Source organism: Caloenas nicobarica, chromosome 5 (assembly GCF_036013445.1).
Source record: "Caloenas nicobarica isolate bCalNic1 chromosome 5, bCalNic1.hap1, whole genome shotgun sequence".
Taxonomy (NCBI): Eukaryota; Metazoa; Chordata; class Aves; order Columbiformes; family Columbidae; genus Caloenas; species Caloenas nicobarica.
In genome coordinates, this window is record NC_088249.1 from 2,384,406 (window position 1) to 2,456,095 (window position 71,690).

At 41.3% G+C, this 71,690-nt stretch overlaps 2 protein-coding genes across 3 annotated transcripts; one reads left to right on the forward strand and one right to left on the reverse strand.

Annotated features, from left to right (window-relative positions):
• Positions 1-10,230: 10,230 nt before the first annotated feature.
• Positions 10,231-15,812, reverse strand: AP5M1 (adaptor related protein complex 5 subunit mu 1). Its single transcript, XM_065635601.1, is given in 13 exon segments — positions 10,231-10,396; positions 11,470-11,566; positions 11,818-11,933; positions 12,035-12,120; positions 12,869-12,906; positions 12,908-13,009; positions 13,455-13,587; positions 13,589-13,675; positions 14,284-14,413; positions 15,154-15,250; positions 15,253-15,634; positions 15,636-15,719; positions 15,721-15,812. Coding segments are annotated over 13 exon segments (1,515 nt in total). The 3' UTR covers positions 10,231-10,325.
• A 4,696-nt stretch (positions 15,813-20,508) lies between these two features.
• On the forward strand, positions 20,509-48,149 carry EXOC5 (exocyst complex component 5). Of its 2 annotated transcripts, XM_065636566.1 has the most exons (19): positions 20,509-20,665; positions 25,462-25,553; positions 29,120-29,267; positions 29,658-29,852; positions 34,199-34,263; positions 34,701-34,729; positions 34,877-34,986; positions 35,469-35,513; positions 35,610-35,750; positions 36,819-36,901; positions 37,358-37,567; positions 37,828-37,863; positions 38,750-38,897; positions 40,957-41,065; positions 41,784-41,904; positions 42,018-42,104; positions 44,549-44,657; positions 45,118-45,333; positions 45,787-48,149. In XM_065636566.1, exons 1-19 carry the CDS (start codon positions 20,639-20,641, stop codon positions 45,973-45,975), a joined length of 2,160 nt encoding a protein of 719 aa, XP_065492638.1. In that variant the 5' UTR covers positions 20,509-20,638; the 3' UTR covers positions 45,976-48,149. The 2 variants fall into 2 exon arrangements, with proteins under 2 accessions (XP_065492638.1, XP_065492640.1); XM_065636568.1 differs by lacking the exon at positions 37,828-37,863.
• The last annotated feature ends 23,541 nt before the right edge of the window (positions 48,150-71,690 follow it).

Sequence of the window (71,690 nt, forward strand, 5' to 3'; positions counted from 1 at the left end):
TTGCTGAAGTAAATCAAGCTCTTCTTTTATGAATATATCCCTGCCCTTTATTGAAATTAGGAGGTTGACCTATTGTACCTTGCCTTTAAAACAGAGCTCTGCGCAGTGGTTTAAGGTATTTATTCTCTAGAAATGCCACTGAGGGCTGAAAACCGAAATTATCTGCATATTAGGGATGTTGGAGATGCTGTCTGTTTTTGAACAAACCCCTATTTCCTAAGAAATTAAACAACAGATTACTATGATTAATTAGGAAATAGCTTTTAATGTAATCAGAATAGAATATCAACCTACATTATGTATTTGATGAAAGATTGTTATTTCTTGATTTGGGAAAAACAGCCAACAAAACTGATGAATTGCCATTCAGATACTTTGCCTTAAGATATTTCCCATCTTGTTTATACTATATACTTATATCCACATATAGTGTTTATACATGAACACGGACTCACACAACCACTGCAAATAAAAAACACCCCTCCACATTTTTCTTTTTGCTCAAAATCCAAATGATGCAGTTGAGGCATTTTCTATATCTCATACAAATACAACGCAATCTTCCTAAATAATTTAATGTAGTCATTATCTAAATGGAGCCATCAATTATCTATCACCAATGAGGCAGTACAGAGATCAGCATGGGTCTTGCAGGTCTTTGCTTTGATTGCTCGTGGTCACCGTGTTGTATTTGTTATGCTAGAACATTAGGCAGACAACAGTTTGGGCTTATTTTCAAAGCTTAGTTTCTTTCTTTTCCTGGCTTGTTGTGGAGTTCATATAGTCAGTATAGTAAATATAGAAAATATTTTTAAATTCTCCCTTTTTATTTTTACCGAATCGTAAGTACACGTAACATTATATTTGCAAGCAAGACCCTAAAGCCTTACAGACTTACAGATGTTATTCCAGATTTTGGCATTTCTTAAAAGGGATTTCTTACTTAAACCCACTACACTGTAATGGCTCTTAAGAAGCTGTTACTGTCTTGAGTGCAAATCCTTCTTAGTTTGTGTATTATTGACCTGATCAAGTGTGATGGGGGCCTTCAATGAGCCTTCGGGGGGAATTTTGCGGCTGTTGCAGGCAAGGAGTGTCATAAGGAAACATTTGAGAAATGATCATTGGAAATGGGAGTAAATGAGGAGGGGATGCAACTGGGGTGGGGGGACCCCAGCTCAGACTACAGCACCTTCACATGCGAGTACTCATCGCGTGGAGCAGCTTTTGCAAGACTCAGAAGTATTTAACATAAAGGAATAATAATAATAATAACAACAACAACAGCAGCACATCTGAAGGACGGTTTAAAGGATGCTTGTGGAAAGTAGAAATTCCCAAATACAGCCCCGATTCTGCAAGGACACAGATACACAGTTTCGCTTTAGGAGGTTGATTTTAACAGATCCTACAGACAAGGAACTTGTTCAAGTAAATGTCTAATATCTCAGGATGGGTAAAGTCCTAAAAGTGGAATAAAATAATTTTTCTCCCCTTTCTCAGGCATAATTACATACAAACAACCCCCCTAAAATCAGAGTTTAGAGTGAAAATCCTGGTGGCCACTTTAAGCAAAAAAAAAAGAATCCTGCAAATGATATTGTTCCGCCTTTCCACTTGCAATAAGGAAATACAGCTTTGCGCCCAATCCTGTAATCAGCTTCTCATGGCCTGACCCAAGTAAGCCCTGGATCAGGACCGTGCTCCCGTGGTGCCGTCTGGGTTGCTGCAGCATTTTTGCAGGTTACGCTTCTACAAAACGATGTCATAATTTAGCTAAAAGACAACGTATTGGTGAGTGAGTGAGCAAAGAAAAAATATCTTACTTCAGGCACAGATGAGTTGCCTGAATTTTTTTATTTTGGTGAATGACTTCTCTAATCTGTCGTGATGTATTTTCCTTCCTAAACAGGTTTTGGCGCAAAATATTGCACCATGCCTGTACTTGCTGGAGAAGCAGAAAAGGGATTTTTAGCGAAAAGCGAGATGAATCCCAGGGAACAGTATTGAACAGATTAAAATGTTGTGCCTTATCTGCTTTTTCAAAAGCAGAGATCTTCTACGCGTGCCACGCACTGATCTGAATTAAAGCAGCGGCTTTGTAAGCGTGAGGAAAAACCTGCCCGCAAAACAAGGTCTGGGGGTAGGACATCGGCAAAAATCACAGTTAGCAGGAATATCTTGGTTTTGAAGGCGGTACCTCAGCCGTCTGTCCCGTTCCATCAGGACCAAACACTGTTTGGTATTCAATTGACTTTCTAAATTAGGAGACAGGACTTTCCATCTTCAAATACTGAAAATAGATTGCATTCTTGGCCCTTCGCTTTGAACGGTTGGGGAGAATAAACGCGCACCCTGGTCGTGTTCTAGTGATCTCCCTAATCTCGGTTGCACTTTGTCAGGACGAGGTAACTGGTAGTTAAGTGAAATACCTTAGATCAAAGGGGGATTAATCGCCAACTGAATCCTTGCTGAATAAACCTGTCATTCAAGAAAATTATTTCCACTGAACTTAGCAGAGGATTGAAGGTATTTGCATAACAGGGACCAACGTACTTCAGCCAGGTTAAAAGGTTCAGAATTCAGGCAGTGTTTAGCTTTTTGGCTCCTTTTCCTTTCAGCGGCCCTGTACAATGGTTTTTAATCTGATAATACAGCTAACTATCTAAATGATGTCAGAACAGGAAAGTATTGCAAAGTTTGGCTGAGGGATGGATCAATTTCACTTTCAGTAACTCCTAAATCTGATTTGTTGGAATTTAAGATGTAATCCTTAAAAAAAGTCCCTTTTAAACCGAAGGGCTGTTTATTAACATCCTTTTTTTATTTGACCTTTGTCTTAGAAAGACCGGCTCTTGCCTGCTGCCTTACCCGGGGCTTTTTGGGATCGTTTTGTACAGTTTTATACCTGCAGATGTGAGCGATGCCCGTGGCTTGGAGTGCCCACCAAACACACGCACACAAACTGATCTTCAGTCTTTTTTTTTTTTTAAAGATCGTCTTTCGGAGGTCACTCTGAATTCGAATGTGAGATGGAGATAATTAAATAATGGGACCCAAGAGGCTGCCATCATTTCTGAGGATCAGCCCTCAGAAGAGATTTAGGTCTTGTTCAGCATTTGTTGTGCGGTTTTGGCAATGATTTTAAGCTGAACAAATTATCTCTGTTTTATTGCAGTTGGTTTTTTTTGCCGTGACTTCTCCTGGAGAATTCATTTCTTGAAGAGAGAAGAAGCGCTCTTCCAGGGCTGGAAGGCAATGGCTTTTTAATCTGCGCTATAAAAATTGGGAAAAACAGTTAAAAAAATGTAGATTTCTAGAGAATGCTCCCTCCCCAGCCTTCCTGGGGTTCATTTGCAAACGCTTACACCTCTCCTACCTTTTGGGCATATGGAAGGGTGTAAAGCTACATGGCACACATCAGGTTTCATAATCAGATTTTGACAATAAATGGAATTTAGCCACTTCTGCATCTAGCCTGTGCCTGACACCATTCATTCTTTCAGTGGGCGCTGTTCATATTCATCACAAACTCAAAGCATCTTTCAAGTTAAAAAAATCGCAAAGAATGGTTATCAAAGAAAATGAATAAAATCCATATTGAGATAATTTTTTAGAAAATGATTGAAGTTTTAACCCAAGAAAGGACTCTTAGAGTTTCTTATAGCTTAGAATAAGAACATGTCAATCACGATTAAGCTTCTGGAATTGGAATCCCTTTGAAATGCAGCTGTTTCTTCTTTAATTGTGGCAGCGGACTCAAAAGAAAAGAAAGGTCCAGCCTTAAAGATGAGTAAGGAATACAAAATAGCTCAGGATTAGTTGCGGAGTTCAAAGGTCGCTAATTACACTAAGGAGTTCCCAGACACAGGGAAAACATTAAACAGGTCACCTACCAAAAGGGAAACAGACTTTGACTTCAAAAATAAAAAAAAGAAAAAGAGAAAAAAAGAAAAAAAAAGATCCTGAAGAGATAGGTTTCTAGAGAAAATCAAAAGCGACCAGCTGATCTTATTGGGAAGAAAATGGGTTGGGTTTAGTTGTCTGCTGTTACGTGTCGCTACACATGGCATCAGGCTTTCAAAAATTATCTAGAGCTCAACCAGGTTTCTAGGAGTCTCTGTGAAAGCAAGAAGAGGAAAAGGGGGCAGGCCTTTGCCTTAAAATATCTGATTTTTATAGAATCACAGAATAGTTTGGGTTGGAAGGGACCTTCAAAGCCCATCCAGCGCCCCCCCTGCCATGAGCAGGGACATCTGCACCAGCTCAGGTTGCTCAGAGCCCCGTCCAGCCTGGCCTGGGATGTCTCCAGGGATGGTTCAGCCACCACCTCTCTGGCCAACCTGGGACAGGCTCTCACCACCCTCAGGGCCAACAATTTCTTCCTCATGTCCAGCCTGAATCTCCCTCCTTTAGTTTAAAACCATCACCCCTTGGCCTATTGCAACAGGCCCTGCTCAAAAGTCTGTCCCCGTCTTTCTTATCGGCCCCTTTTAAACACAGAAAGGCCACAATAAGGTCTCCCCGGAGCCTTCTCTTCTCCAGGCTGAACACCCCAACTCTCTCAGCCTTTTAGTTGCACTGTGGGTCATGAGTCCCTGAAACAAAATGAAAAACAAACCATAACATGAGGGCTGAGACCTCCCCATCAGCATTTGGGCATGAGGCATCTGTGCAAATGGGCACATCTCAGATGGGAAGCCTTTTGGGAGAGGCCTGCAGCCCCTTTGCGGGTGGAGAGGTGAGGTTTGGGGCACAGTGGCCCATCCCTTCCCCCAGGAGAAGCACAGCTCCTTGATTTTCCAGCTCCTTGATTTTCCAGCTCCTTGATTTTCCAGCTCCTTGATTTTCCAGCTCCATCCTGGCCCCATTGACTTGGGATGGACTGATGGGACTGCTGTCCCTCCGGACATCCTGCACGTGAAACAGCCCCTTGTGAACCAGCACTCATGTTTCCAAGGATGCTGGTTTCTCCTGAAATTCTCTTGGGAACACACTGCCAGTTGTCCTGTCTCCTGGAAGGGCTGGAGAAAGCGATGAATCTCTGGTCCTTTAGACCTGGATGTGGTTGGAGAGAGCCCGTGGCTTTATTGCCAGTTTGCTCACAAGAGAGAGAATTCTTGTTTTTAGGAAAAAGAACCTTTTCCTCTCAGATCCTGCTCCCCTGCTTGAATCATCATCTTATTCCTGCAAAAAACTGGCAAATTGGTACATGGAAGGGCAAAATGAGATTTGTGGACATAATGAAGGAAAATTTTAGATAATTGGGGAGATGCACGTATCCAAAGTGGCCTGTGCTGGGCTTGTACAGGCTCATACTCGTGCCTGAGGAATTTTTAGCATTGATATCAACAGGAGTCAGACTTGAGAGGTAAGACTCCATTCTGTGTTTTCTTCACCTGAATAACTTGGGGTGGCTCGAAGGGAAGGGAGTTTGGGAACAACCCCAAGGTGCCCCTGTGGGATTCCCACTGACAGCCATACGGTGCTATAGCAGCTCTTCTAAGAAGCTTGAACTTCCCAAACTAGGATGCACAAAACCCTCATCTAACGGCTCCTTTGGGATTGAGGGCTGTGGGGATCTCCTGCCGTGGTGCTCTCAGGATGGACACGGCTATGGGTGGGCTTGGTTTTCTCCATCCTAAAAGGTGCTGTTGGTAGTACCTTGTATTTTGTTCATGATGACTATTCCGTCATTTCTTGCTGCAATACAATGTGGTCCAGGTTCAGAACCCAGTCTGAGGTGCCAGCATACGATGGGACAGCAGGAGGCCACGTGGGAGATGGTGACAGTAAAATAAGGCTTGGAGAACTCCAGCCATGGGAAAGAGGAGGAATAGGACCAAATTTCAGTATGTTCAGAAAGCTCGTAAGTAGGAGCCTATGGGCGATAAGTCAGATACAAGGCTGCCTGGGAGAGCAGGTTTTTCTAACATGTTGTCATCTTCTAAATGATGGGAGAACAAGGTGGTGGTGAAGGAGAGAGCAAAAGTACTGAAGGACAACCTTGGACTTACAAGCTCTGTTATGACTTAAAACTCAGCAGGGCTTGTACAAATAGGACAAAGTGTGACAAATTTCTCCGAAAGCATGAATAAATACAGGAAAACTGCTGTTATATGTTTAATGCGTTGTTGTTTCAACATTCAACTCATTAACAAATGGCCAAAGGAGTTAACACTGGTAAAAACAGGATAAAAATGCAGAGAAGGGAAGTGCTAACTTATGCACAAGAAGTAGCTGCTTACAAATTATCCGAACTAACAGGATTTACCCCAAAGTACTCGAGGAACTGGCAGATACATCTTGGTGCTGTCACCAACTAACTTGGGAACCTGGTAGGAGGGAAGGGCTTCCAGAAAACAAGAAAAGCACCAAATTACCGAGCAGTGATACGTAACAGCCAGCACAGATTTGACAACATCGAACCGTGTTAGGTGAACTAATTCCCTTCTGCGGTGAGAGAAACAGACCCCGTGAATCTGGCAGTGGCACTTGCTGTCTCACACATGGACACTGTGTCTCCCAATACGACCGGCAAGCTCAGGAGATATGGTGGAGGTGACTGTGGTGGGATGTTCTCCAGGGGGCCTGGGAAGCTGTTCTCCAGCAGTGGTTACCCGATGAGGGATGGTGGGCTTCCTGGTCCTGTCTTGCTTCTGGTATGATTCAGGATTTGGAGGGGGAGAAGTTCACATGACACCTGAGGAGAGCCCTTTCCCAAGTTCCTGTGACATCTGAGGAGACCCCTCTGAGTTCATGTGACACCTGAGGAGATGCCTCTCCTCACCGTGGCACCTCCATACAACCCTTTAGATGGACCATGTTGAGGGAGAAGCAGGATACACCAGGGTAGCAAGGGAGCGGGGCTGAAGAACAAGGGAGATTTTTGATGAGAAGCTCAGGAGCTCTCAGAAACTTCAGAGTCTGGATGTTTTTCTAGAAATGGGGCCACGTGGGTCATGAGCATCGCACCAGTGCCAGGCATTCATCCTGCATTTTTCCTTGTTGTGCATTCAGCAATTACGCTGGTTCTTCTGCCCATTCTAGGGCTCTTTGACACTCCCTGACCCCCATTTTCTCTCACCCTATATCAATGGCACCTGTTCTCAGATCTGCACCTTTGCACCTGCTTGTGCTGGAATTTTTTAAGTTTTCTTTCTGAGACAGCCAAACCATCAGGGTTTGATGAGGCCTTCAGCACCTTCGGTAATTGCTGCTTCTCAGCCACTGCACCACCTGTGACCTTCATCAACGCAAATTCTCCGTTTCCTTCCGCACCTTCCAGAAAGAGTTAAATAACACAGTTGCACTCCAAAACATGTTTGATAGTGGGTTCCCCATTGCCACTGCATTTAGAGATGCCAGGAGTGTTCCCTGTTTAGTGGGTTATACATGGGCTTTGGATTATTTTAATTTTAGAGGTCTGTTACATCAGTTCTCTTTGCCTATTTAATGTACAGTCTCATCTAAAAAAGTTTGACAGTACATATTTGCTTTAAATTCATGTCAATTGGCATTAGTTACATCACCCCAAAACGTTAATGAAATAAAGCAAGTTCATTTTATAAATGAAGTGAGTTCTATCCTAACTTCTTATTTATACCCATTATTTTATTTGGGAAAAAAGTTGGGTTGACAAGTCAGTATTTATTTAAGTCCTGTTTGTTCTTTTCAAGGGTTTGCAAGTTGGTTTTCTTCTAGCCCTCTGAAATGCAATACTAAGTCTGGAGAACTCTTTGGCCACCTCTTTTGAAAGCCTTTGTGCAAATCTATCAGCGTAGATCTCATAAAGTTGATACTTGTGACACAATTATAAATATAAGCACTTCAAGCAGCAAGTGCTCTCGGACCAAAAGAGTATTGTTATTTTTTTTCCATTTAACACAGAATATGTTTAAGCAACTGTTGTATCATCTTCAGAAAACTTGATTATTTAAAGAGCTAAAGGAATACCAGTGACACAGGGCTTAATCACCTTCAGAGCCCAGCAGAACTACTGTTAGATACCACCTCTGCCACAGAGTCCTCAGGCTCACGTGAGCTCTGTCTTCTCTTCCTGATTTAATTTTTGAAGTGGTTTTTTTGCTCCCTTTTAAAACAGGGAAAATGCTCAGAGCATGTAGAGAAACAGCGAAATTGTCTGGGGAACTACCAAGGGACACACAGAGATGCACAGAAGGGCTTAATCATTTTTAACTCCTTGAACTCCGGCTTCCAGTGCCCCTCTTCACTGCCCAGCCCTGCAGACACCAGAAATCTCCACACCCATCATTCATTTCTCTCCCTGCCTTGTGTTCTGCAGGTCTCACCTAAAGGTACCTCAGTTGTGATAGACCTGAGCTGCTAGCCATCTACTTTACTAAGCTTACTAAGTTCACTACTAAGATTACTAGTTTACCAGCTTACTAAGACCTACGAAACATCCATGAGAATGGGCTCTTCCCAAAAGCCAAGCGTAGCCATCAGGTCAGGAGAAAGGCTTCATCCGACTGTTTCACCACCAACTGATCCAACCACCTTGTCCGATAACCAGAGTTGTTGCACAAGCCTGTTGGATTAGGACACGTGCCAATTTAACCTCATCTGTTTTGCTGTCTGACTCGTTTGTGGGTGCTTTCCATGCTGCATACGACCTCAGCCACGCTTTAAAAAAGGCAGACACGGCCTCCTTTCCCCACTTCTCTCACTATAGAGCTGTCCCTGAGCAGGAGACAGCACTGCAGCAAGAGCATGCTACAGTTACCCTGTTTCCCTGAATATAAGACAGGGCCTTATATTAATTTTTTGCTCCAAAAGATCCTTACTTTTTTACATGTATAGCTGCCTGGACACTATCTAAATTGACTTTTTATATGAACTGTAACTAGGGCTTATTTTTGGAGTATGGCTTATATTTTGAGCATCCTCAAAAATCCTGAAAACCATGCTAGGGCTTACTTTCGGAGTAGGTCTTATTTTCAGGGAAACTGTATCCAGAGGTTTATGGAACAAACCCTTATAATAAATCAAAACAGGTGATGAAGTTGTAGAAAACTGCTCAGGGCTAGAAGAGAAACATCGCCCACCCCAAAATACTGCAGTGGGTACCTGACATACAGAACGTGATCTATACCCTTTCAACAGAGAGATCCCCTCTCCCCACTCACATCGTGGCGTCCAGACACAGAGACTGTAACAGGTAGGGGCTGGATTCTGGGCAAAAATCATTAATTCACCTTTTGCCTGCTAATTAAAATGGACACATCGCCTGCATGAAATAGGTCAGAGCATAGCTCTGGTTTATAGGTTCAGCTGAACGGCATGTTTCACGTGATTTAATCCACCCTTTAGAATATGTAGCCAACCAGTTAGATTACTATCTCAATCCAAGCATTTTTTAAATTATAGCTTAAAACTTTTCTCCTTATATAATCACTTATCACACAGTTAAACAAGAGGTACTGGAGCAGCGGGTGCGCTTTGTTATTAGACGGCATTCTTCTCTTCTTTTTTGCTGCTCTTCAGGTTCTTTCATGTTTTTCACCGACCTTTCAGAATTTGCTCATTTCCTGATAACTTTTTAAATGTGAATTTCCTGTGCTCCTGCAGATACCAAATCTCTTCTCAAAATTAGAGGTCTGCCTCTGTAAACTGAGCCCTTTTCTTTTATGCCTGTTTTTTTTTAGGGAAAATGGCTCAGCAATTTTTTTTGGAACCTCCAGCAAACTTCGCTGGTTTGACCTGCTCAGAGCCAGTCTTGTGATTTGATAAAACCAGGTTCACACCTCTGGATCGTCACTAATTCTGGGTTTCAGAGCAATGCAGTTCGCTGGCATGTATGAAATGGAACTCATCACTGACAGAGGCAATAAAAACCCCTCTATTATCTCCACTTTTAGAAGCACTGCTCATGCCATACTCCCCCCACCCCAAATCCTGTAAATTATTGACTCATATGTATTCTGTAAGCATCTTGTGAAAACAGCAGAACTCTTGCTCTTAACTGTCCTATTAATCTGGGGTCTAATCAGATTCTTGTGACCTCATGACATATCTGTACCACTGGGTACTTATTTTGTACCAGTTAATATCAGAAGGGAAAGTAAAAATAGCCACGGCAAGTACATTTCAAATTGTCTTCTCTAAGCTCTTATCCACAACTAAGCAATTTAAAGCCAACTTACGTTTTTAAGAGAAGTGACTTCTTTTGTTTTTCCTCAACAGAAATTGTTAAGCAAACATATAAACTACAAGTGCTGGAGGATATTTATTGTCACCGTATCATGAAGTTACTCTCATTAGCTGTCCATTTTGTTTAAATACAAAAATAATTCGCAAGCAAATTAGTCAAATAAGGCTTTGTACACCATAGGTGCTGGTGCTTTGGAATTTCCAGAAGAAATTAGTTCCAGGGCTGAAAAAAAAACAGGCAAGAACAATAAGCATTACAAGGTGCTTATAATCAGACATTCCCTCATCCAAGTTAAGAGACTACTAATCCATCCTTACCAGTTTACAGAAAAGGTATAATGGCCTCTTTAAACTCTAAGACTCTTATTATTATTTGAAAATCGTTTCTGATAATGAGAAATTTAAAGTCTCAGCTTCAATTACCTTTACCAATGTATCAGTCATGAGCTTAAAATTCAAACAGAGGTTAAGGCAAAAGCAGGTGAGTGGCTTGGGTTTTGTTCAATGAATATAAATTGCATACTCAATGTTAAACATACAGTATGAAAATGTTGATTTTTGTGTTACAATTTAGGACTGAGTGTGACCCGTCACAAAATTAAGTGTAGATGACAGTTTTTGAAAGGCATTTACAGACTTCTGTTAACATGACTGACAGAAGTTGCAATAGACAGACAGCAACAAATGAAAAAAATGGTTCCATTAGGCAGCGCTGCTCAGATTTAATGAGTGCCTATTGTGTTCCCAGTTTGTGTATTTTTGGCGCAGACTTGGAAGCAGGCTCGTGTTAAGTCAAGAATAAGCCGATTTGGTTTCTGCTCCACGGATTCTACGTAGTGCCACATCCACCAAGGGATGCTGGTGTCACGACACTGACCTCGCATGCAGGAGCTGGTTCCGTACCCGGGTATTTCCGATCCACATAGCACGTCTCTGACAAAAGCGTCCTAGCCAAGAGGCCAGACCATGAAGAGACATTCTCTGTCCCCCCCAGTAAAAATTCTGCCATTATGCAGAGCTCAGTAAAACACCACAGGGCAAAGGGGAGAGAGCCCAAGAGAGAGCCTGACTTTGTAACTGAGTACAAGAGCTTTCATCTGAAAGGGAGATGCCAGCCCCTACTCCAGGGATGCATTAAGCATCACGAGAAAAAAATACAAAGCAGAAAACCAAATTTCTGGGATGTCCCAAGCAAATCTTTGTCCAACTTTAACTACTTAATATTAGGCATTGACATCCAGTTCATAACTTCAATATGTAGTCTCAGCTAAATAAACGACATTTTGAGCAACTCACATACAGTAATTTTGGGGTTTCCTGGTCTAAAGATCTGAATAGAATGTTGGTCTACGTAACATCCAGTAAGTGTGAAATCCAGGATCCTAAAATACAGCTACAGAAAGAAGGAAAACATGACCAGATGCATGTTGTCATGCTGGCAATCCGTGTTACATGCTCTTGGTGCACAAGAGTACTCCAAAATGACAGGATGTCAAATCCTGTAAGCAAGAAAACAGAAGATTCCATGCTCAGAACAAAGAGGTTACCAATTATGTCTGATTTAAAATCAACATATTTTCATATGCAATTTATGATAATGAAAAAAATTACTACTAAGGCCTCTTTTCACAGCCTGTGACTTACTTTTACGTAAGCAGTGTTCCCAGCGCGAACATAACCAGTTGGGTGCTGTTTGCCCACAGTGCCAAAAGACACAGTTATAGTCAGAGAAACTTCCAAAGATTTAGGGAACTTCTGTCCTAAAGCCAGAAACAGCATCTGTAAGAAATTCTACAGCTGTGCCTAAACTATAAAAAACCGACTGGGGAGGAGTTAAGAGTCCATGGGGTATTCTGCTTACCGACGACCCAAACTAGTAGGCTCTTCTCTCATGACAAATCCAGTTGGCCATAACTAACTTGAGACTCTAATTAAGCGATTGGGCCCCTGTGGTATAACAGAGGAGAAATAAAACCACTGGAATTAGTATCATGCAGTATTTGTTAACACCCATTTTGTTAAAGCAACAAAATGCTGAAAGACGTTATTTATGCGCATACAGACAAATCACACTTAGCTGAGCACACCACTAATTTATGGAAAGAAATTACAGAGCAGGAGGAAATCACCACGGTCTCAACCTAGTAATCATAAAAGAGCTGTTGATATTTTACTGTCTTCAGTTCACTGATCGTGTTTTACTAATGCTATGATCAGCATCATCAACTTTGTATCATTTCATCTTTAAATTTCGACGATAATTATGTGACAGCATAGCCATTGCAGTTGTCAGAGAGGCTTAAATGAAAACTATCGCTTTAATTTTAAATAATTATATTTTGGATAAGCTGATCTGTAGCTAGGATTAGCAGTCTTAAGGAACAGGTAACCCTGGGTTGGAACTGATCTCAAGACTTAATCCACCTGAAGGACTGTGGCAGGGTTTCAATGAAAAAATACCACATGGGAACAGGATGCGCAACACAAGTATTCAGAACATTACTAAATATTTTGGTATGATTCTGTATTCTGGAGACTACAAGAATTCCATGGGGGCTGCCTCACATATGCAAGGTCGGTGTCCACTGATAGTACTTCGATGGAGCATCATCTGTTGTATTCACTCCTGACAGGCTAATTTCAGGAAGATCACAGAGAAATGGAAGAAATTTGTTTAGGATTTCTTTATTCTTACCTGTTGAAAAAAGGTATACGAGCTTCACAGTACTCAAAAAGAATTCTTCGTGCTTTCATGAAGCTTTAAATTAACTGCTATTTTTAACTGTGAATCCTCTTTGATGAGTTGATAACATCCCAAAACTGGTGGAACAGGAACCTGGAAAAAACGATATTAGTTCTCAAGATAAATTAACACCATCATCATAAGATCAGTTATACACTGTTTTAATTGCTAAAGTACTTTAAAAAATAACAAACACGTATTAATTGTTGACTGTGCCAAACTCTTCAGGCTGCTTGTGATAAGTAGATTTGTGGTATATGCACTTTATATCTCAGCCTGGATATATTTTGTCTAATTATGGTATCTAAGTAGTTCATTTAAAGCAAGAACAGCTGTGCCAAGCAGTCAAAGGTACCGACCTGTCCTGAAGGTGACTCAGATGACTCAAGTCCTGAAGTGCCTTCCAAGCAGTTTATTATATAAAAAACATTTTACCCACCTGTATCAGATTGAAACTCATTCAGACACATTCAACAACACAGGTATTTTTATTCTTGTTGGGAGACTGGAAAATAACAAGGGTCAGGGATGTTATTACCTGGGAAGTGTAGTAACGCAAGTTGAACGAATCTGGAGGAGGAATGAAAGGAAATTTGTACGGTCCACTATACACAGAATCGTCCAGGGGCTCGGCAGTGCTGGACATCAGCATGGCAGGGTCAACAGAAGCGATGGATCACGATATCTTGGAGTGGAGGACCATTAGTTGGGAGATTCAAGCTGTGGGCTGCATTTGGTGCAGATCCCTCTACGTCACACCTGAAAAGATGAAGTCAAGAAGTTACTCTTGAATATTCCCCTCAAGTCAGAATTAGATGTTAAAAAACGGAATACAAGAGTTAAAAAAAAGGAAAAAAAAAGAAAAAAAAAAAATCACACTAACATTTTTCAAACATTAGTACTGACAAACACTTCCAAACCAAAGTCCCTTCCCCATTTCTGCAGCCTTTCGCACAGCAGGGCTAGTGATGCCATCTTAGCTAAACGCCTCTTAATTGCCAAGGACTCTTTAGCAAGAAATGAGCAGATAAGCAAGCCATGGACTTACTGTACAGCTACGCTGTAATAAATGTTACATAAATACACTTGGTGATAGTCTAATTAATTCAGTGACTTTCACAACATCCGCTTAATGGCTTGAAGTGTGCTATTAATGGCCACTGTGGTCCCACATCAGCTTTCTCCTGGGCTTCTTTTGTTTTTTAAATATAAGGTCATCCACTCAACAAGTCAACCTAGAAACGTGTTCCTCTGCGAGCAGGAACCTGTTCGCCCCCATGATCTCGACCATCATGGCTAGTGGGAAATCACCCTGTCTTCGGAAGGGCAGGACTTGGGCTGGTTTCCTTCAGAGATGAGTATCCCACCTCCTGCAAATAATTAAATTACCGCGATCCACTTTATTAGGTCTTTTTCCTCTTAAAACACTGGCAGTTACAAATGCAGTGCACTGTGATGATATAGTGTGCTTCCTACGCGTAAACCAGGACAAAGAATCTTAAATACATCAATTATAGAAAACACAAATATGAACGTATTCCATAATTATCTATTAAGTCAGTATGCCCCAAATTTCGGTATTAACCAATGAAAACCACTGTCACATACAAAACAATTAAAAATAATTATACAACCAGATTCTTTCACCAGATTCCGTATCAACAGTTTTTATATCAGTCCAACAAACCGCATTTGCGGATTCAAGAGGTTGCCGTAATAGAATAAAGTAGGGTAGAAGATCAAACTTTCATTTGGTAGGAAAATTAATTAAAAACGGTCATGTGAAGACGCTTATAGAAGACTCACTCAGAAATTCCATTTCTAATAATTATTTAACACATTGCTTATTAGTTAGCTAGAGATAAACTTGGTGTTAGCACTACTGTTTCTTGGTCTCTATATGCCAAGACTGTACAAAATGATTTCTCTCTATTTCATTTAAAATAAGAAAAATTTGGGAAAATACATGCAATGTTGCTACTGTTGGAAATTTAAGTTCTATAGTTACTGAAAAAACACTTGAAAGATCCAGGAAAAAACAGTGAAGATCAAAATAAAAAAAAAAGCACTGCTGACACATCATTTGAATTTGTAACAGTTTTTTGCACTTTCAAATACTATAGTCTTAGAAATTCACTGATCACATACCAAAGAAAAATGGCGTAAGTATTTCCTTTCCTGGTGGGCTTGCATGAAAAATACTTTGGTCAGACTTGCACAAAAAAAACCACTCTCACCCTGCAATTCACAGCTCCATAAACTCCGTGTGTGCACAACATCTCTTCTGCCATCCTGCATCCACTTGACTTTTTCAGTGATAAAGACATTCCCCTCTAGGTTTTGCCTTTACACGTGTTGGATCTCCAGGCCAGCTGATTCTTACCTGTAGGAATTTCCTGAATGTCATCAATCCTTAAGTTGCGTGTGTTTGTGTTTAAGGGGGTGCCAAGTGGACAGGGTGAATAAGCAAATTTCGAAGCTGGATTATTTTCATGCTCAGCTTCATTTTTCCAACTTGGAGAGTTGTCATCCACAGTGCCTAACAGAAGAACCAGTCCTTGCAAGAGCCCACTGATGGTAAGGAGGAGTGGCTGTGGCTCCAAGGTCTCCTCAATTAGTGGAAGACACTCATTTATCAGACCACTCTTCTGAAAAGCAAGCATGGGCCACAGGTCCCCTCCTTCAGCGTGAACTGAATATACCGACGAACGATGGATGCTCCACAAAAATATGGTCATCTCTGAGTCTCAGTTCCAAAAGCAAGGCTTTAAGAAAAGCGCTGCCAGATGGTGCAGGCACGTGTTGACCTGTTGAAGGTCTCGGCGTGCATTTCAGTGGTGGGGTAATGCCTGTGACATGTGTCATTTAGAGCCACAATGATGACGGAGTGGAGCATCTCCCGTGTGAGGAAAGGCTGAGGAGCTGGGGCTCTGGAGCTGGAGAAGAGGAGACTGAGGGGTGACCTCAGTCATGGGGATCAATATGGAAAGGGTGAGTGTCAGGAGGATGCAGCCAGGCTCTTCTGGGTGACAACCAGTGATAGGACAAGGGGCAATGGGTGCAAACTGGAACACAGGAGGTTCCACTTAAATGTGAGAAGAAACTTCTTCCCGGTGAGGGTGGCAGAGCCTGGCCCAGGCTGCCCAGGGAGGTTGTGGAGTCTCCTTCTCTGCAGACATTCCAACCCGCCTGGACACCTTCCTGTGTAACCTCACCTGGGTGTTCCTGCTCCGGCGGGGGGATTGCACTGGATGAGCTTCCGAGGTCCCTTCCGATCCCTGACACTCTGGGATTCTGTGAAATAAGAGCATCTTAGCGCTACTCATCTTTTCACAGAATCACAGGGTGGTTGGGGTTGAAGGAACCCCTGGAGATCCCCCCGTCCAACCCCCCTGCTCACACAGGGTCACCAGAGCAGATCACACAGGTCGGTCCAGGCGGGTTTGAATGTCTCCAGAGGAGACTCTTTTCCCACCCAAAATACCATACCAGCAGAGTTTCTATATGAAATCGCTTTGCTGGCTATCAGAGAATGCAAAAACATTATAAAAATCTTTGGAATATCGATACAATCAAGGATGGGTTTCTCTTAGGTATCCAAATAACTCCCAAAGGCCCCCCTGGACCTCAAAGTAACCTTGTTCAAGTGGAATCCAGCAGCATCCCGATGGAAAGAGTGACAGGGTCAGCATCTAAATCATTGTCAATAAAACTATTTCACAGGTAATTAGGATTCATTCTAGCAGGTGGTTTTCTCCTGGAAACTTTGAGCAAATCCGTTCACTCATTTTTTTAACCAAATGTGAATCTGTCCGTCTACCCTTCCTGTTGCGCAAAGGTAAAGGATGTTTAAACGGCACTAACGAACCCAAGGATGATTCACACCAGCGCAGCAAAACTTCAACAGCGAGATGTTTCTGAGAGGCCAGATCACACTGCAGACAAGTTTTCAGACATTTAAGAAAACTGATGTCCCACATAATCAAATTCAACTACAACAGCTTTTTGTCTAGATATAGTGTGCTACTGCTACAGCTTTGCTACTCTACTAAATACGAAATTTATGAGACAGTATAATGGAAGTTACTTATATACAGGTTCTTCATTGCTGTTCTGAGCTTACACAATTGATCTTCAGCAGTTGCTTTAATTGATTAACCAGATTAACTAAAATCTTTACAATATTACATTTTACTGTGCATAAGTCAATTTTTTCCAGCAAGAGCAGCACGGTTTTTATGGGGGAGAGAAATGGATTCCACACTGCAAGTGCAATACATGTGACTTAAAGCTTTTATGACTGTTTAATCATTTCAATATTTTTTTGAGTATTTAAGATGTAGTCATGTCACAGAGACACAAATTTTGTACATTTAAAAACTGCTATGTCGCACCAATGTGTATATTTAATTTCAAATTCCCTAGAGATAACGTTTGAGAAAAATCATACTAGCTGTTAATGCTACATCTGGGATTTTTTTCTTCTGAAGCGGTATTATTTTTTTAAAGAGAGAGGGATGAATTCCTTCTCAAGCTAACCTCAATCTATCAAGAGGAACTGGAAAGTTGTTTTTTAATAAATGAGAAAAGAAAAATTATTACTTCCACAAATGCACTGTTTTTCATCCTTTCTTGGAAGTACAGACTCCCTGAGCGTCTCTTTAAAGATACATTGACAGTCTGTTTCTTAAATTGCCATGGAACTTGTAATGCCAGCAACGTGGCACTTTGTTTTATCTCTAACCTCCATATGGAGCACTCCCTGTCTGCTCCTGAACACTTGCACGGTTCTTACCCCGTTACCTCTAAGTCCCACCTACACCAGCTTTTCTCAACTGAGTAGCAGAGTCTCTTGCTGGAGGCAGCTTCATTTCCTCAGGCTTATTTGCAGGGACTGTGCTTTTTTTCTTTGATTCTTAATCAGGCATCTAGGGCTTTTTAATTTTTTTTTTTTTCCAGTAAGGAAAAAGCAAGCATAGGCAGAGAGAAGCCAGAGCCACGAGATCCGTAAACAGGATAGAGATGACAGTAAAACGCCTCTTTACAGCCTCGTGTCTATTTTGAAGAGCAAAGAGGGTGGTTTTGCAGCTTGAAAATTCACGAGGACTTCCAGAGCAAGGTTGTGGGTAAGAGGCTACATGTAACCTTGGCGAGCATCTCTTATTTTCGGTCAATGTTCCCAAAACAAAGGAAGGGGTGATATTTCGGTCTAGTTTTGTCTTAGGTCCCAGCCTGTCTGCTCCATTTGCTGAAGCTGTCCCCACACCACCGCAATCTTCTCCTCCTCCCACTGGATCTCCCCAGCTTCAGCTGAGTCATTAGATGATGACTTTGCCCTTCAGGTCTCGGTTTTTCAGTATTCCCTTCGAGAAAGCGATGAAAACTTAAAAAAGATGACAGTTTCCAGGGATGAATGAGCTTTGGCGATTCAAGAGAGAGACCGCACTTGTTGCCTGAATTAAGTTATGATCAGCTCAAAAAAAAAAAAAAAAGCGGAATGCTTTGATGTCCCAGATGTCTTCTCCGAGGTTAAAGATCAGGGCTCACGTATCTCCAGCTGAGTGCGTAAGTCCCGAAACCAACAGTTTCCATGTGATCCCGCATTCTTTATATTGTCTGCGCGCTTTGTTGAATTTAAGGTCAGTTAGGAGGATAAACTTGGGGTTTCCACAGCCCTATTATTTCCTCTGGGAACGTGAAAGATCTAAGTCTGGAAATCACTTCAAGTATCGAGTTTGCCCTTTTCAAAGGGGCTACTCCTTGTCTCTGCCACTTACTGTGTGACAAGTTACTTCACATATCCCTGTCACTACCCCCCCTTTTCCTCCATGGCGATTACACTCAGATTTTTGGGACAAGGCTTTCTCTTTCTCTGTGTTTGTAGAGGGGAGGCCTCATCTCTAGTCTCGTACGTAATACAAGGACTATAATACTAATCCTAAAACAATCAGAGGAATGTCCAACGTGGAGATCTGTCTGCACCTGAAAATGGAAGATAGCCTACTTGCTTTTTTTTTTTTTTTTTTTTTTGTTAATCCTTCTCGGTTCCCTTTTCGGTTTTACCGAACTCAGGCTAGGACTGTAGGTCATGTCTCTTTAGCCAGGTCTCACTATTTTTCCTTTTCCTACCTCCCAAGTTATTTTTCCTCTCGCTCTTTGGAACTGAGTCCACCAAAATCACACACGGAAACGGCGACAGACTTTACCAGACCAACAAAAGCAGCCTGCCTACCTAAAACTCTGTAAGAGTTCTGAATAAATTCCTCTTTTGCTTCACTACCTTAAAAAAAACTGTCCTTGAATGCAAAAATTAAAATAAAATTCAACTACAACAGCTTTTTACCTGTAGTATGCTTCTGCTACAGCTTTGCTACTCTACTAAATATGATATTTACAAGACAGTATAAGGGAAGTTACTTATAGACTGGTCCTTTTATGCAAAAATTAAAATCAAATGGAAAGTTAAATTTTGGCCTGAAAATACTGTACTTTTAGTTCGAGTACAGAACAATATTAAGAGAACATAAGCAAAACAGAAGCAAAATACACACTTTCCACGTCGCCCACTTTGTTGGCCTAATCACTTCATAATCCCCACCTTGTCCTTTGCCATGTAGGGATGGAGAGAGCCGGTAAAATCTTTAACAACGATTGCTTCTAAACTGGATTTTAACGTGGCTCGGTCCAGTTCGGTTTCATTTATACAGACCAGGTCAAATAGAGGATCAGAGGAAATATGAATCATGTGCAAAATGCAGAAGGAGAAAAACAAACCCCCCCAAAAACCCAAAACAAACAAGACTAAACCAAACAAACAAAAGTTAAAAGCAAAACGAACAAACCGACCCCACAAAACAGAAAAAAGCAACAAAACCCAAACAAACAAACACATAAAAACCAAAACAACAAAAAAACCCACCAAAGAAACAAACACACAAAACCCAAAACAACAAAAAACACCAAAGAAACAAGCACACAAAACCCAAAACAACAACAAACCAAAGAAACAAACACACAAAACCCAAAACAACAACAAACCAAAGAAACAAACACACAAAACCCAAAACAACAACAACAACAACCCACAAAAAACCCCCAAACAAAACCAAAACAGATGTAGGCGGTTGTGAAAAACACGTTATCTGAATCTAGACATTTTCAAAACCGGGCTCACAACCGTGCCGCGGCCGGCGCTGCTCTGAAGAGCGAAGGCACTTATGAAACATCAAACTACTGTTTGTTTCGCAGCCCCGGCCGCTCTGAAAACACCGGCGGCTCCGACCCGAACCTGCGATCTTCTCTCTTTCTCTCTTTCTCTCTCTCTCCCCTTACCCGGGGCCAGACGCTCCCGACCAGCGGCGGGGAGAGGCGGCGGCCGCCAACTCGGCCGCAACCCCCCGCCGAGCCCCTGCGGGCGCTCAGCCCGGCCGGTGTCCCCCGCCCCGGTCTCCACACGCCCGCCGGTACCTGGGGAGGAGCCCGACGCCGCCATGAGCAGCCGCAGCCCCGCGGCGGTGCCGGCGCTGAGAGCGGCCGCCTCGGCGCGCAGCTGCCGGCCCCTCCCCGGCCCGGCCGCCCGGCGCAGGCCCATTTCCGGCGGGCGGAGGCGGTGCCGCGGCGGCTGCTGCTGCTGCTGCTGGCGGGGCGGCGGGACACAATGGGCGGCCGCGGTGGGGAGGCGGTAGCGGGCCGCTGAGGAGCCTCGCCGCCCTCCCTGTGGCCATGGCCACCACAGCCGAGCTCTTCGAGGTGGGTGCGAGCGGCGCCGGGGCTGCCGGGGGGTGGGAGGCGGTTTTGCGGCCGGCCGGCGCTCTGAGGGGATGCGGCGGCCTCGCCGTCCGCCCCCGGACGAGCTCCTGCTCGGGCGGGGAGGGAAACGGGCCCTCCCGCCCGGGGTGAGGGTGTGCAGGGGGACGAGCGGCGCAATGAGGGAGCTGAGGGAACGGGGCGTCGGTGCGGGGGGCCGAGGGGGGCTGCCCCGGGAGGGCTGCAGTCCCTCTCCTTCCCTCAGGCCAGCGGGTTTTCGGTCCCTTTTGTGCCTGGGTCTCCTTCCCCGGGGCTCTGCAGCAAATGGGTGCTGCTTTGGGCAGGGTGACAGGCCAGGCCAGGCCAGGCCCCACCAACAAGCAGATAACGTGACTCCTGTTCTCCTCAAGGCACATACTCGCTTGACCTCAGCGCCTGGTGTGGCAGTGCAGCTTCTGCTTCTCTAAAGTAAGGAAATAACTCTGCCCTCCCTTTAGCTGCAGTGGAACAGAGGCGCAAAAAAGCCGAGTAACTTGCCCAGGGCCATGCATGAGCAGGGCAGGAATATAGATTGGATGTCAGGAAACATTTCTTCGTGGAAAGTGCTGTCGGGCATTGGAACAGGCTGCCCAGGGCAGTGGTGGAGTCACCGTCTGTGGAGAGGTTGAACAGACGTGGAGATGAGGCTCTTAGGGACATGGGTTAGTGCTAGAGTTGGGTTGGACTCGATGATCTTAAGGGTCTCTTCCAACCAAAGTGATTCTATGATTCTCTAGGAAGAGTCTGGGAAATTCTTCTCCCCTGGAGTGGACCACAGGCTTTCATGATGCGACCTGTGATTAACAGAAAGTGTTTGCCCCACTTGCCGGTGCGTGGGGATGTGGTATTGCTATCGGGTACCCTGTGTTTGCTCTCTGAGTCACTCAGGAGCCGGTTGTTCATTTGGTGTGTTCACAATGGGACATGTTTTGCCCAGCCTGCAGGAAAGGTCTTCCTGTTTCTCTGGAAGATCCTTTCCCCGAGGTTTATATCAATGCATTGTGTGCAATTTTATTTATGAATCGCTGTTGTGACACATGAGTGTTATGACTGGCATCTTTTGGCTTGCATGGTTTAAAAAAATAGCAAGACTAATGTATTATACACAAAGTAGCTCGGTGCCAGGTTTTGAGCCCTCTCTATGCTTCTCTAGCCATCCTAGGACTGTGTTGATTTCTCGACGTGATGACAATGCAGTTCTGTTCTTTGTGGGATGTCGAATGTGAGATAATTTGGATGTGGAAATGAAACTGTATGTTTGGGCTGCTTTGGGCCATGCAACAGCTTGTTCCATTTTGCAACAGCAATAAACATGTATTTGCAAAGTAGGTGAGACCTTTGCCCAGAGATGGGGCTTGGAATTATATTTTCCAATCTGGAAACCAATATTTCTTCCTCTCCTGCTTTCACTCCTCTTTAACTCCAAAGCAAGAGAGGTTTTGTTGATATTCACTAAATTAATGTTGCTTACTCTGTTAGTTTGAAGTCACTGCCATGAAGGGTTAGAACATGAAAACGTGTTTTTATTATGGGAGTAAGCCTGAGCTGCCTACTGAGGGTAGTATTTGCCTGAAGCGTTCTCATGAAAGTGTATTTCAAAGTCATTTTCAGGGTAGTTATGTGATGTTGTGTAGAAGGATCTGCGCTGAAAATGGACCCAACGTGGACTGAATTCTCCCTCATATAACTCGAAGTGTAATTTAACAACGATTGCTTCTAAACCGGATTTTAATGTGGCTCGGTCCAGTTTGGTTTCATTTATACAGACCAGATCAAACCAGGTTATCATCCACTTCAGGCCTATCTCTTATTAAATTGGTAGTATTGGCTGAATGGATGAGATCCCGTTAATTCGTCTAGAGCTAGAGGGAAGTTCAAAGCTGTGAAGAAATTGATTATTTGGGCTCATCTGATAACAGGCAAAGGACTTGCAAATGACATTTGTAATAGCTGATTTCCAGCATTTTCTGCAGAACTGGATAGGAGACTTAAGATAGGAATTAGGTGGTCAGCTGTAGGTAACCCTGTTATCAAGATAGCATTAAAAAGAGCCAATGTTCATGGAAGATTAGATATACAAACCTAAAAAGTTTTGGATTTGCAGTGGAACGTGTGAAGTTATGTCTTAAAAAACACTGTTGAACTTAATTTATTCTTTATAAATCAAGTGAATTATTTTTAGCACACCCTTTGTGAAAATTTGGAAGAAAAAGCTTGGGTTTTTGGGTTTTTTTCCCCTCTTCTTGGTCAGTATTCTACACATAATAGTATCCCCACAGTTACTATTTCTTAAGTGATACTGAACAGGGTTTATACGTTTAAAAAACTGAAAAACAGATCTCCTATGTAAGTGTCCTTGAAAAAAGCAGGTACTTTCCAGGTTATGCCCCTTTAAAGAGTTACTACATCTGCATATAGCAGTGATTCTGCCATCATTTAGGTCTAAGTAAACTAATGAATGCTCTTTGCTGTGTCAAATAATTAAACCAAAATGCAAGTTTATAATTTTTGCAGAACAGCAGATGTTGCAGAAGGACAGAGGCAGACTGGGAGACAGGATGAGCGTTGCAGAAGAGGGGGACACATGTGAGTGCTGACGTCTTTGGAAGGACAGCAGAGAGGACTGGGCTGTTCCCAGTTCAGTTTGGTCTCGTGGCGATTCCTAAAGTCACCCTGGTTGGGTGGCACCAAGCTTTTTGGCGTTTTTTGCCATGTGCCCAGCTAGTTTTTGGGATGCAGAGGAGGGATCGGCAGGTACTCTGTGTACCCACACACTTGAGGGAGCTTTAGAGGAGTATAGAGGCATAATGGATAGACCATGATTGGCATTATAATTTTTTTTTTTTTGAGAGTCTAGGGAGTGTATATCAGATTTCCTGAGGAGAGGAGGCTTTGATAAGCTTGCAGAAAAACTCTGTCAATGTTGTTTTGCCAAAAAAAAGAAAAAAAAAAATCAAGGTAATTGTGTGTGTATCTGGGGAAGGATTGCGGTTGTGATTTTCATACAAAGGAGAAATGCTGAGAAGAGCCATAAGGCAATTGGGAAGCTGGAGGGTTCCCCTGAAGGGAATGTTACTGTATTGAATGGCTCGTTCCCAAATATTTAGATGTAAAGGTGACATAAGGAGAGAATTTACACTTGATATGACAACACTGCATTGTAACTTTTGTTGGAAAGGATTCCTGCAAAGGAAACTTAACTTTGTGTATCAGGAAGAAGTGGGTTAGAGATGAGTGACTTGTAGTGAAATTGTTTGTACGTGGTATCATCCAGTTATTTTTCAAGCTTAACCACAGAGGGTGAGCAAAACCAGTTACTCTGGTCAGTTTTTGAATGAGGAGTGACCGGGTCATCTCTTGAAAGGGTGAAACTTTGTCCTGTCTGGCAGGATTCGACCTGTTGCGAAGTATATTTAAAAAACTTTTATATTTCTGTTTAATAGCTGGACCTGACACGATAGGGCATAATGTGTTTTTGAGGAATGACAAATCTTGAACTAGCAATATTTTCTTTCCAACCCTTGTTTTTAGTGATTAATACCATAATGCTGATTTTCCCCTCCCTGTTACTTCTGGCAGTGTCTTAGACCTATTGATACAAGAACAGATTTGATACCTGTGGAGGTCTGTTTACTTTTTATTACTTTTCTTTTTTTAAACCAAGCTTTATCAAAAGCACGTTGGTGGCACGTTCACGTTTCATGATCACAAATGAATTGTGGTAAATGCCGCTGTTAACCAGAGCCGCTCCCAGCTCTGTGTCGGGTTTTGTTTCATGGTTAAAACCGTTGCTACGTGGAGTTGTTAAGTTTTCCCTGAAATCCTGGTGGCTGTGAGAATACTTTGTGTATTCATTACCAATGAAGCTGAAGTGATAAATTGTTGTTTTTTAAAGGATAGGTGGTAGACTGTGTTTGGGGTATTTAATATTAACTATGTGAAGAAATGTTTGAGTTGGCTTAAATATTAGGCCAACTAAAATAGGAGCTCTTGGCTTTATTATGAGGTCTCTGCCTTCAGAAAACGCTATTGGGTGGAAAAATAATCTTAACTGTTTACCATTGTGCAGTATATTTATGGAAGATCCAGCAAATATTATGAAACTTCAGTAACCTTGTGTTTTTTAGCATCACTCATGCCCTGTTTTTCTTTCTTGGGAAAGTCAGTTTCATCTGTTTTTATGCTTGTTTTGATGGGTTCTTTTTCGTTTTTATCTGCTTTGTTTCTGCAGCTGCGGTTTGATGTTGCATAGTGTCCAGTGCTAATCTCGCGCTGTTTTTGCCGCCTTGGTCAGTTCTGCTTGTGATGCCGTGTTGTGAACTTCATCAGAGAGCTGAGCAACTGCAAAGAAAACTTAATTTGTGACGGAATTTTTTAGGCAGATCAGTTCTCCTGTGTGATTTGTGATGGAATATCTCACATCAGTGTAGCTGCTGCACGGTTGGGACACTTTGTAATGACAAGTGTAAGGTCACCTGGAAATAAGGATGGGTAATTTAGAGCCAGCTCTTCATAGACCCGCAGCAATTTCTTTGCTACTTGTCTGGCAATATCTAGACTAGATGTTCAAACCCACCACATTAAGAACAAAGTTCTCTGTATTAAATATGTAAACATAAGAGGTGACGGGGTAATTGTCAACACTGTACTTGCTCTCGATTGTAGTAAAGCTTCTGAATGCTTTCAAAATGATGTGTAAGCAGCTGCTTAAGGACTGACCTGCTGTGGCACATTGTAAGGAGTTTTTATTCTGTGGCTAGGAGCCTTTTGTGGCGGATGAATACATTGAACGCCTGGCATGGAGAACACCTGGAGGAGGTTCCAGAGGTGGAGAAGCTTTTGATCCGAAAAGGTAAAATGAAATTGCATAATGGTCAAAGTGAATGTATCTCTAATTGTACTGTTTTATTACACGTATAACAAAAAGCCTGTATGTAGCGTTGGTGTGTGTCCAAGGAGGTTTTCATTTGGGAGAATTGCTAGAATTTGTGACCATGAGCCAATTATTCAGAACCAATTAGTCAGTAACAAGAGTAGGGAAAGTCACTTTCTGATTTAGACCTTTTGAATGAAGGAGAATTGACGTTGCTTGTCTTTGTCAGACATGAATGTTTCAAAGCACTAGAGTTGCTGGATTAAAGCATAATATGAGGCTTCAGTGCTATGATAGTTAAGTCAATTTAATGAGTTTCTTGCTAGTTTAGCTCCCTGAGCTGGCTTGTTTTAAGACCCAGTGGCTTACAGTCCTGGCTCAAATAAAAGGCACAAACAAATAGGATGGGAAGAAGGGCAGGAACATGGCAATGTTGACTTAGATGATTTTAAACTGAATTTGTATAGTCTAAACCAAAGTCTGCTGCCCAATGGAGATGGGCTTGTGCCCCTTTTGCTCTTGGCTACACACTGTGATGGTTCATCTTGAACAAGCTCTAGGCATGTGATCCCATGATAAGCTAATCTAACTCGCTAAAATGTCAGAAAACTAACCTGATGAGAAAGAAATAATTTTGTTTGTTTGTTTGTTTTTGTTTTGTTTTTTCTAGATGGATTAGCAATTTTGGGGGACTGGAAGAGCCTGGGAGCAGGTGCAAAGGAAAGAGGTTGTGTCTCTCTGAGCAGGTGTTGAGAAGGAATGTGGGTATAGAAAGGAGCAAGCGTAGAGTAGGGGAAGCAGGGGAGGAGGAGGAGGAGGTGGTGCAGGACCTTCTCTTGTTTGTCCTGCACTTGTTTGCTGGCTTGGTTGTGCTCAGCCTAAGAAGCCAGCTCTCTGGTTACCGGGCCAGCAGTGGATGGTGCTTTGGTAACTCAGATGCACTGTTTTAGGTGGCAGTGATCAACTAAAGCTTCTGTACTCCAAACCTTTGGATCTTCTTTTGTTTTGGAAGGAGTGACTCTCTCAAATGGTGCTACTTTGTAGCTTTCGTACCAGTATTGGTAGTCTTTCTAGAGGCGTAATTAACTCAAGTGTTTTCATTTTTCATGTGATGATAACTTAGAGAGATGAGCTTGACCTTCTTCCTGTTATAGTTATTGGAATGCTGTTGAGCTAGCAGAGTCAACAAGAAGTTTAGATACCTGAATGTTAATTTAGATTATGATGGTATAAATTCAAAGTGCAACAGCTGTTCCTTATTGACTGCTTGTCCATATAATCTTATTCCAGATTGAGATTGTTTCTAGTAACCTGAGCTAGAACCCTTGAGAAGTTTAGGAATTACTGACTTCATAGATGAGCTGGTGTTATTCAAAAGCAAATATGAAAAAGCTTCATTATCGCGGTCAAAGGACATTCCTTTTGGAGCCGTCTGGCTCTTTGGAGGTGAGCAACAGGAGGGGAGGATATTGTTGGAGTTCTAGCAAGATGCTGAGCCCTTGACATTCAATCTGAGGCCTGTGTTCTATGCAGAGCTTTACACATGATTTAAGCGGGAAGAAGCCTGGAAATACACAACATTGCTTCCTGTAGCTCTTACTCTACATTATATACTTTAATTAATGGTTTGTACCAATAGCAACTCAGTTTAACCTACTCTCTATATTTCTGCTGGTTTGCTTGTGTTACCAAAGTGCATCACAGAAGTTATTTCTCAAGACAAGTGGGAGGATCCTGCAAGAGTAAATATTTTTCTTGTGGGATCTTGTAGTATTGTGTAGGGAGCCAAGATTAATATCAAAAAGTAACAGACCTTTTGGTGTATGCTTTTTCTTTTTTGTTTTTAGAAGGTGATGCTTTTTTTTGGTAGAAAGAATGTTTGATTCTTTCGTTCTGTTCCAAGACACCTGACTAAGAGCTACCTCTTCTACTTGAGCATTCTTTCCTCTCTCACTATATTGAATACTATGGTAAGTGCCGAGCTGGCACGATGCCTTTTTAAAAAACAAACCGTAAACTGAACTGAATCAGCTTGATAAAATGCATAGAAACTATCTGCACTTCCCTAGCCTTTTGTTTGAAAGTATGCTTTGTGTCACTTACTACTGTTTGCATTTTATTTTAAAAATACTTCTTTAAACTAAAGTCTGTTCCTTGTAGTCTTCTGTGGAATCTAATGTAACGTGCTTACTCTTGGACTTCTGGCAAGCAGGAACTAGAGGAAAGAAGATATAAACATCTGTCCCAATCCAGTTTTCTTTAATAAGTTGTGCCTTTAAGCCACTTGCTGTTGTAAAGATACTACTTGAAATAGGTTTTTAGACCAATAGAGTGAGCAAAAGGTAGTTGACGTGCTCCAAGCAGCAGGGAAAGCCAGTCATTTTAGCAGCAGAAGTTAAAACTGAAATTCAGTGATCCTCCACGCAATTAAAGAGAATCACATTAGTATCATTTAGGTCTTGCTTGGAGAAAGCTCTAGATCACGGGTGTCAAACTCACTTTCACCATGGGCCACATCAGCCTGGTGGTTGCCTCCAGAGGGCCAAATGTAATTTTAGGATTGTATAAATGTACACGTGGGAAGGGTTTCATGTTCCCAGTATACCTTCTGAACAGATTATATGTGAAAATGCAGATTCCTGAGCGGTCTAGAAATAGCTCCCTAGAAGGGATTCCCATTTTCTGTCCTTTGGCATTAAACCTGGACAGCAGAGTTCTCAGATCTTTCATATGTTTTCAGTTATTGGCATGAGTTTTATCGCCATGGAGGATGTGGGAATAATCCATTCCCTGAGCATCAGTGACTGCGATGTTTAGAAAAGTATAAGCTGAAAAGATGACTGGAATGGGACAGAATGGATCAAAACAGGAATGAGAGAGAGATCTTGAGAATGGAATGGAAAAGAATCGAGGAAATTTAAGAAAGCATTCTGATGTACTTACTGTGTTTGTCCCAAGGAGTAAAATGTGAACGTGCAAGAAAAATCAAAGTGATGGGAAAGGACAGGAGAAAAACCTTAGCGTGGTGTATGTTATAGAAAAAGTGAAGTCAGGAAACAATGTGGTTATAACCAAAGCAACATCATGAGACTACGTGATTGTATTCATTGCCTGTTAATGGGATGCTGATTTACAAGTTTACAGTAACATCTACAGGACAGTAGAAAATATTTTCCTGTTATAGCCTTTGCATTGAAGGGATGTAGTGGCCTCAGCTCTCTTTGCCCTGTTGAGACTTATTTAGGAAAGATGGGTATATAGGGATTTTTGTACCTGTGGTAAAGGCATGTTCTTGAATGATTGCTATTTAGGTTTTCCCCTCTCCCCCAGCTTACCGTGTACATGGTCACATAGTTTTTACGTAGGCATAGACTTCTACACAACTAGGGTGACGTAGTTTAAAACAAAATAACATTTGTAAGTTAGACATGATTATATCAGCCTCGCAGGCAAGTTCTTTTTTCTTTGAGGTTTTTTTAAGCTCTCTGCAGAAGACAATGTATTTCAAACTAAAGTCTGCTTTACTGTATTTTATTTTAAATCAGATTATTGGAAGAATTTGTAAATCATATCCAAGAATTACAGGTAATGGATGAAAGGATTCAGAGGAAGGTGGAGAAACTAGAACAGCAATGCCAGAAGGAAGCAAAGGAATTTGCCAAGAAAGTACAAGAGCTGCAGAAAAGCAACCAGGTAAAATCTAAAGACTATAGTCAGTGCTAAGCTGTGCAAGTTTTAAAAGCATCATATGGTCTATTCACATTTCTTGGTACAGCGTGCTACTGTTTGAGATAAAAATAGAGTTTGATGGAAAACAGTTTCCCCTGTCAAAGGGGGCTTATCTACATGTCCCGTTAACGAGCGGTAGCTGTTCTGAAACTCTTCACAATAGTTAAAAGGAAGACAGTAAACCTTAAGCAGTTGTGTATACTTAATTAGTGGTTCTGAGTAGTTCTGTAGTTCTGAGATACAGCACCTGGAAAGCTGGTGCCCGCATTTGTTGCGCTTTTTACTGAAGTAACTCTGGTGTTTCCTAAAGCACAGTAAATGGAAATCGTGAGTTCTGTGTCTCTGTTCTCCCAGGTTGCCTTCCAACATTTCCAAGAACTAGATGAGCACATCAGCTATGTAGCAACTAAGGTCTGTCACCTTGGTGACCAACTGGAGGGGGTAAACACGCCACGGCAACGGGCCGTGGAGGCTCAGAAGCTGATGAAATACTTTAATGAGTTTCTGGATGGAGAGCTGAAGTCTGATGTTTTTACAAACTCTGAAAAGGTAAGAGCTGTCAGCGGGATGAAAGCAGTTCAAAGCAATAAGCAGTACTGCCCTAATTACAAGCTGCTACCACAACTTACCATGGTCAGGCTTCAAACCGGTGAGTGTCTGACTTGTTAAGGTTTCATTGTTCTGAAATGGAAATTAACAACGCTAGGCTGCAGATCGCTGATAAAGCATTTGTATTCTGTGATGCTTAATGTGGCAATGTTGGCATTTTTAATTTTATGAAATTATCGGAGATTTGAGAAATGCTGGGAAGGAAACTTTAGAGTACATACAATATCTGCTTTTTTCCTTTGAAGCCCTTGCCTCTGATCCACCCTGTAATGCAGAACATTTCTGAATACAACTTCTTTGTGAAACTTTACTCTGTTGGGTCAGTCCACTGGCCTTGGATACCTTTTTGTCACAGCATGCCTTTGGGCTTTGTATAGTCCTGTGGTTATGTCTCCACCCTCTGAATTTAGAGGAACCAGGCAGGGAAACTTCAAAGAAACGTGGAAGCATTTTGTTTTCCTTCTGCTTCAAGAGTATGTTCATGGAGCAAATGTAATCTGAGTGATGTGGCTAATAGAAATATATTGAAGGAAAAGTGTTCAGCTGTAAGTGAAAGGACACATATTATATTTCCCTTTGCAGTTTGAAAGAACACTAAAGTGTTGTGGGGTTTTTTGTCGTTGCTTTTTTATTTGTTTGTGTTTAGCTTTGTTGTAGGGGTTTTGTTTGTTTTTTGTTTTGTGGGGATTTTGCTGTTGTGTTGTGTTTGTTTTTTGTTTTGTTTTGGGGGGTTTGAGGTGTGTCCTGAAGAATCTTTCCACTCTCCTCCGATTCTGTGCAGTGGTGTGGTTGTAGTCAGGAAAAAAATTCCAGTATGTGGAAACAGTAGAAACTTGGTTTGCACATTCAGCAAAAAATATGTGCTTGAAATGCAGCTCATAAAGGAACCGAGAATAGGTTAATAGTCATTCCCTCTCTACTGAGCTGAAGGTATCTGTCAGGGAAATGAAAAAACTAATCGTTTCAGTTAGTTGTATTCCCAAGAAGTCAGTTGCATAGTGACTTTCGATTGATGGTCTTTGGATCTATGGTAATTGCCAGTTGATAGTTTGCCCTAATCAAAGAGGGAGCACATAAAAACTTCTCTGACTTCCAAGGAAAACAGAAAGATTTCACATAACAAAAGATCTTCTATGGACAGCCTTTTCCAGATCCGCATTAAGTTTTTCTTTTTTTTTTTTTTCCCCTAAGTAGAAATAAAACATATGTTTAAAAAATATTTAATGGCAACATGATAAATAACAAAGCATAAGTTGAAGAGAATTCTGTGTTGTCTGCTGAAGTCTCATATGGAATTAAACTTTCACGTATAACTTAAAGTTTCATAATACCTTCTGTTGAAGGATCTGAAAAATCTGGTAGATAAGTAGGGTAAACCTGGAAATTGGTAAACAAATGAATCTTCATACACCCTAAAGAATAGTAAGACATGCAGCAAATTTGGAGGAAGACGAACATAATATAGGTCAGAAGTCTTGTGCCAATCTGCAGAGGAATTATGTGGGAACACAAACAAGATTTTCTGGATGCAAGTTATCTTGGAGATTAATTTCAGTCAGGGAGGGTTAGTACTGTTCTCTAACTTTTTGCCTCCTAGTTTAAATAGTAAGTAGAAGTAGTGTTTATAAAAGAACCTACTGAGACGTGCTATCACATCTTCATGCATCTTTGAACTACAGATAGTTCTAAAGTATGAGATAGTAACAAATATTCTTAGATGTAAAAACCTTAATGCTTTGTCAGAGTCTTCAATCTGATGTGGATTTTTAGATAGCATTTTGGAGGATGTTATGATTTTTATGTCCTACGGCATCCCTCACAAGTGTGGGTTTTTCTTTGAGACGTTGAAGGCAGGGGATACTGTGAAAGCAGAGTCAAGGAAGGAATTATCATGCAGTTATTTCCTAGGGAATTAATATTTTTTGCTGTGTCAGTTCTTAAAATTGGTTGGATTCCTTGTTTTCCTACACTCAAATTGTTGCTTACCACATTTCTTTCTCCTAGCTGTACTGAGCAATCTCTAACTTATCATCTCTGTAAAGGTTTTCCTTGCTGTCTTGTCCTATTCTATGTATTGTCTTTATCCTCTGAATCCTCACCATTTCCTTGGCACTGCCAGCTAATGAGTCCCTTTCCTGTACGAGTCTTGAAGTGAGCAAATCCACTCCAGTTAAAACAATTAAACTATCAAAATGGTATAGCAGCTCAGTTGTTTATCATGCAACAGCATTGTCTTGTGTTTGCTATTATTATTTCATCCTTTTCCCCATTCATTCTCTCTACTCAACATTATTTGATTATGCCTTTTAGCTTGTTCATAAAAATGTTTTGTGTTAAAATTGTCATTACTTGTCCATGATTTTCCTGGTTTTTTTTTTTTCCATGTTATAGCCTTTATTTGTATTTTCCAGAATCTATATTTATTTTCATTTAATAGTTTACAGAAGCCCTATTCAATTAGAAATGAAATATGTCCGGATTTAAGCAGAAACCATGGAGAATTGATTTGTCATGTCTTCTGATGTGCAGAAGAAAAGGCCCTGAATTCAATAAAATCAAAGTTACTTAACAGCTATTGTGTGAAGAGGAGACTAAGAAAATGTTGCAGTTTTGTTTATTGTTTATTTTCTGTAAATCAGTGAATAACTTCTGATATATAGACTAATGACATCAGTATTGATCACAATTGGTAGGTATTAAGGTTGCTGTAAGCTAATAGAAGTAACTGCTGTTTCATTGGATTTATTTGAGGAGCATATGTAGCTGGTTTTGACTAATGAGGCTATTGTTCAAAACATAAGCTGCTCTTAATAAGCAGAATGGAGATACTTTACGATAGCCCCTATTTTTGCTGAGCAACCAACCTGTGCTCTGTATTCTGACCTATGTGTCTTGTTCTGTTCTTGAAAAGTTTCAATGCCAACCTGCTCCAAGTGGCGGGAGGATAGAAATTCATTTCTTCCTTTCCTCTCGCTGCCGTTCCCTGGAACACGACCAACAGAAGAACAAGATCAACTGCGTGTTCTCCCTTGGGTCAACTTGTAAAGGTTTTGCTTGAATGTTGTAGCTGGAGCTTCCATCGTGCCCTTGGGGGTGTCCGCCAGCCACCCAGATGGCGTCAAAAAGCCTGGAAAACCATCCCAGAGCTGTGTCTGGTGTGGGCCGGTCAACACTGTTCACTTTAATCCACTGAACTTCAGTTGCAACCAGCCATGTTCCCCACATTTTCAAAAGTGACGACGTTTTCTATAGTTTGTCAGGCCGGTGAAACAGTCACTAATTGGTACTTGGGTGCACTTCCCATGCTGATTGGTTGTGGAAAAAAAACCCAAAAAAAACCACCACAAAAAAACCCCACAAACAATACAAGGTTTTACTGGCCAGGACAGAGCAGAGATTTGCAGGCTGCGTTAACTTTATTTGCTAACTTTTGTATTTGTGCGACTATTCATATTTTGTAGACGCATGATTAACTATACTTCCATCTTGATTTTTGCTTTGGACCGCAGAGTTCATAATTTCTAATAGAGTTTCCGTTTCTCCTTCCTTGGGAGAATGTGTCGTACTCCCAACTATGCTCTGCTTTGATCCTGTTTCTCCCCTTCCTCTCCTCTTCATGGCCAGCACTGTTTTGACTTTTTTGGATACGGCCAGTTCCATCAATTGCAAAGAATTTCCCAGCCATGTCTGCAAGGGTTGCTAACCATTTCACTTCTGAGTTCAGCAGAGATTTCTTCTGCTGGGGTGTGAGTCAATAAGACTTTTAGCCTAATCCCTTATAATGTTGCTGTTCAGCCAGCTCTGTGTTATGGTTATATATTTGATTTCCAAATGGGAGGGTGCAAATTTTCCTGAGCTTGCTTTAGTTACATTCTGATCTAATCAGCCCTGAGGAATCTTTGGTTGGCACAGTGTGGCGATGAGCTATTTGTCCAGGTAGCTCAGACACCTACACAGACAAGCTCCATGTAAACACGTAACTAAAGACTTTTTATCATCTTTTGACTGTGTAATTTTATGTTAAAAAACAAACAAACAAAACCCCACACAAACCAACAACAAAAACAAACCAACCAACCCCACCCACACACAAAATCAAACCAAACAAACTAAAACAAAAACAAACCCCAAGACTTTAAGCATCACAAAAGTACATACAGGGACTTTAAGTGGGTGATTTCTTCCATGGGTACATCAACTGCACGTATGAAAATTGGAGGGGGAGGAAAGGAATAGCCCACAATCAGACCTTCTTTGCTAATTCTGTCATGTTTTACTCTTAACAGATTAAAGAGGCAGCTGATATTATTCAGAAACTGCATTTGATTGCACAAGAACTGCCTTTTGACAGGTACAATTCTATCTGAACTTCTTTGGAAAAAAAAAAATCTTCACATAACTATAATTTTCTCATGCTTCCCTTGTCTACTTTTTTGGTGCTTTACTTAGTGTTTCATGTAGCCTTTAAGATGGATTGTGTGCTTATTTCTCTCTTCTATTCTCAAACTTATGTTCGTGCACTCATGTTGTAGGATCATCTTTACATACACATCCTAAACTGCTTAGCAGGCTTTTAATGGGATAATTTTGCTGTGCTGACTTAGTGCTAGATTTGAATTAGATGCTTGTAGGTTTTTATGGATCTGAAGCGTGTAACTTTTCTGTCGTCTTTGTGTTACACGTTTTCATTTTTAAGCAGAGTGGCTGTTATTCATGATCTAGGATGGCTGTGATTCTTCTTGTGATGCGGATTTGAATTTAATCATGGTATTTTTTTGTTGTTAACAGGTTTTCTGAAGTAAAATCAAAGATAGCAAGTAAGTTATCAGTCCTGTTCAGTCGGTGTTCCTATATTTGAGTTGTTAAATATGATTAAAGAAGTACGCAATACTGTCGGTGTTACAGTTTTGGTCGGTGCTTGCATTACGTAGCCTGATGGATTTTTGTTGTTATCCCCTTTCCAGGTAAGTACCATGATTTAGAGTGCCAGCTAATTCAAGAGTTTACCAGCGCACAGCGGAGAGGCGAAATCTCCAGAATGAGAGAAGTAGCAGCAGTTTTGCTTCATTTTAAGGTAAAAACTGAGGGTTTCAATTTAAATACATAAATAAAACAACCCATGATACACTAAGTGGTTGTTTTAAGTGAACATGTTTGCATGGGCACAGCCACCACACCAGATAATGTGAATAACTTTAAAAATACTGAGATGTTCCATCTGAAATCAAGTGTAGGGGAATAAAAGAGGCAGATGATGGGGGATTGGAGGTGGTGTCAGTAGAGACTATTCCAAAATAATATTTTCTTGTATGTGTGTGAACTGACTTCCATGCTTGAGAGAGTGTTGAAACTTGTGGTCTGTATCCACCTAGAGTGGTGAAAAGTGACATTAGGTTAGGTTTGTGACAAAAATGAGTTTGAAAGAGTCTACACTTTTGATGAATCTATTTTTTTTTGCAGTAACTTTTTCACAGGGATTGTTTTTCCTTGATTTCATTCTATAATGAAAGCACAGAGAACCTGCTTTAATACAGAGTTGTTTTGCTCCTTCCATAGGGCTATTCCCATTGCGTTGACGTGTACATAAAACAGTGTCAAGAGGTAAATGCATTTTGGTTTATATGTATCTCTTTGAGTGTTGATTTATTTATCATATAGGTTCTAAATATATTACAAAATGTGCTTCTGAAACCCTAGGGTGCATTCCTGAGGAATGACGTCTTTGAAGATGCAGCTGTCCTCTGCCAACGAGTGAACAAGCAAGTTGGAGAAGTCTTTAGCAATCCAGAGACTGTGCTAGCCAAACTCATTCAAAATATCTTTGAAGTTAAACTTCAGGTATATTTTAGATTTTAACACGTTGAAGTTCATTGAGGAAACTTTTCATTAAAAAAGTATTGTACCTAGTAGTAACAATTAATGAGAATTTACAATATTTGTGATCTTGGATGAGGGTGTGGAATCACAGCTGATTGCTCTGTAACAATTCAGACAGATAATCGAGCCTATATCAAATAAAGCTGCTTGTACTCTGAACACAGTGCGACTGAAAATACTCAAATTCTATATGTAAAATTATAAGGGAATCAATGTGTTCATTAGCTAATTCACAAGATGTCATGTGCATATTTAATTTCCTCTGAATGCCCCCTACCAGAAATATGTCAGGAAGTTTCACATTTAATTGTTCATCCTTGGAATTGAGTTTCATGTGTAAAGTCAGCATTGAACAAGCGAAAATAGTTTATGTTGTGAATACGGTCTCGCAGCTAATGCAGTATTTATGTGAAAGTCTGGAATAGTTGAATATATTAAGTTTCCCATCCTGCAAATACAGACACTTAAGTGCGTAAAGTCAACAACGTGACTATTTGTTGCAAAATGCACTATCTCTGTAGACATAATTCTCTTTATGGTGTAGAGATTGAGCTTGTGTTTCAACCCCAAATTTGTGTGTCGGGTTCGACTTAGAATTGTGTGGTAAATAATATTTGTCCAAATAGTCAATGACAAGAAGGCTTGTATCTGCTTTGTGTATGTGTTACGAGAAGCAAATATGTAAGTGTCTCCTTTGCTTACTGTCATCTGCAGAAATGCCCCTAGGCCCCTGGTGTTTTTTATTCTTAAAAAGAGGGGATTTCGTGATTGTTGGTCAAGCATATTTTCGAACCAATCTGTCTTTTGTCTTTGCTTCACACACTACTGCTTTGTATTACTAAGTAATTTTCTTCTAAGAGATGCATTTAACTCTATAGATCTGTAAATTAGAGATTTAAAACCAAAGAATATAAGAATTACCTTAAATAAGATGTACGCTTTGCAGTAATTTGCATATAATCTAGCAAATCATGAGTATGATCTGTGGTTGCTAGTTAATCTTCTAACAGATGTACCCAAATTTTACAGAGTTATGTGAGGGACCAGCTGGAGGAACACAGGAAATCAGATGCAGAACAGTATCTTAAGAACCTCTATGATCTATATACAAGGTATTTATATATTGATGATGAAATTATTGTTGTAGATATTCTCTTGTAATACACTGATTTATTATCAAGACGTGGGAAGAGAAGCCAAGTGTAAACTTCTCATAAAAATTGAAATTTTTTAATGGACATTAACTTTGACAGTGCTTGCTTTCCTGAAGAAAATTTAAAATTATTATTTTTCATGGCAAGTGTTTAGTATAGTGATCTTTGAGAGTAATTTTAAAAGTGTGCAAAAGCCAGTCCTCTGCATCTCACCGGCGACTCATTTATTGCAATTGTACCATATAGAATTGAACACAAATTATGCAAAATTCTTGACTTAAATGTAAAGCTGCTAGAAGTCATAATCGCAATCAGGATTCTATTGTGCTATGTGCTTTACAAACATGTAATACTGTAATTCATACAAATTCAACCTTTTCCTCCTCTCCCTTTCTTTGTTTCTTTTGCATAAAGAACTACTAATCTGTCAAGCAAATTGATGGAGTTTAACTTGGGTACTGATAAGCAGACTTTCTTGTCTAAGCTTATCAAATCCATTTTCATTTCCTACTTGGAGAATTACATTGAGGTGGAAATTGGTTATTTGAAAAGTCGGAGTGCTATGATTCTGCAACGCTATTATGATTCCAAAAACCACCAGAAGAGGTCCATTGGCACCGGAGGGTAAGTTTCTTATGTGAAGTTTCCTACTTTTGAAACGGAAGGGGGGCGGTAAGGGGAGAAACATAGTGTTTGCCATGTCAGATGATGAACTGCAAAAGAGCAGGCGTCTAAAACGACCTACAGCTTTTTAGAATTTGCCGTCACTTTGTTAACTTCTGCTAAAAAAGTGTCTTGCTCTCAGTACATGTGAAAGGTGATGCATGGTATTTATATGCTCATGGGAAATGAAAAATACCAGTTAAACCTATGTTTCAACTTAGGATCCAGATCCACAAAAGGACTGAAGCAAAATTAAGGTACCTAAAGCATGTATATGTGTGTATCTAAAAGCATACATTTTTTTTCACCTGCCCAGGTCTTGTGGTCCCCTCCCAAGACCTAGGAAGGGGAAAAGACCATAGCAATGTCAGTGAGAAAGCTCTTAATGAGCCCAGAAGATGCAATGGACTTAGAGAAAGGTAAAACAAGACTTCATTATCCTCAGGGTAGAGAAACTCTAGTAAAGGAGTAGCGAGAAGTGGGAAAGGAAGAATTAAAACTTGTGTGAAGCAGAGGTGATAAGAATACTGCACCTTTCAAAGAGCTACTGGGTTCAGTGTGTCAAGAATGAGAAGTGATTTGGAGAGAACAGCAGCAGCGAAGTAGTTAAATGAGTTAAAAAACAAAGATGAAAATTTAATTTTCTTGGGGAAAATTAAATTGATCGTAGTGGCTGACTTTATGGGTTGTTTTATGCATGGAAATGTGTTGGAGCATGCTTGACTAAATCAGGACCGCTGAGATAGTGGATGAGGATGAGAGGATTCGTGGGTATGGCAGAGATAGAAAGCTCTCGTTAGTGCTTTGAAAGTATCAATACAATATATGACAGAATGTATGGAAGCTAAACTTTGTCCACAGACCATAAGTGCCACAGGATTCAATTGAAATGACTCCTATTCCCCATGGGGAGCAGCTAGTGCCATGGTACAACACAGCTGACCACGCGATCAGACGCGGTAGTTTTGCATTTACTGGCAATTTTTGTTAAGCTTGCAAGACTGTCTTAATGCTTGCGTATCCTAAACCGTGTCTTGAGTTCTGTTTTTGAAGTCGACAACTAAAATACCCAAAGTCATTGTTGAATTTGAGTATCAAAATTTCCACCCGGTGAAATCTTCTTGTGATACGTCTTTGTTCTAGTATTCAAGACCTCAAAGAGAGAATAAGGCAACGTACAAACTTACCGCTGGGGCCAAGTATTGACACGCATGGAGAAACTTTTCTGTCGCAAGAAGTGGTGGTTAACCTTTTGCAAGAAACTAAACAAGCTTTTGAAAGATGTCACAGGGTGAGTTTGCTTCCCGTGATCTCCATTAGTGTTGGAATTTTTCTGTGTGGAGTTAAATCGCGAGGTTCGAGTTTTGATGAAAAGTGTGATAGGAAGAAAGGAAGGACATTATTAAACAAATTAATTCTCTCGTGTATTTTCCACTGTATCAGGGTCATGGTGGAGTCCAAGGATTTGCTTTTTAAGTGTGGATCTAGTTGTATTTTGTGGGTTTTAATACTATTTTTGGAAGAAGGGAGGAGAGTTAAACCTATTGTCTGCATTGCTTTTCTTACTAAATTAGACCTGAGGCTTGAGAAGCCTTTCGTTTAATTTCTTTTTCCTGCTTTAAAAATATAGAGAATAGTTAAACGGTGGTTGTCCTGTGTCAAGTGCCATTTCTTTGGGCATTAGCGAATATCACCAATAAAATGCTGTGAGGAATAATCTTTAACATTGTTTCACCTTGTTAACTCTGTACTGTTCTTTAAATGCTTTAGTCTAACAAGAACAGAAAAAAGGTGTTTCCCTTCTGATTAAATTGCTGGTTTTACTGCCTGTCAATTAGTGTTTGGTACTTTAGTATAAATGAAACCCCTTGAAATTTAATTGCAAACTTAAATGCTAGGAATTTTTTAGTAACTAAACATGCTGATTTCTAACGAATTTTAATGCCTCTAACATTCTAAATTAGCTCAGTGCAGGAAAAGTTAACATTTCAGATATTTAGAAGTTTTAATATTTTATGAACTTAGAGGGGCCAAAGATATAACAAAATACAAATACAGGGCTGCAACCTGCACACACTGGGATAAAAACCTCAGTGGAGAAAGTCAGTGACTGCAAGACAAGCAGGCAGATAATTTTTCTCAATAAGGTAGTTGCTAGAAACAGTTGTTAAATTCATTATATAAACTAACTTTTTGCAGTTGTGCACGAGTTTGTGGTGTGTGTTTTGTTGTTTTTTGTTTTTTTGTTTTTTTTTTCTTTCCTGTTGGGATCAGATTTTTTTTCATACTTGTTCTAAGAACAAGTGGATGTATTTGGGTAGAAACTAAATGTTGGCAGGTAAGGAGATTTTTAGAACTGTGAGTTTATAACTTCTCCATTATCATACACGCCTCTGGGGTTTTGTTTGTGGTCAGGACAACCCACTGTGCAAAAGAAATTAAACGTGTCCCTGGGTAACTAATTGTAATATTGACATTGCGTGACAGATGCGGGCAGATACACCGTGTGTCCCAACCGTGACTGCTTTAGGAAAAATCAGTTGTTGATTCTGAATGTAACCGTATATTGGAATATTTTGGTGATCGGAAACCTCTGTAACGGTGTTTTATTGTTGGGGTTTTTGTTTGGGTTTTTTTGGGCAGGGGAAATACAGCAGAAATTTTTGTGAGTGTTTTTACGTAAATTAACTTGAATTGCCATCATAATCTTAAAGTCTCATAAAGTCTCCCCATAATTCCTTAAAAACCAGAGCCCTGTCACATTTTTCTTTAGAAAAGGGATTTACTGACAGGTTACTGTCCAAAATCCCACGTTGCTTACAGCTCCCGAAGGTACAAATGCTCTGTGTGTACGTGGGCGTTACTTCATAAAAATTTTCCTGCTCCATTGACTCCAGCTGAACTGCGATAAATGAAGCCAAGGTTCAGTCTGTATTATTTTTCCTGCCCAAGTGATACAAGAACAGCTGCCCTGGGTGCTCGAGAAGGTCCATCTGGCCAGGGTTCTGTCTCTGGCTGGTGGCAGAAGCTCAGTGAAAAAGGAAAAAAGCATTTTAAGGACTATTAATCAATCTCTACCCTTAGTAATACTATTATTATTAGAACCTCCTTATACTTTTCCTTTCTGTAACATCCTGTGGTGCTTTGGCTTCAGTTTACTTGGTACTGCTGAAGGCTTTTTTTCGTTCATTCCTCAATAGTTCTCTGTATGGATGCTTTTAAATTAGAACAAAATTCCAATTATTCTGGAATACTTGTTATATTTTAAGCTTAACCCCTATGCAATATCAGATAAACTTTTAAATGTATGTAGAACTGACCTTTAGGATATTTTTTTTTCTTCTTTAAAGCTCTCTGATCCATCTGACTTACCGAAGAATGCTTTCAGAATTTTTTCTATGCTTGTAGAGTTCTTATGCACTGAACACATCGATTATGCATTAGAAACAGGCCTTGCTGGTGAGTATAATATTTTCTGAGCATTTCATCTTGTTGGCCTTTTTGGGCAGCTGATCTTTGTGGGTCCTCACTGTGCCTTATTGATTGGCCTTGTTTAGAATTTACTGGTTAAATGAAATTCATTGTAGTGTGTTTGGGAGTCGGTATTTAATGTCTTCTGAAGTGTAACTTCCATTTGGGGAATTGATGCACAGACAGAAATGTGCTGCTGGCTTCAAGCACATTTGTATCATGGAAGCTGGGACATCAGCACTCTCTGCCTCTTTTAATTGTTCTCCGTGCCACAGCAGGAGAATATTTTTATATTAAGGCTTTCAGTGTCTTGCGTTTTGTAAGAAGTCCATGCTTGTCTGTATACCTGTGCATTTTAAAAAGTGACAGTAAATAGGAAAACTGCTTGTATTAAAGAAGCTAAAATCTTCATATTCAGAACCCACCTTTCCGATGTGAAAGCATAAAACGCGTGTTCTAAAGAAATATTTAAATTGGCTGCTCCATTTTGCTTTCAAAACTTTAAAAGCAATATACTTCTATGCTTATGGTTATTACCTGCTATAGCTCTGGAAAGTATTCTATATATGGCACCATGGTAAATTTTTGAAACTCTAAGCCTGTGATTTAAGCATTCATGGAAAAATTCTGCATATTTAAAAAATCATCATGCTAATTATAAGAACTGCGTGTCATTACAATCCTAATGAAACCACCTTTGCTTTAGGCATTCCCTCTTCTGATTCAAAGAACGCAAACCTTTATTTCTTGGATGTTGTCCACCAGGCCAATACCATTTTCCATTTATTTGACAAGCAGTTCAATGATCATCTGATGCCATTGATCAGGTACTGTATTTTGTTGAGCATTTCCTGAATCGCGTTGTAATTAGCAGACCCAGCAGACAAATTTGTGTTATTTTAATGCTCTGTCACACACTCAACCCTTTATACTGTTGCAGTTCTTCTCCTAAACTGTCTGAATGCCTTCAGAAGAAAAAGGACATCATAGAACAAATGGAAGTGAAGCTGGATATGGGTATTGATAGGCAAGTAGAGATTTAAATCTTCTGTTCATCATCATTTTTTATAAAACTCCTTTGTGATGCATGTTAGCTTTCCTTTTAAGGATGAGTTGTTTCTGAAGACAACATTTATAATAATAATAATAATTATTGTTATTATTATTATTATTAAAATCCGTAAGTATGCTTTATTGTGCATAGGAAATTTAGATTTGTTTGTTTGTTAGAGGGTCCTATTTCCCATGGCAGATTTCTGACCCACAAGTACTTCTAGGAGGATCTTCAAGTATTTGCTGATATTGAAAGAGTACAGTAATTCGGTTTTACCTTACTGTCTCAAGCTACTTTTTTCTACTTTAGGAAAAGGAGGAGTGATGATTGAAATAGGTTAAAGACTTACAGTATTTCCATTAGGAGCAAAGTTTGACAAAAATAGGTTAGATGATTTGTTCGAATCTGCGCAGTGCTATGGATTAGACCTAGTCATGCAAGTCTGTAGACCTGGAATAATTTTGATTTTGACGTTGACTTGCTTGGAGGCTGTGAGTGACTCATTTAATCTTTTTTTTTTTTTCCATTTCTCGAAATAAAAATGAAGCAGTAGCTTTAAAAATTGTAAATTAAAATCATACCTGTTTTACAGCAGAGGAAAATAAAAAACCAACAAGCTTAACATTAGGAAACGGAGCTGTTGTGCGATGCCCTACTTTGGTCTGGAAAGCATGTAGTATTCCTATATTTCAAGGTGGAATTAGTCAACCTAGAACATGTAACCTGAACTTTTGTTTGCCTGTTTTCTCTCTGCAGTAACAGGAATAAGCCATCCTGTGGGTAACGAGGGCTACTCTGGAAATGAATATTGAGGTTTTTGTAAGGATCGCACCGTACTGGAGAGGGATGAGAACAGTGTAGGAAAAACAGGCTTTGCATTTGTGTCCTACTGGCTACTTTCTGCAGAGAGATGAAGAAGAGAGTGGATACCTTATGTGCACCTGCATTTTCTGTAGGTGGAAGAAGAAAGGTGGAGGGTGTGGAAGTGACAACTGAGATTTTAGCTGCTCCTGCTGGGAGTGACCTTAGAGGTTTAAACACCAAGTTTGAAATATTTGAACAGTTGAAGCTGTAAGATTAGATCTATTAATAGACAGATGTAGCTTGGTCATCAGCATTACAATAGTCTGTAACTGTTTTTGTAAAATAATGCGTCTCTTAAAAGTGATAGTAACACTTAGGAGAACAAGTCCCTGTTGGAAAATGGTCTGTTCAAAGGTTTGTGGACACAAACTTCAAAAAAGCATCTGTGCTTTGACGCATAGAAAAGACCTATTAGTTTTGAGATTAATGTAACATGTGAAATGTTTATGTGCTGGCTTACGTGCCGCTGATGTTGTTGAGAACTGATTGTCTTGCTTAAAGGAATGATCTTTAAAAATAAAAGCAAGTTTCTCAACATGGATGGTTTCAATGTTACCCAGTCTGAAGAAGTCCAACAGCAACTTATTGAATAGTGTTCATAGCTGTTATCTGCCTCTGTAAACGTGATTTATTAGCCAAACAAAATTACTTCAACTGGTTTTCTTTCAGTATGTATTCTGTGTAAAAAGGAGTGGCGGGGGGGAGGCGGGAAGAAAAGGAGAGATGAGAGGTTCTTGGCCAAAGTCGGCACTGAGGGAGGTGTGGAGCCTCTCGCCTTGCTTTGCTGTTTGACCTTTGGTTCGGACTTAAAGTAAACCAGGGTCTTGACCCTAGATAATGTTCTGAAAAGATAAAACCTGTGAGGGAGAAATAAATGACACTGTAAAACTCTATTAGATTTCTGGGAACAAAAGAAATACCATGCTCTGGTGGAGGAAGAGGTTTTTCTTACCCAGCCCCGTCATTTTCAAGTGTTTTCTGGTGCTTGCTTCTGAGTAATACGCAATGTGATCTAATTCTGCTAAACTCTTTGGAACCCTTCCTTTGCTGTCTGATTCCCTTGGCATTGAAGAATTCTATCCAGTTTCTCTGAAGAGCTGGATTTGAATGGATTACTTGACAATTAATGTGTCCCTATTAAAACCAGCTCGCCAACATGCTGTGTGCTCTGCTCCAACCGCTGGACTTGCAGGAAAGAGTATTTTTAGGGTTGCTGTTTTTTTAATCTGATTCTCATTTTTTCTAACTGCTTATATAAAATCAAGCTTATCTTTTTGAGAGAATTGCATTGCTACTTCAGAAGAGTGCATGTGTGTGTGTGTATGTCTGTTAAATGAGTATTTCCTTTGATATGTCCTAGCATCGCTTGCTTCTTACACTAAAAGCAAACATTTATTTTATCTTCTGTAGATTACTCAAATGTTAGGGACTGGGGGGGTGCTCCTCATTGTTTTATGCCGCTTACTTTTGCATAGAATCGTATAAGTAGATACAAAAATAAAGGCAATTAAAATGTTCCTTTCCAAACCCCATCTGTATGTGTAACTTTAAAGGACATTGAATTGTATGATTGGACAGATGAAGCACATCTTGGCTGCAGAGCAAAAGAAGACAGATTTTAAACCAGAAGATGAAAACAATGTTTTGATTCAATACACTAATGTAAGTGAACTAAGTCCCAGCTCATCCTATAGCCTCAAATGTTCATAAGCATTATCAGGTACATCCTTACCAAGCTCGCATTAGACAACGTGTGTGTTTGATTAATTTACTTTGCTATACCATTTTGCACCAAGCAAATCCTCCCCCTACATACTCCCTCTGCTTAATCATTGTTTGAATTAAAAGCCCAAATTAAACTGTTCTCTTCCGAACTGGTATCAACTGTAACTTGATGGAATATTGTATTGCATCCATCTTTCTCCTCACATTTTTTGCATCTTTATGTGGCAAATAAAAAACTGTTGGAAAATTATTAATTGGAAAATTATGAATTCCAATGATGTGTTGGGAGAAGTTTAAAGACTTAATGACTGATGTTCAGCTTATGATGTGGAAGCCACTTTGAGAAGAATGGATTTCTAGAAAGTTACCTAATTTTTTTTTTTCTTTTTTTCTTTAGGCTTGTGTTAAAGTCTGTGGCTATGTTAGAAAGCAGGTGGAAAAGATAAGAAATTCTATGGATGGTAAGAATGTGGACACAGTTTTGATGGAACTTGGAGTTCGTTTTCATCGACTCATCTACGAACACCTCCAGCAATATTCCTACAGCTGCATGGGAGGCATGTTGGCTATTTGTGACGTGGCAGAATATAGAAAGTGTGCCAAAGACTTCAAGGTAAGTGTGTACAGGTTGGTCATGTACAGCCAGGTTGAAATTAGTAGCAGTAGTCTATTTTTAATCAGACAGCTTCATAAAAATAGTTGGTTTCTATTTGTACATCAGCATTTCGTATACTCATGTTATATATTCTGTTACTACGCTAGCAGTTCTTTATAATGTCCTCAAGAGCAGTTTCCGGATATCATTTTATTGCTTGCAGGCTACGTGTGTTTATTGAAGAAGTATTGAGTTTGCATTATTATGTTTTCTTTGTATGACTTTGTGCGTGTGCATGTCTCCCTACAGATGTATACGTGTGTGTGTCTGGGCATTTTTCCGCACACATGAGGAGAGAATGATGGGTGTAAATCGTCTGTAGAGAGGAAACATTTGGAGAATCTAGGTGAACATAAGAGTTCAAGCAACTCAAACTCTGAATATCTTTCCCTGTTTTTCTCTTAACCACAGATTGCGTTGGTGTTACAACTCTTCGATACCTTGCATGCGCTTTGCAATCTTCTGGTTGTAGCCCCGGATAACTTAAAGCAAGTTTGCTCAGGAGAACAACTTGCTAATCTGGACAAGAACATCCTTCACTCCTTTGTTCAGCTGCGTGTAGATTATAGATCTGCTCGTCTTGCTCGTCACTTCAGCTGAGAGCACGGGAAGAAATGTACTTTCGGGCAGGTCTCAGTTGTTAGAAAGCACAGGGAATGATTTCTTACCAAACCATGGTTGTAACTTTTGTGGGATAGTGACTGTTCAGAATAAAGCAGCAGCCATATTTAAACATGATTGTTTAGAAGGTGAGCAGGTGAAAATCTGAATGATATTTCCTGTAAACTAAAGTTCTCCCGGTGAAGAATATTGCAAATCCACTTGCTACTGGTTTTTTTTTTTTAATTGGAAATGTTGGTGTAGGAAAGCAAGTAGTGCACTGAAAGTATTTCAGTCTTCAATATTGAATTATCAGATACCATTTGTTAGACTTGAACTACAGAGCATAGCATAGGTAATGGATTACATAGAATAGACCAGTGTAAAAACATTTTTATCAATTTTAAAGACTTAGACTTCAGCACAGCTAATCATCATCAAATTATCTTTGATTGGTGTTTCTAAGTCATTTCTTTCATTTAAAACATTATCCTGCTCAATGTAATTTTTTTCTCTAATTAATTAGCTTGGAATTTCTTTGAGATGTAGGAGTAAAAGCAGCACTATCCCAGAAAGACGTAATTTATTCATTGTGCAGCATTCTAAACAGAACTAAAGTGGTGAAAAGTTTTGGGGGTTTTTTTGGTTCTTTGGCTTTGGGGTTTTTTTGCACCTAATAGTCGAGGGCCCAGCAGAATGTATTGGCATCTTATGATCTGACATTTGCATTTCTGACACTGGCACACTGAATTTTATATATGCTCCTAAAGTAAATGCAGCTGCCTTGTTTAAGGTGTTCTTATTACAAGCTGGAGGTGCCTGTTGTCCGGTTAATGTAAGAGAACTTTCTCCTGTCTCTTGTTTTGTATGTAAATAAATTCAGAATATAACAAGGTGAAAGGATAAAATGTGGCCAAGTTGTTCAGATGTTGGCGGGACAGCAGCTCCAGCAAAAACCTCGAGCTGAAAATTCCTGCGCTGAAGGTAATTGATCCACAGTACCTGAGCAATATCAAATGTTGAAGTGTGCGAAAGCTTCTCTTCCACGGATCACGATTTTACTATTGCAGACAGGCTACTTTTGTGTCTGTTTTGCTCCAGCGTTTATTCAGGGTGTTTCAGAAATGGACCTGTAGTGTGCATACAGCAAATTGAAGCAACGGTGACGTTTGAAACATCTGGGGTAGCTTTTCCACAAGCAGTTCAAAGCTGTTGTAAATAGACCTTTGTTCAGAGTGAGCTCTCGTGGAAAACAGGTTGGAGCTGCTGTGGTTTGTGTCTTCAGTCTGACTTATATCATCCGTGAACAAATCTGCTGTGACACTTTTTATTTCTACTATGGGCTCAGCGTGTGTTACGGAAACTTCCTTCTCTCCCATCTTGAGAGCAGCATTTCTAGAAATTTCCTTTATGGGTCAGTCAACTAAAATTATTTTCCTGTTTTCTTAACAACTTCCCAGGTGTAGTGAATATTGACAGGCTTGTGTGGAACTTCTCTTGGTTAGTTGAGGTTCTTCTGCTTCATTTTATATTTAGCAGAGCATTATATTGGTAAACAAGAGCAAGGATGCCAGACTGTGTCCAAGTATTTGGGGAGACTGGCTGCTTTGTTGAGCTCCATAGCTTTATTCCTTGGCCATGGCAAAGCCTCAAAGAGTTTTGGACACTGGAGGAGGCACATGCTTGTACTGCTGCCATTTATTTTTATTTTTTTTCCAAAAGCTCTGATGTGAATTCAGATGATACCTCTCTGTTACCTCTGTACCTGAAAGCCAACAATTTTAAGGCTGTCGTTTTACTAACCAATACAAAATCTTTCTGCAAAAAAGTGTCAATTTGTAAACGCTTCAGACCAGTGGACATCTTGAGATTGCAGATCACAGAAGTGCTTCAGAATTTGTTGTATGATTGTTTGACTTATTTTAAGGTTGTATGAAATGTATTTACCATATTTCTCGCTTTATTAGCTGTGTTTTCCATGCATATGCTCGTTGCAATGTTTTCATTATGCCTGTTAACAGGAGGCAGCGAAAAGTAGGCGAATACTTAAACTTAGACATGTACACTCTTCCTCAATAAAAAGAATTCCCTCCAGACACTTTTCTCATTTCATTTCCATGTTCTTCATATATCTTTATCCTCAATTGTATAAGCCCTTCTATTAAAAAAAAAAAAAAGAATAAAAGTAATTTTACTGACCAAATTTATCACTGGTGTGAGCTTTCCCTTTCCCCTTCCTTTAAAAACCTTCCACATGCACAGACTGAAAGAGCTTCTATTTCTAGAGAAGGTGACGTTGTCAGTAAGTTTACTTTACAAGTTGGATTGGGATGGGGCGGGGAACTCTAATTTTCGCACATTTTTAAGTTTAGAGCTCTTCTAGCATGTAATTTGGGCAAATATTTCCAGTGGCTTCTGAATGCAAGAAAGTACTATCCAAAATACGAATATGCCTTTTAACGTTCATGTAATCAGTTAAAATACTGCCTTTGTAATGTTCCCTCCTAGAACACGGGCATTTAATGGGCTGGCAGCCAAACGAATGCCTGAGAGGGGGTGTGGATGTGTGTGTGTAATTATGTTGTCTACAATTGGGGAAAATGGCTTTGTTGTAGGCTGGAAAAATAAGCTGTGTTTTTACAAGTCCTATAATTTATTAACGTGATTTGGTATTGTGTTCTGTTTGCATGTGCGCAGAGGGCAGGAGGGAGTTGGTGTTCTCGAAGAAAAATTTTTTTCGGTGCAAATAAAAACATAAGAACTTGGGAAATGGAAGTGCTTGGAAAAAGATCTAGATACTTAGGAATAGAGGGTAAGACGTGAACTAGAAGAATATAGAATCATAGAATTATTTTGGTTGGAAGAAACCCTCAAAATAGAGTCCGACCATTAACCCACCCCCGGCACTGCCCCATGTCCCTGAGAACCTCATCTCTGTCCAACCCCTCCAGGGATGGTGACTCCAGCACTGCCCTGGGCAGCCTGTTCCAATGCCCCACAGCCCTTTGGGGAAGAAATTGTTCCCCAGATCCAACCTCAACCTCCCCTGGTGCAACTTGAGGCCGTTTTGTCTCATCCTAAAACGGAGACGTAGAGAACAAGCGGCGTTAAGTGAAGTAGTGGAGGAGGAGGAGGTTAAAATGTGATTAATAGAAACCTGACATACACATCAACCTCAGAGTAAGCAGGATATGAATTAACATCTCTTCACAGCTGTGTCCCACCCTGAAATGAAGCGAGCGAGGGGGACCAGCTGGAATCCTTTGCCGTGGAGCTGTTTGTTTGTCTCGCCATGGTTGGATTCCGCAGGAAGAGGCGGGAGTGTACGTCTGCTCCAGAGCACAGCGATGCTCTCAACGTGAGCTCTGCTTATCGCCACTGTAAGGAGCAGAAGTGCATCAGCAGCACCCAGTCCGACTGGATGGAAGAAGAATTTGCCAGAGCTGAGCTTATTTTTTTTTTTTTTTTCTTTAAAGACTTAGAGTGATCTGGATAAAGGTAAGTGACTGCTTGACTTGAGACTGGCGTCGTACTGGCAGGTGGGAAGTCAGTTCATCTCGCAATAAGAGAACTTAGGTTGGGTTTTGTTTTCTTTTTTCTCCTTAGCTTTCGTAAAGTCACTTTAAATCACTGGTTGCTTCAGTGTTTTAACTGCCACAGATAACTCAATTTCGGCTGCCTGTGGAGCATCCCTCTGCCATCTGGCTGCTGCTGGGGTGCTGTGGTCAAATCCTGTCTGAACTGTTTGCTCCGTTTCTGTAGGAAATGTGGCAAAAACGCTGCATCTTACAAAGTGTCCTGAAGAGGGAGAAGCTCCCTGGGTTCCTTCCTGGGCTTGAGACATGTAGACCTGTTCTTCAGAAGCCCGTAATTCCAGTTTTCTTAATCCAATATGTGCATGACAGTAAAACTAATGTACTCAATTTTAGGTGTCGTGACAAATTCTAAAACAGGGGTGTCCTTTGGCTCAAGTTTTCATGGTCATAACTCTTAGTTTGGATTAGTGCTTGAGTTGAACTGGCTACAGATAGGGAAACCAGGCTGAGGTGATAGTTTTTCTCGTACAAAGGAAGTGGTTAAATAATTGCTTGTCTAATTTCGGGTGCAGGTACCACTTCACACTCCTCCTCACTTCTTGTCCCAGGAGCACAGGGAGGGCGATCGAGCCATCACCACCAAAAGCTGCTCTTCTGCAGGACAACTGAAAGGCAGGAGCACATTTCCTCTCCTTATGTTCTGCTGGATATTGCCTTACAATGCCTTAAGGTAGTATTTCCACCACCTCTGTCCTAGTGTAAGTGGAGACAGATTTGTGTTTTGCTGTCTACATTGGAGCATTTTCTTTCTCTGGGCATCAAGGCTGCCACATTATTTGTTTTTCCTGCTCAGTGTTTCTACACCTGTTTTAAGGAGAGGAGGGACCTGGATCTCCTGCCCAGTCGTGTTCACTGCTTTGCTTGTCTTTTTTCCCTCCATCCTAATTTCTTATGGTGGTAGGAGATCTCTGTACTGCCTCTTCTGCTTATCTTAGAGTGGGGAAGCAGCTGTGTTTGCATGTCGTCTTTTCTCGTGTATGGGACACTGCTTACTCTGTGTCAATACCGCCCTTGTCTATGTGGAAGCCTCAGTTTCTTCTTTTATTCCATTAGCTTTACGGCCCTGTCTTCCTTTCCAGATCTTAGTATTGCAGTATCCTTTCCGTTCTGTTACCACGTGACCAGAGTGACAGAAACCTTTAACTCTGCAGCATGGCTTCTAGGAGACTTTGTTCATTTGATTTTTTTTTTTTTTTTTTTTTTTAAATATATGATATCGCTTGAAAGTTGATACTTTCAAATTTTTCTTTTTGAAACGGTTTGGGTTGGTAAGGGACGTTCCCAGCTCCCCCAGTGCCCCCCCTGCCATGAGCAGGGACATCTGCACCAGCTCAGGTTGCTCAGAGCCCCGTCCAGCCTGGCCTGGGATGTCTCCAGGGATGGTTCAGCCACCACCTCTCTGGCCAACCTGGGCCAGGCTCTCACCACCCTCAGGGCCAACAATTCCTTCCTCATGTCCAGCCTGAATCTCCCTCCTTTAGTTTAAACCCATCACCCCTTGTCCTATCACAACAGGCCCTGCTCAAAAGTCTGTCCCTATCTTTCTTATCCGTCCCTTTTAAGTCCAGAAAGGCCGCACTAAGGTCTCCCCGGAGCTTCTCCAGTCTGAACAACCCCAGCTCACAGCCTGTTCTCATAGCAGAGCTGTTCTGCTGTTAGAGCTTCTCTCTCTCCTTTCACTGAAACCCAAAATTGTGCACAACGCTGCTGGAGCCAAAGTGTGAAGAGACAAATGCTGTTTTGGGAGGCAAGGAACCACGGCAGCAGCGGCTGTTGCTGGAAGCTTCCTCACGCTGTGTTTTGGTGTTCTCAAACCCGGATTTCGGTGCGATAAAGCAGAGAATGGGCTAAGAGATGTCAGTCATCTTCATTCCTCCCCTTTGTGTGCACAGTGGAGCTCCCTAAGCTTTTGGGGCTGTTTCTGCTCTTTACCTCTTCTCTGGCTGGCCGTTTCCACCACAGTTTTTCCTTGCAGTGTGTTCACCTTGCTTCATCTGTTCTCAGGGCTGCCCTTGTCCTTCTCAGCCCTGTCCCATCTTCGCTTCTAGCCCAGGGTGTATCCAGGCACAAACGAGCCCTTGCACTGTCTTGGTTGTACATCTGCTTTTCCCATTTTGAGCATCAGTCTGTTGGGCTCAGGAGCTGTTGTTCTACTAAGTATCCAGCCTCATCAAGGACACCTCTTTGCTTGAAAAGAAACGTGAAGTAGTGAGGAGATGTCCCTCAGATAGATTCATAGGTAGATAAACTGCACGTAATCAGGGTTAATCCTGCTGAAAGACACGGTCGAGGTTCACCTCAATTGATGCTGCCAGTTGGAGATGGTCATTTTGAACTCGACATTGTTTTGATGATCTTCCATGTGAACACGAGGAGAAACTTCTTTGCTGGGAGGTGCCAGAGCCTGGCCCAGGCTGCCCAGAGCGGGTGTGGAGTCTCCTTCTCTGAGACATTCAAACCCGCCTGGACCGACCTGTGTGATCTGCTCTGGTGACCCTGCGTGAGCAGGGGGGTTGCACCGGGGGATCTACGGAGGTCCCTTCAACCCCAACCGTTCTCTGATTCTGTGTGGCGTTGGAGGGTTGCAGGGAAGCCAGCTGACGTGAGCTTGTGTTTGAAACACTTTTATAACATTTTACTGTAAACAATTCATTAAAATGACTTCCTAAGTCTTAGACAAGTGGATTTTTGAAGGTTGCTCATTTTACTTATCCACCCAAAGTCAATTTGAGTATGAATATATAACATTTTACTCATAATAGCAAACAACTTGAGAGAAGAGACATTTATTCTGGAGGCAGAGATTCAAACTAGACAGCAATGATGCATTACAAATATATAATTATTTGCACTAATATTTGAGCAGGTGGAATGGATTAGTACATGGTCAACATTGCACTGCTGATAACATGTATTTTTCTATATTAATATGTACTGTGCAACATGTATTAAAATTGTCAATAATTCATTTTAACAGAGATAGCGATATTTATATTGCTGTGTTCTACAGACAGCAGAATGAATTGTTAAAATGTGCAAAGCTGGGCTAGATTTAACTTAACTTTGTTTCCCAGTGTGTGTGGTTTTAATTTCTCATTAAAAACAACAACAACAAAAAAACCCAACACCCATCTACCTAGAAAGATTTTTGCTCTTCTGTGGAATTTCTGATCCGAATCGCTTTCACTCCTGCTCTCCCTAGCCTTGTAGGAATCATCTTGAAATGAGACCTGCAAAACTCAGCACAGCCCCTTAGATTAATACTGGGCTACAACTTTGGTTTAGGTGCTTAATAGGTGGGTTCCCTCTGTGGATTTTCCTGAATTAGCTGAAGATCACTGTTATATTTTTATTTTTAAGACCTATTTTTGTCTTCTGCTGTGTCGGCCGTTGTTTTTCCCTCTCACTGCATTTTTCTGGAAGCCTCTGAGGGTAAAGTTTGTCTGTTTAACTAGTGAATGTGTCTCCTTTTTACAAAGGAGGAGCGAGAGGAGAGACTCTTCTCTAGGCCTTGTTGTCACTGGAAGATCCCACGTTAAGCAGAGAATGCAACATGGGGTGAGACAGTAAGTTTTAGAGGGACATCTTGAATCACATCTGCAAGCGCTCTGTGACGTTTGCTTTGTTCCGAGATGCAGACGTGGCGTTGTATTCAGGAAAAAAAATGGATTTTGTTGCATTTCCCTCCCAGAGATGTCTATCTGCAGGCAGGCAACTGGGTTACATGCAGCAGCAGAGTTCCAAGCCCCCAGAATCCGTGCATCCATCTGAAGACTTTGAAAAATAATTCCGTGCCCAGCCATACACAAGTTCAGCTGGACTAGTGAATCTCTCTCTTTTTGTGTCCTTTTTTTTAGTGCATGCTGATATATATTAATCTCAGAAGGGCCTGTGGGCATGAATTGCTCCTTCCTCTTGTCTAGGTAACTTGTTTATTCTGAAATAGTGTGTTAGACTTGAAAACTTCTTTAAAAGTTCAATGGCATCCTTCAGTGGTGGTTGAGCATCTGCCATAAATGCCCGCGTGAACCGAGCCCCCAGTCGAGACTAAAGAAAATAAGGTCTTGCTTAGCTGTTGAGAATCAACTTGCTGGTTTTTCATTTACCTTTTTATCATTATTATTTTTTTCCTGCAACAGTGAGAGCCTTAAATAGAAATTTTGCGGCAGTGCTTGAAGTCCAGGTCTTCTGAAGGAGGGCAGGTGTAGCCAGCTTATATTCGCTCAACATATAGGGCACTGTGCCAAATTCACTGCTGGTGTGAGCAGCTGTAACTTTGCCAGATTCGATGCAAATATGAATTTTTTTAAAGTCCGTAAGCACGTTAGACGCATACCTTTGTCTTTCCACAATTAGTTTTGTTGCTTACATAGCATGAGGCTTTCTGTAGCACATAATCCAAAGCCTAAATATAGTAATTCCAATGCACTTGAGATCAATTAGATTTGTACTTTTAAACTCAGTTTTGTCTATAAAGATAATGTTATATTGCTGAAGGGATTTGGTATTTAAAGTGTCGGAACAAGTCTAAGTGGCTCTTGGGCATTACAATTTTTATTTAGCTGCTTTTAGCCCAATCACTAATCAAATTAAAACCTACCATGACTGGCTTGTAACTCAGAGCAGACGGTGGAGCATGTTTAGCTGATAGAACTTAATTTGTTGTTGAGTGAGGTGCTAAGGTGGTGCTTTTGTTAGCAAGAAAGAATGTCTCTTTTCTGAAAATTGAAAAGTAGGTTAAAGGAGCTTTTGGGAACAAATTGTCATCCATCCAAGGTGCAGTAGTTGGTGGTAGCCCCTACAAAGATGCACAAAGATCCCTCTGAAGTCTTTATGCTACGAAGGCACTTTGCTTTAAAGGAAATTACTTTATTTGGTCTTGGTAAATAACAACTCTGTAAGAATAATACTGTGGGTTTTGTGTAGGGAAGGAGGGGAAGGGTGTGAAAAAGCCGTCAGTTTTCCTCTAGGAAATCAGTCCAGAGCGTACCCTCGGATCAGATCACCCGAGGGAGAATGCCTCGTGCGGCAGCAATATGATGCAAAATGGAGTTTGTTTCCCATTTAAGACACCGCGCGTGTTGAGAAAATCCAAGCTATTCTTTGTGCAACGCGTAATTCTCTCCATGTTGGTGTTTTCAATTCAGACCCACCGTATGAGGCAGCAAACAGGAAGGTGGGCAGTTCTCTGTTTTGTTTCATGCAAAAAAAACGGTACATTTAGCAACGTTAGGGGCCTAGCTTAGAAAGAGAAGGCGGAAAATAATGATTCAACAGGAGTGCTTAGTGCTCAACTGTTCAATCCTGTTGCGAGGGCAGAAATCAACAGCCGTATCAGCTAAAGAAGAGAGTTCATCGTTGTTCTTTATTTCCAGGACTGAATGAGGTCCTAATCAGGCTCAGGAAATGTCTGCCCTTTACTCCCAGAAACTTGTAAAGAGTCGGTCAGGTTGGTTGCACGAGGTAGGTCGTGTGCTGTCAGATACACTCTTACACTTGTCTAGATCCTTGAACTAAAGGTACTTTCCTTCAGTTTTAAGTGCCAGCAAATTGATTCACTCCACAAAAGACCAGAAACGGCGCTCATTGTTGAGCTTGCTCTGTAGAAAACAGACATTGGAAAAAAACAGATGTGCTGAGGAACGTAGGGGAGAGGGGCATAACATTTTAAAATTCTTATTGTCTTAATTGAGTGGAATGTTGGTTTTGGATGTCAGACGATGGTGGATTCCAAGGGGAAAGTGGAACAGAGCCAACTCTGTGATGAAACAAGACTGCAGAAGAGCTACTCTGCACTAGGAGGCAAGACATAACTGGACCCAGAAGATGCAAAAGTGGAGCAGTTCTCAAGGCATAGCTACATCATGGGGGACTGATATCGTTGAATTCCTACTGCGAATTTAAATGTCTAATGTGCTAGTTGTGTGGGGTTCCTATACCGTGGACTAAGAGAGAATTGAGCTATTCCAAAGTCTGATTTATCCTGGCATATAACAAAAGCAGAACGCATTATTTGCTTCCTAGAAGTGTCTCAGCTGCTCCATCGGTTATAAAGGGACATAAGCAACTTGTTTAGACCAGCTAAAATGAGATGCCTAACGGGTGAGATTGCCTGGTCTAATTGTAGAGGCTGAGGAAGCCCACTGATACTTGTTATTTTGATCCCTGAAGACTGCCTGTAATGAATTCAGCCCTTTCAGCTTATTTGGATCATTGGATTCCTTTTTTCCTGGCAAATGGGAGAATCTAGAGCTGATTTTGTTTCATGTGGAATTCTGGTGGTAGACTAAAGAACAGAGAATTTGATAGAGGGCAAATACTGCCTTTCAGTGTTCTGTAGTTGTCTTGACGAAGGCTGCACAGTAGCTCTGGCTGCTGTGGCCCAGCATCGCTGGTGGGTTTATCTCCAATGACAGTGCTGTGTGAAGAAGCGTGTTAGCGTACATGGCGATGCAGGCATGAAAACTGTGCTTCCTAAATTGCTTTGATCCCGGTCTCTTTGGTGGTCTCAAAGCCAAGGGATGAGTCTCTTCCGGAGGAGCCATTCTGTTGTGACTGATGAAGAAAACAAGCAAATGGAGGAATAAGAGAAAGGAGGTTAAACTGGACAAAAGGCTTGGACTGAAATCTGAAAAATGCTTCCTTTATTTCTCTTTGCTTTACTCTAAACAAGTCTTTGATTTCTTTAATCTGACACTGGCTAACTTCAAACGAAATGAGTTTTCTTCTAGCTTGGTTCCCTTCTGCTTGGCATCTCTCTCCTTCCACACCTGCTGGTCCTTGGCAGAGAAGAACAGACCCTCTCGTTCTGCTCCCCTTGGATCGCAGATCTGCCTGCGTGAGTGACAGCTGCTGTCTGACCGTTTGGTCGACTGATGATTGTGCATTTGTCTAATGCTGCACAATGAGATACGATACAAGTTAGACAATCTACAGATGCCATCCGTCTGTTCCGTCACTGCCTTCTCATAGAAACGGACTTTCTTCTGTTCTCCTCGATTAGTTTCTTTTCCGGATCTCTTCTTCCACACCAAACACAATGAACTCCTCAGAGGTGGAGTTCTGCAGTGCTGGTCCTGGCCTGAGTGACTTCTTAGGCTTTTTGATATTTCAGAGCTACTCCGGCAGTCTGTTGGGGTGCACCTCACGTCTGTCTGCTTCCTGCAGGGCTCTGTTGATGAGCTGTCCCCGTATGTCCTCACTACTTTCACCCTCTTGTTTTCCTGGATCGTCTTCTAACCAACTCCTGTCAGGCTGTAACAGAAATAAAGTCTGCCGTCCTTCCCAGGGGAGCTGAAGAATTAGAGAACTTTACCCCTATGCAACAACGACTGTCGTTTCTAGCCATCATATTTGCCCTTCTCTGTGTTATGAACTGTGAACCACAAAACATCTTTTTGTCCCATCAAAGAACCACTTGGGCTTCCAGATGATTTTTTTTTTTTCCTAGATCAGTTCCCTCAGGTTAGGACTTTGAGACTCCATAAAGCTAAAGGCCACCACCAGCATCAAGGTGAAATTATTTATTTCCTTTTGAAGAAAATCCTGGGTTTGGCTGGACATCCTCTCAGATGCCTGGTCTCTCCCAGGGTGCTTCCATCTGACCTGCCATTTTCTTTCCTCTTTGCCTTGGGCCTACCGTACCTGGAGGCAGTTTTGATCCTCCCCTCCCTTCATCTCCCCTCCCAAGCCACCACACACTCTTCAGCCAAGGCATATTTGGCAGGATAGACAGGAACTATTCCAAGAATAGGATCTTTATCAGTCAAGCAGTTGCTTGTCATCTTGTCCCCTCCTGATTCACAGGTGGCTTCGAGCTTCCCCGTCTGGCAACACAGGAGGCAACTGCTAACAGACCCTAGTTGATTCAACTCAATAAAACAGAAGCATTTGGAAAGACAGGATGAAAGATCACCTTTTTGCATGGTGATACCCTGAAGGCAGGCCTTTTATTCCGCAAAATCTTGGAAATTGTGTTTGACATCAGCCTTGATGTGATGAAATATGGGTCCTGCCCATCCCGAGGTTGCCTTGTTGTGTTTAATGTTTGATTAGTTGGTTCATGGCATCACTATCTGTCCCCTATACCTATTGAGAGTAGGCCATAGACTCGCTATGTCCGTTTCTCATATGTGAGCTTAATCTTTATTGACTTGGATTTTTCTGTAGCCGAACCTTTGCAATGGGCCACATCATCTCTGGCTGCACTTAGCCGTGTGGCAAGTATAGTTTTTACTGCTTTTATCCCTAGGTATCTGACAGGCACGGGATAATTCAGTTCGAAAGTGACCTCGGAAAGTCATCTGGTCCACCCCCGTACCTTTAAAGCAGAGACAGCATCGAATTCAGGCTGTAAAAAACCAACACGTTTAACAGCACTGGACAGAAGGTGCAGAAGGCCCATTTGCTGATTGTGTGTATCTAAGTCCTATTTCCCCAGGGGGGTGTTAATTGTTGTTGTGTGTGGTTTTTTTCTGGGTGGTTTTTTTTTGTTCGTTTGGTTGGTTTGTGTTGGGTTTTCTTGTCTTCTTTTTTTTTTTTTTTTTTTTTTTGGTGTGTAGATGTGTTTTGTGTTTGTGTGTAAGGGTTGCTCTTTGAATGGTAAACAGAGGTCTGGTTTCCTGGGGAATGATGTCCAACAGATTGCTGCTCCTGATGGCTCTTAAGGCTCCCTTAAGTCACCTCTGTGCTACCCTGTGTCCCCAGCTTCTGCATGGCTGTTTGTGTTGTGGATCCTTGTGAGATATACATCTCACGTATCTCACATATATTCACATGTGCACTAACGAGACACCAGTTCAGCCATTTCAACTGGTCAACAGATGGGATAAACAACAAACCATTGCTGAGCTCGCTCTGTAGCCTTGGTTTTCTTGAGGAGCTAATTTGTATTTCTGAACTTTGCATTGAATGTTTTGCACAAAATTTATTGGAGCATGTTTTTAAGCTTCTATGCCTCTGCCACATTTGGTTAAGATGGACTAGAAAATCCTCCACTCCTAGAAACTGAGAGAGAAGAATCAGTTTGGATATATCCAAGGTGAGACCCTGAGTTTACGTAGAATCGTTTTGGTTGGAGAAGATCTTTAAGATCGAGTCAACTGTTAACCCAGCGCTGCCAAGTCTGCCTCTAAACTGTGTCCCTTAGAACCTCATCTACGCATCTTTCAAACACCTCCAGGGATGGTGCTGGTTTCAGTTTAAGGGAAAGTTTTAGGTGTAGTCCCCAACACAGGGAATTATGAAGTCTGTAACGGAGGTGACACGCAAGGCATCACAAGATCTGTACATTAAAGGGATAATTAGTCCCTTAGCAGGAAACTGTTGCCATTAACTATCTTCTGTAAAAAGCTCAGTCTATAGGACTCGAGGATTATGAATGGGAATAAATGATAGATCCTCAGGTAACAACCCGTCTCCAATTCTCACCAGGTTTTCCACCTGCCAGCCAGCATCACCTCAATCGTGCCTCGTTCAAAGCTTCGCAATTTTGCTCGCAAACTATATTCGGTCAGACACTGCCTGAAATAATCGGAGTGTGCTTGTCCAGATAAAATGGAGACACTGAACTCCCCGTGGAAAGTGATACAGGGTTATTCCTGTGCAGGGTTCCAAAGGCATAAATCTAAAGTAACTAGTCCCCAGGCTTGAGGGCTTAATCTTTATTACAGTAGCAGCACAGAGCTCAGGGTGGATTTGTCATGCGGATGTTTACCTGAAATTCTTCATGAGGGCTCCCTGCTCTATGGGTACCCTCCCAAAAAGGCAAAGAATATTCCCCAGAAGTCAGAGAATACTGCTTTGGGTGCTTTGATAGAAGATTTGTTTGGTGAACAGGCTCACGTGACAGCGAAAGAAGAGTTTTGGGGCCACATCATGCAGAAAGGGAGGTGTTGGTAGGCTACGGAGTAGTTGTGGTGACCTCTAGAAAGATTCCTGAGGTGAATGAGACTTCTAGTCTGTGTTTCTGGTATTCAGGCTAGCTCAGGTACTGCCTGTATGAAAAGCAATCTCCTTTTATAAAGGAACAGAAAAATAGCTTTAAAGTATATTTAAAGGAATAAGTTCTTGATCCAAGATGGACACTAGACATTTCTTGCCGTTCCTAGGCAAGGAAGGAAAATATGGAACACTTCCCCAAGCATTTTAGCCATTTAAGTTCCTGATTCTTGAAGGAAAGATTCTGTTTTGTTTTGTTTTCCTCACACCTCTGTGAAATTTGGGGTCAGTTTTTGCAATGTGGCTGTCATCCAAAGTTGGAGGAGCACGGCTACTGATTTCTCTTTCCAGTACACAAAGGAGGGAAGGTGCCGCACTTATAACTCAAGCAGAGAAACAGTTAAGCATCTTAAGCTGTGTAAGCAAAAAAAGGGAAAAAAAGTTGCCAACGTATTTTTGACAAAAGACAGGAAAATGACAGGCTGTTTGGGGTATGCGAAAAATTTTTCCTTTCATACATATTGACAGCCAGAGGGGGGTTATTATTGAGAATATGGGTAAAGTTACTGCCAGTTTCTTCTGGTACTCATGTTTAAAAAGAAACTATGGAAACCAGGAGTAGGAATATTAATTAAGTTCAAATTTGGAATGCCTTTGCCAGGAGTGGCTGCATGAATTCAATGAAGCAGCCTGTTGGGTTGCAATTCACTATGTTGTTTGCAGTTTAATAGAATGCTGAACTTTTCATAAATTAACATGTTGTTTCAATAATCTGATTAAAAGGTTATTTGTTGATAAGATTAGCCTTAGCTGAGGTGTGTGTTTTTTTTTCTTCACTTTCTTGCTTAAAGAACCAGTGTATATTTTCTTTAATCAGTATACAGCCATAAACTGTACCTTAGGGGGAAGATCATTGCCTTGTTGAGATTGTGGAAATGCAGATGAAGTCAATGCAGCTGTGACAGTTTACACCAGTTCAGGATACGACCCTTGTCCCCAGATTCTATTGAGCATCTTAATTATGAAGATTTTCTAAAAATATTGATTTTTGAAAAAGATTTTGATTAGCTGTGGAAGTTGATTTAATCCTATTTTTATAGAATAAGATAGCAGTGGTGATTCTTTATTCTGTTCTGGTTTTCTTCCTTATACTTGACCGTATTACATGCCATATGTTTAAAAACATCATAAAGGTATGTGTATGGGTGTGTATTAATATACCTATATACAGAGAAAGAGAAGGGGAGACACACTCATAAAGAGATGCAGGAAGAAACCTTTGCTTATGGAGCATCACCTCTGAGGACATTTGAGGTATCTGCAGTGGAAAGCTGAGTAAACTCAACACTTCAGCATCCAGTTAGGAAACTCAGGTCCACAAAAGTATCAGAATGTCTAAATCCCATTATTTTGAAGACGTTTTACATGCCTGAATAACTTTAATGGGTCTGTGCCATGATGTGGCATCCTTGTGGTGCTCTGCGAACGTTGGTTGAGTCCATGGCGACGGATGTAAATGTTGGGATGTATATTGGCTCTGGTAGCAGGCAGAGAAACAGAAGCACAGAATGACAGGTGGAGATGCCTTCAAACAGAGTGGACAGGTCCTTGTTTCTGTAGACAGCTGCCCTCTCTACCCGATTCCTTGTGCACCTTCTCTGCTACGTGGATTCAGCCACACTTGAGTCTCACAACTGTTCACTTGCCTCCAGCTCTCCATATAGAATCACAGAATCATTCTGGTTGGGAAAGACCATTAAGATCATAGAGTCCAGCCATTAACCCAACACTGGCGCTAAACCATGTCCCTCAGAAGCTCATCTACATGTCTTTTCAACCCCTCCAGGGATGGTGACTCCACCACTGCCCTGGGCAGCCTGTTCCAATGCCCCACAGCCCTTTCCGGGAAGAAATTTTTCCTGATATACAATCTGAACTCTCCTGACACAACTTGAGGCCATTTCCTCTCTTCCTATCATGTGTTCCTTGGGAGAAGAGACCAACACCCTCCATGCTCCAACCTCCTTTCAGGCAGCTGTAGAGAGCGAGCAGGTCTAACTTGCACATGCAGGTGCATCAGTTGGCATGAGGGCTGTTGAGCAGAACTCATCGAAAGCCCAAGAGTGACCTGAATTTTACATCAGATAAAGATAACCACATACCTGTTTGCCTGGAAAATCAGGCACTAGGTGATGAGTTAAGGGCCAAACAGAGCACCCAGTTCTGCTAACTGTTCCCATAAATTAGTCCCATTTTGACGCAATCCTGAGCTCAGTTCACTGAACTGTCATACACGTTCAACGTTAACATTTGCTGACCAACATCCCTCTCCCATGGTCACTTTTGAAGTGACAACTCTACTTTTGCAGAAGCATCTTGTAGCTCAACCAGGGGAGTGTAGAAGTGGTGGAGGGCGAGGTGGGGGACAGGGCAGGAGTGTTGACTGTTTGGTGTGCAGGACAGGCGGAGTTATCCGTGGGTTGCTGCTCTGTTTTTAGGAGTATAATGCAATATATTCCAAGTAATCCTCTCCAAACCCTTCACGTGAAAGGCAGAGCTTCAGGAAGGCTGCCAGTTCCGTGTAAGAATAGAGTAGCTGCTCTGGTTTTTAACTGCCTTACATCTTTGTCGTAAGAATGGTGACTGTGTTCAGAAAGCACTTATTAAGCCAAAAATAACCCCCCATTTTTCTGTGAAAAGCGAGTTATAAATATAATCACAGTCAGCAGTAGATCTCAAATCTAAATTGTATGCTTTGCTGAGACTCTTTTTTTTTTTTTCCAAAGCAGAGGTTAGGAGATGGTAAAGCTGCACTTCGCTGAGATGGCAGAAGGGAGGCAGCCTTGTTTCAAGTAATGCTGGTTCTGGGCGTTAATCCAAAATGCACAGTAGGCAGAAGTTAAAAGGAAGTGCTTGCTTTTAGGTTTTTAAACTATATCCCTTAATCCTGGGTGATGATTGACAATCATGATTTAGAGTACGAGGTGCCCCTTTCTAATCCGGCAAGTTTGATGTTATTTGCGTATCTAGTATGGCTTTATTCAACTAAAACTAAATGGGAGCCTGGGCAATTGATGCCACATTTCAGAAATGAGCCTGGACTCCCAGTCTATTTACAGATTAGTGGATACACAGTATCCATAGTACTGGCCTTTTTTAATGTGCGTGTGTGTGTAATTTAAAGACTCCAAAAGGCAAATTGACAATTAAAGTGTTTCTTTCTGGGTAAGAATACCAGTGGGAGACTTTTTACACAATTCACCGGGAAGGGAAGCAATATACAAGATTATATTAATCCTAGTTTGATAATTATAGCGAAATAAGAATACATGTTTATATTTAATAATGATTAAAAAGCTGTCATTTATTGGCTTTGTGGTTTTTTGTTATAACATATGTGCTTGATCTTGGTTTCTACAGAAATGCTTCTCTACTTGCTCAAGTTTGTGGTAAGTAAATGTAAAATGAAGAGAACAAAACAGTTAGTGAGTATTTGCCCACAGTTTGATATTTGTAAAGGTGAGGTGCGACTTCTTATCATCTGTGATCAGGAGCTTTTAAATGGATTTTCCTTAAAGAAAAGAAGTAATAGATCATGATCATTAGAAATGGCAAATAGAGGAAGCATTTGAAAAAAGCTGAATATGACTTAAGCACATAAAGCTTTGCAGCATCTTCTGCGTTTTATAGGGTTTACTGTTGATTTACCCAGTACAAACTAGCTAAGATGCACACTCTTGCTGATTGAAGCTTGGCATGTATATTTAGCATTAATCACAAGCAGCTGTGGTGGAGGGAAACCTTCTTTCTAGCCAGCCAGATTATATTAGATTAAAATGATCCATATGTAAGGTGTTGCAATACCTACTACTGGGGCAGGAGGGAAATCACATTATACTTGCAACTAGATTAACACAGGGATTGAGCTGACAAATAATTCTCTCCTGCTTTTTATTTTATCAGGTGGGAAAAATAAAATGTTGCGGCGTGCTTCTGTAATTGCTTTGGATGCACACGCCGGCTCCTCGAGTCGAGGGAGGATCCTAGCAGAGCCCGATGCTGTAGAATATATGCCTGGGAGCTGCAACGGGCCAGTTAGTGGATGATGTTGGGTGCATCGTTTTGCGCTTTGGATGCTGGAGAAGTAACTGAGGGAGGGGTCTGCTGTTGGGACAGTGCCTGGGGTAACATCAGCTGGGGAAATAGGCTGCACTCAGTTATAATTCGGTGTCCCATCCACGGTGAGAGTGCGCTACCACGAATGGGGCGTAAACACATGCTGCGCGCTTGCGAATCTCCTCCGAGAGGGCAGGAATGATTTCCTTTGTGGCTCGAGACTGTCAGTCGAGGACAAAACGTGATGTTTTCTGTACTGTCCTGGAGAAACAATAGCTCAATAAAATTTTGCATAGAGCTAAGGAGTGCAGGGCAGCGGGGCTGAGCTGAATTTGCATAAGGCCAGTGTAGGAATCTGGATGCCAGTGGGGCAGGGGGAAGCAGGGGGCCACAGAATTCACCCTCTTGATTGTGAATAGCACCGGGGGCTCTGCACGGAATGCCTGGGATGGAGCTGTGGTGGGCTTGGGCATCCTTCCAGCATGCTCTGTCGCACAGGAAATTCCTCTCCTCAGTAGTTTTGTCTGAGCAAAGAGGACGGAGCCAGGATCCTGATTATCTGGGACTCCTGAGGAACCCATCCATATTGTCACCTTGTTACAGGTTTTTGTGCTGAATTTATTTATTTTTTTTTTTTCCCTCATAACCTCTGATAGCATCAGGTTTTGGGACAGCATTGGACCCTCTCTGAACCAAGCCTAAGGCTGTATTCTCGCATCCATTTGTTCCTATGCTAAGAGCATCTCCTTACTATTTTTCTGTCTTGAGAGAAGGGTCTTGGACTGTGAGAAGGACCATGGTGCTGCACTGCAGCTTGGCTCCTATGTCCCCACAGCATCATGAAAGCTGGAGAGGGACTTTTTACAAGGGCATGTGGTGATAGGACAAGGGATAACGGCTTTAAACTGAAAGAGGTTAGTTTTCTATTAGGTATCGAGAAGAAATTCTTCCCCACGAGGGTGCTGAGGCCCTGGCACAGGCTGGCCAGAAAAGCTGTGGATGCCCCATCCCTGGGAGCGTTCAAGCCCAGGCTGGACGGGGCTCTGAGCAACCTGGTCTAGTGGAAGGTGTCCCTGCCCATGGCAGGGGGTTGGAACTAGATGATCTTTAAAGTCCCTTCCAACCCAAACCATTCTATGATTCTATGGTCTTGTGCGCTCCCCAAGAGCAGTGTACGGCTGGGTTGCAGCTGAGCGCTCAGCCTTTCCTGGTCCTCTAACTCAGCCGGCGAGATGTCACACGATGGGAAAGAAAAGTCCTGAGAGGTCTGGTCTATCAGCCAATTATAGCTTCCAATTGATTATTGATGTGTACTGCAATGTATCTCAGAAAGATTCTGGCCATCTTCCTACCTGGTCCTGTTAAATATGACACCGTGGGACCATGTTTGATGCTTCAGGCCGTTTACATGTGAAAAAATGCAGGAAATACTTCGGTTTATACCAGGATTTGGATGTCTGTTGTTTTTCCAGGCGATGACTCCATTTTCAATGGGATCTCAGGCAGCACCACAGTGTGTTGCTGCAGTATCGTTCAGCAACTGTACTGCAGCTGGAGGCAAAGCAGGGCAGGGACTTCGAAGCACTTTCAATAAGTCAGGAGTGGAAAGATCTGAAAAGCAACATGGTTTGGGCTCCTGTTTTCACTCAGGAATCCTTGAAAATTGAATCTGTCGAGCTCAATTAAATCCTTTCCTGTTTAATGAATTCTCTGGGTACCTGAAACACATGCCAGTAAACCTTAGCACCATATTCCACAGCTTATGGCTTCTTATTATCTTCCCTTGTGTTTCAGAGTACGCCAGCAAGCTGCTGTACGAAGGATCAACTGAACAACTTTGGGGTAGAATCACTATGTAGGTATGAAATCTGAAAGGCCTTTCAAACGATGCTCATGAAACCTCTGTCTCCTCCGTTTAAGATGTGTATTTCTCCAACAGAATTGGTGGGAATGAACTTTCATACTCCTATTTTTATGTGAGCTGGTTCTAGCCATGTGTCTACATGTAAAGGTGCAGCGCAAGGACATCCTAAAGATGATGGAAGTGACAACTACAAGTGCCCAGAGTAAATTTACAGGTTATAATCTTGCATATTTAGGAATCTGACCTCTCATAGCCTGGGACATGGCACTAAGCTTTGGTAATAACGTGTTGAGAAAGGCAAACTCTGTGATGATGAACTGGTGTTTTCTCCTTAGGTAGGTCATAACGTGAACAGCGCTTGTCACTGCTCAAAGATTAAATGTTGTTACCAGTCTCCTAAGAAAATGCTGTTTTCCATCCATGTGAAAAACATCTGTTTCTTGTAAATTTGTAGATTTAAGCGGTGGTTGTTTGGACAATCGATGTCTTTAAAAGATGTCTTGTTCTGTACATCTCAATGAGATTTAAAAATCAATCAAAGTCTGAAAACTATATACTCTCCACAAACCTAATGAATGCGTGTCTCTATGAGAAATTGCAGCTTGCATTATGTTTTGAATTAATTGGCAAACGGTTACATAAAGAGATCATATTAAGGTCTCTGAAGAAGGAAGCTGGGTTAAGAATGAGCTTTCATCTTTAAATCTGCTTTTTCTGACTTTTCAAAAGCTTGATTTGTCAAGATGTAGTTGACTCTTTGGTTTTGTGTATAGATTTTCCATCTTTGTTTTTCTTTTAAACAAATCATTTCGGGGGGAGGCAATATAACATCAAAGCATTAAAATAAAGAGCTTTAAGGGAAGGAAACGAGAGATGTTAAGATCAGGTGAACGAGGGAAGGCAAAGGTGTGGAGGAGATATAATCAAGTAAATAAAGACATGACAGTGAACTGCTCTAATGAGACACAAGGCTAATTAAAGGAACAGATCTAATTATTCTCAGATATTTTACAAGGCATGAGAATGAGATTCTTTTTTTTTTTTTTTTTTTTTGTAATCTTCCCCTATGAAGACACTGAAAGCCTTCCTGGATCTGACTTCATGAATCACGTGCTGTTTTCCTTCTGGTGACACTGTTTCAAGAGGTAGGTGTGTTATTGTTTCCTGGCCCTGCTTTCCACTTGGTGTTTGGGGAACCATATTTGAAACTTGGGTTTTAACCAATTTGCAGCCTCTGCTCCATCAGGAGAGTAGAGCCCTGGGTATCACATTTATCCCTGGATAAACTCTATTTTAGAACTCAATTTGTGGGCCATAGCATCATGAGGAAGAAATTGTTGGCCCTGAGGGTGGTGAGAGCCTGTCCCAGGTTGGCCAGAGAGGTGGTGGCTGAACCATCCCTGGAGACATCCCAGGCCAGGCTGGACGGGGCTCTGAGCAACCTGAGCTGGTGCAGATGTCCCTGCTCATGGCAGGGGGGGCACTGGGGGAGCTGGGAAGGGCCCTCCAACCCAAACCATCCTGTGATTCTATGATTTACTGTCAATAAGAGCCCACCTTGAAATGAAGTGCCTGTTCCTGACCCATCGCTGCTGTCCTGGATGGAGATGGCAGCTTGGACCTAGTCTGCACCTCTTGGGTTATAGACTGGCCTATGTGGATCTTGTTCCTCAACTACTCTCAGGAAAGGATGGAGAAAAATGCAAGTGTGAGTTGTTTGGACCGTGCTGAATAAAGGTGACAGAATTACTGTTTTAAGCCTGAGCTGCAAAAGACTCATCAGCCAAATTCGGAGGCCTCCAGGTGTCTCCAACAAAAGAATCCAAGTATGCACCACAAAGCTGTAGCGTTTCTTGGGACCAACCGCTTGAATGTTAGGCTTTACAGCCCCTAATTCATCAGTGCCTAGGTGCTTCACTGGGTCAAATGTGCGAGTCTAAATTCTTCTGAGTGCTTGATCTGCCTCGCCTGGAAAGGAAACAATTTGTAAAGATTATATTCTGAAAATCAGGCACATTCACGCTCGTGGCTGGGAGTGTGTGTGCTCGCCGCACAGGGACTGAAGCTGCCTCTCCAGAATTTAATGGCAAACGTTGTGTTGCCTTCCATGGTCCAGATCATTGTTGACCCGTTCTGTTATCATCAAAAAAGAACGAACTGTATGACAAGTTCAGCTTTCAGTAGAGATGCCTTCTTTCCCCCACACGCCTCACCCCCTCCTCCTTCCATTCCCCTCGTCCTCCAAAGAAAACTTCTGTGCGCCCGCCTCTTTCACCGCCTTGGCACCATATTAGAATACTTGCAGCAAAAGGAAAGAAAACGAAAAAAATCCTGAAAGCCGTGCTTTTCCCTGTAGGTTGGCACCATCGCTTCAGCTTTCATCGGCGGGAGCAGCGTGCCAATCTCACGCCAGCACAAACAGATGTGACTCTAGAGCTTTGAGTGTCCAATGAAAGAGGAATTACTCGCTGAACTACGCTCTGAAAGCGGCCAAATGCACCAGCCTTAGGATTTTCCATTGAGGCAGTTTCTCAGAGCTTTGCTTCAAGGTGCCTGGATTTCGGTTTTCTTTATTTATTTATTTTCCCTTCCATTGTGCGCTGACATTAGTCCTACGTTCAGCATATGATTTCTGTTTCGTAAGAATGTTATCGGACCAGGGTAAGTGCATGGGAAGGCTGTTCGCTGCTCTCTGAAAACCACTATATAAATAATGCAGGACCGTATGTATAGATGGGATGAAATGTATTCCACATGCATTGGGAGCTCATGTGTATTGAAAATTTGTGCAACAGATAAACTGTATTTTAATTTCCACAAAACCAGCCAGTTTTCATGCTATTTGAAGTATATAAAGCAGTAAAATACGTACGATTCTGTACGCTCCGCTGAATCGGAAAAAGGAGGTGCTTAGTTGGCAAAACCACTTAATCCAGACATCTACAAGGGAAATCGTGTAAGTCCAACGATGCTTAGTGGCAATGAGTGCCACTTAATAGGGATTGTAGTTCTGCTTAACTGGGACACCTCCAGATGATTTATTAGGCTTAGTGGAAGGGGGTGAACAATTTGCTGGCGGTATTCTTCCAAACGCATCCCTTTTTCTGATATGCAAAAAAAATCACTGACTGGCCTGTGGTATTTGGGATGATATTTGCTCCTCAGAATTTTGCTAAGGCACCCTCTGACTACCCCTTGCATGGCCTGCATGTCGATACAGTAAGAAATCACTGCTTGCTCATGAGCCAGAGCTGACAGTTGGTCATGGTGGATTAGCTAATTTTTGTAAGACTAGCAGGATCTACTGTGATCATCTGTCCTGACATCTGGCTTATATTAGCCAGAGAATTTCATCCTGAATTCGCCCCACCAGGCCCATTAATTTTAGGTTGGAATACCGTTCAGATTTTTGGAGTTGGAGTCACAAAATTGACTTCCTCCTTTGGTGATGCCTTCCTAGTGTTCATAGAATAAAAATCAATCTATAGATGAAATGCTTTCAGTCCCTGGAACCTCATACCAGGGTGAGAAAAGAAACAGTTTTCAGACAGCGAACCATATTAAGAAGCATTGGTGTAGCTGAACCATGGTCTTCAAGACAGGATCTATTTTGTTTAAAACGTACTGGAGATTCTTTTTTTGTCTAACTTGTCTTTAAAAGCTCTGTACACAATCCTATCCCTTGGCATTATTTCACTCTCTTTCACTAATATTGCTGCATTGCTTAAGGGCTCCAATGGCATTGGATGTCATTCTCCACAAAGCAAAAGGTAAATATATGGTAAGAAACTAGATCCTAAATAACTTAGGATCTGGAGAAATGGAGCAAATAGCCAAAATTAGGTGATATTATCCTCATTCTACAGATGGAAAGCTGCATCTTGGAGAGATTAAACAAGTTCTTCGAAACTCAGAGCAGGATTGAGACTTGAACTCTTATGACTTTGCAGCCTAGTCCTGTCTTAACTGCAAGACTAACTTCCTCCCGAGATAAGGAACGCTCAAGGTAAGATTAGATTCAGAGACTGGAAAGCAAGTTGAATGCCGAGCCATATGACAAGATGTTCTTGTGAATTTTTAATGGTTGGCTGTGTGGACATGTGTGAAAGGCAATAACCTGAGGAAGTCCATCCTACATTTTGGAAAATGCTGTAGTTTTGCAGCTCTTGGAATGAGTCTGAAGTGAAAAATCTGTTCTGTAGCACATTCCCTATCATGTTCCCTCTAGATAAAGCTTTAAACTTGTCAACTTAGTGGCTGTTATTCCAGGAATTTCTCCTTGGAACTAGCTGACCATATCCCCAATATTTGGCCAGAAATAAATCTCTTCTGGGAAAATCTAAGATGGTGCAACTTCATCACAAATTGATAGTTGTCTGTTTCCCTGTTATACAAATGCAATGCTCTGTGATTTTTCTACCAGGAAAAAAGAAAAATTAATATTTAGCTAGTCCCTTACAAAGTAACTTTGAATCTTTTAGCAGCTTCAAGATGAAAGTTTTTTTCTCCATTACCTGGTTCATATCTGTTCGCATTTTCTTACAACTGCCAATATGAGTTTGATTTCCAGGAGACTAAAACTACAATAACTTCTTTTTAAAAACACACAAAAATGAAGTTGTACTGCTGTGGTTTTCTACTCCATGGAACCTTCCTGGACATTTGGCTGGGATATCGATTCTGTGGAAAGCAGGACTTTTAAAGAGATTATAGAAATTGAATTCAGCAGTACAGATGAATATACCTTAATTTTAAGTATACAAATGGCCTCAGCTCTAGTGACAGTATTTATATACTCTTAGTTAACAGTGCTTCCAATGCAATGGTGCTGATAAATTTCCAAGTTTCTCCTTTGCTGTCACCAGCCATGTGAACACTTGCAATCTATCCCGGTGCAAAGCCATATGGTGGAGTTAACATTGCCAGCAAAGTAGCTCAGGAGCATCCTTAGAAGCTGTTCCTTCAGCCTGAGCTCCCTCTGTACCACCTATGGAAGGACTTTACATCATCTTCCCTCACAGCTCCCCAAAAGGGCTGGTTCTTCCTTTACATTAGTCTTCCTGAGGGTCTTCAAGCATCAAACTAAAGGTGCATTGAGGGTTAACTGTGCAGATGATTACCGAGTTAAGGATCAGGCTCAAACACAAACTTACCTGTGTAGACATACTGTGAGTCACTGGAAAGCTCTTGAAAATCTCACCTTAAAGGTCCAACACAACTGCCGTTGAACTACAACTGCTGACTTCAACGGAAACCCGACTGGCCCCTTTGCAAGGAATTCTATGCATGTCCAATAGATTTTACAGTGTTTGTTTTGAAAATCACTTTTAAACGGGTATAATGTCCTGAAACGTCGTGTCTGTGTCCCACTAATTAAGTGGAAGCAAATGGAGCACGTTCCTTTCTCCTAAGGAAAGGTGGGACGGGGTGGGGGAAGCTACAGTTAAAACTAACTCATGCTTTTCCTATAAGTTGGGTCTAGATCCACATTGTCTAATACTACTTCTTGTTCTTTTGTTCATCTCAGGTTTGAAATATTTCTTAAAGTCTGCCCAGTATGAGGCAAAGTCCATGTTTCTAGGGAAGGTTTTTTACTTTGATCGCTGTGTCTTGAGCGTTCTGCTGCTACAATAGAAGGAAGAGACAAATTTTGTTCATGGCAGTCTGTAAATTCCTGCTCCATAATCTTGCCTTCCCACCTGGCACATACAAAATGGATGTCTGGTGGTTTCTGAGATTTCACTTTGCTCCTTGTGACAAGTCAGGAGCTGGACTCAGCTATCAGATCCTTGAAACTGTGTGCAGTTGTGAAATTTGGATGAGAAATAACTTTAAAAATCTAGGAGCCGGTGTGTTAGAAGTCAGCTACAAACTCTTTTTAATTTTTTTGATAGTGGTATGGGTCTTAAGATGGGCTATGTGTACTGTATAAAGTGCAATTCATTGCTTTTATTTGGCCCTTACCTACCTGTAGCATCATATCTAGCGGCAACTTCTGTGCATGGTTATTTGTCCATTCCTTCTCCAGTTTGTAATTTGCTCATTCTGAGCTGATAAGTGTTTGCTTGTATATATCTGCATGTATCGGGTGTAGATTCACTCAGAGCTTAGAAATGATTAAACGACGATTATTAGCAAGTGTGACAGTGTGTGTTCCTACACTGCATGACATTAGGACATATGTGCATTGCTCCACTTTG

Coding starts and splice junctions, on each gene's coding strand:
- EXOC5 (XM_065636566.1), top strand. CDS start 20,639: ATGGCCACCACAGCCGAGCTCTTCGAG. Junction 29,853..34,198: donor TTTTTACAAACTCTGAAAAG/GTAAGAGCTGTC, acceptor TACTCTTAACAG/ATTAAAGAGGCAGCTGATAT. Junction 38,898..40,956: donor CTTTTGAAAGATGTCACAGG/GTGAGTTTGCTT, acceptor TCTTCTTTAAAG/CTCTCTGATCCATCTGACTT.